The sequence below is a fragment of the Carcharhinus amblyrhynchos genome, chromosome 1 (genome assembly GCF_965287045.1).
Source record: "Carcharhinus amblyrhynchos chromosome 1, sCarAmb.v2.hapA, whole genome shotgun sequence".
NCBI classification, from domain to species: domain Eukaryota; kingdom Metazoa; phylum Chordata; class Chondrichthyes; order Carcharhiniformes; family Carcharhinidae; genus Carcharhinus; species Carcharhinus amblyrhynchos.
In genome coordinates this window covers 16470370-16528438 of record NC_137324.1, presented here as the reverse complement: position 1 = coordinate 16528438, position 58069 = coordinate 16470370, and the positions used below count along the sequence as shown (strand labels likewise).

At 46.1% G+C, this 58069-nt stretch overlaps 1 pseudogene; it reads right to left on the bottom strand.

Annotated features, from left to right (window-relative positions):
* Positions 1 to 5200: 5200 nt before the first annotated feature.
* LOC145348626 (N-acetyllactosaminide beta-1,3-N-acetylglucosaminyltransferase 4 pseudogene) lies at positions 5201 to 36302 on the bottom strand (annotated as a pseudogene).
* Between the last annotated feature and the right edge of the window lie 21767 nt (positions 36303 to 58069).

Sequence of the window (58069 nt, the reverse complement as noted above, 5' to 3'; positions counted from 1 at the left end):
AGCATTCTAATTATCCACTGGTGGACACTTCATTTGGATCAAGAATATGATTCCAGCATTTTGCATTTTAAGTAAGTATTCACAATACGCAAATAAATGCAAATGTAATTCCCAACATCGATCAGCGGGTAAGCCTCAGTTAGGAATGTACTCTGGAACCACACACTGGGCCTATACACTGGAAGCGTACCCTGGGACCATACCCCAGGACCCTACCAGGCAGCATGGTGGCACAGTGGTTAGAACTGTTGGCTCACAGTGCCAGGAAGCTAGGATCGATTCCCGGCTTGGGAACTGTCTGTGGAGTCTGCACGTTCTCCCTGAGTCTACATGGGTTTCCTCCGGGTGCTCCGGTTCCCTCCCACAGTCTGAAAGACGTGCTGGTTAGGTGCATTGGTCATGCTAATTTCTGCCTCAGTGTTATATGAGGGAGTATACCCAAACAGGGGCAGGAGTGTGGCGACTGGGAGATTTTCATAGTAACTTAATTGCAGTGTTAATGTAAGCCTACTTGTGCCACTAATAAATAAACTGGAACGATATCCTGGGAAAATACCTGTGCCTCCATACCCTGGTTACACTAGAACCTGTACTCTAGAACCCGTACACTGGAACCCATACACTGGAACCCGTACGCTAAACCCCGTACACTAAAACCCATACACTGGAACCATACCCTGAGCCTATACACAGGGACCATACACTGAAACCATAACCTAACCATATTCACTGGGACCATACACTGGAACCATACCCTGTGCTTATACACTGGGACCATACCCTGAGCCTATACACTGAGACCATACCATGGGCTTATAGACGGGGACTATACCCTGGGCCTACACACTGAGAGCATACCATGGGCTTATAGACTGGGACTATACCCTGAGCCTATACACTGAGACCATACCATGGCTCATAGACTGGGACTATACCCTGAGCCTATACACTGAAACCACACCCTAGGCTTGTACACTGGAACCATACCCTGAGCCTATACACTGAGACCATACCATGGGCTTATAGACTGGGACTCTACCCTGAGCCTATACACTGAGACCAAATCATGGGCTTGTACACTAGGACTATATCCTGAGCCTATACACTGAGACCATACCCTGGGCTTATACACTGAGACCATTTCAGGAACACTCAGCTCAGAGTCGCCAATGTTTTCCTGTCACAGGTAATGTCCCTTAATTTGGAAAACAAAATTCATGATAGAAAAGAACAATCACAGTTCAGAACAAATCAAACACATCTTACTTTAAAAAAAAAATGAATTGTAAAATACTCCAGTTACACTAAAATAAAATCTTTAATCAAATAATTACAACCCTTTATTATATCGACCAAAATTTACATTGAAACAATGTCCATAACTTGGTATAATACAATTAAAAAATGTAGAAATAAAACTCATTTTTTTCAATTTAAAACTAATCTGCCAAGCAAAACAGTGTTCCACTTGATTATACACCACCTACAAAGATTAAAGGAGAGATATTCTAGGCTGAAGGAAATCCGAGCTTCAATGGACACCACTGCATAAAGAATGTGTGGAGGTGTCAGTCTTGTCTCAGTTGGGAACATTTCGCCTCAGAGTCAGATCATCGGTTTACTCGCCCTCCAGGTCCTTAATCCAGGCTGCCACTTCGGACCTGATTTTAACTCTGTGCGAGTAAATGTGTTTCAAGTGGGTTAAAATCGGGCCCTCCAATGCAATATTGAGGAGGTGCAGAGGAGAGGTGAGTGCAAGATCAGGCGAGACATTGTGAGCACATGTTCCCACAACTGGTTTGGACACTTTGTACAGTTCTTGGACTGATGTTCCAGATAACAGGCAGCTACTGGGCTGTGGAGGGTAAGGCTCATATCCGTGTGCAAAGAGACAGATTCTAATATTCACTGTCTGCAACCCCAGTCAGGAATTGCACCAGGTTCTGAAAACATTTTTTCATATAAACATACAAAACTTTTGTATTCCACAGGATTCTCCATGTCACTGCCACCCTTATCAAATTGTCTTGTTGCTTGTGAATATATATCTCCAGTCTCTTCTCTTCTGTACATTCCCACACCCACTGCCCACGCTCAAAAAAATTGTGCAATTAGATTTTTTTAAACTAAAATGTTGGAAAATCTCAGCAGGTCTGACAGCATCTGTGGAGAGAAAGCAGAGCTAACGTTTCAAGTCTGGATGACTCTTCGTGAGAGTTTGTCAGATTTTTTTTAAAAAGTTCATTCATTCATGAGATGTAAGTGTCACTAGACTAAGCCAACATTTATTGCCCATCCCAAATTGCCCTTTCAGGCCACTGAGGTGTCGCAACACCCGCCCTTAGGAAGGGAGTTCCAGGATGTTGACCCAGCGACAGTGAAGAAATGTCCTCTACTACATGTTTCTCCCAAAGTGCATCACTTCATACCTAACTGCATTTGCCCCGAGCCTATCTATTTTATCAGTCAATCTACTGAAAGCTTGTACTACCCTGTTCAACACTTGCTTTGCTTGGTGTCAGCCATCATCTTTGAAATTGTACTCTCCGTACACAAATCTAGTTCATTATAAATGGTTCTCATACCAATCCCTGAGGGAACCCCACTGATTACACCTCTATTCACCATTACCCTCTGTCATCTACCCACTAACCAACTCCATACCCAAATTAACATCATCCTTTTCACCCCACCTGTTTCCAGTTTTAGAAGAAGTCTACTTTTCCAGGTGCCTTTTGACGCACCCCGGAACCATTTATAAAAAAGCCTCACATCGGACGTGATGTTAAAAGAGGACTCATAAAAGCTGCATTGAAAGATGTTGCAACGTTCGCCATGTTCTGCCAAGTTGTGAGCAGATCGAATTCCACTTTCACCCCAGGTGGGAGGTTTAGCAGCCATACTCCCCATCAACAGGTACGTGTAAAAGATTTCAAGGCGTTATTTTGTAGAGCGGGGAAACTTCTCCCCTTTGTCCTGGCCAATGCTCAGCCCTCAACCAACATTCGTAAACAAACAATGGAATGACCTGATCGCCATCACATTGCTGCTTGTGGTATCTTGCTGTGTGTAAATGGGCTGCCACATTCTGTACAACAGGAGCTTCAGTTTAATGTTATTTCACTGACAGTAAAGTGCTTTGGGATGTCCCGAAGTAGTGACAGGTGCTATACAAATGCAAATTCACCACTGGTGCACTGTGATAACAATGAAGCCAGTCAACGGGTTGCAAAATGCAAAATAAGTCAGTCTTGCTCAGAGGGGACACCCTGTTCAGGTTGGACCATAAGACATGGGAGAAGAAGTAGGCCATTTGGCCCATCGAGTCTGCTCTGCTGTTCAATAAATCCATGACTGATCTGATGTGATGATCCTCAATTCTACTTTCCTGCCTTATACTACAACCTTTGATTCCCTTACTGATTAAAAATCTGTCTATCTCAAATTGGAGTTAGGTGAGTGAGAATTGAATTCCTGGCTTAGGTCAATAGCTGTGTGGAGTTTGCACATTCTCCCCGTGTCCACATGGGCTTCCTCCAGGTGCTCTGGTTTCCTCCCACAATCCAAAAGATATGCAGGTTAGGGGGGCTGGCCATGCTAAATTGCCAGCCCCCTGGCTAGGGTAGATGTGTGGGGTTATCTGGTTAGGGCCTGGGTGGGACTGAGGTCGGTGCAAGCCTGATGGGCCGAATGGCCTCCTTCTACAGTGCAGGGATTCTATGATTCTATTCTAAATAGGAAATTGGAGCAGGAATAGGCTACTCAGCCCCTTGAGCCTACTCCACCATTCAGTTAGACCATGACTGATCTTTTACCTCATGTCATTTTCCTTCACTATTCCCATAATCCCTTGATGTCTTTAGTATCTAGAGTCGTAGAGGTTACAACATAGAAACAGGCCTTTCGGCCCAACTTGTCCATGCTGCCCTTATTTTTTTTCAAAAGCCCCTAAGCTAACACCAATTGCCTGCATTTGTCCTATATCCTATAGATATGATCAATCTCTGTCATGAACATACTCACTGATCAGGCCTCCACTACCCTCTGGGACAGCTAATTTACTCACGCCAAGACCTCCCAAATAGCAACGGCTAAATTATTTGTTTCTAAAAAGTGTAGGGTGAGTGGTAAGCTTTGGCCAGGGTGAATGTCCCTCCTCTTTGACAAAGAGTGTCACAAGATCTTCTGTCCACCTGACTGATCAGCTGGAACCTCAGGTACGTACCAGAAGGCAGGATGTCTCATACTCTGAACCAAACAGGCCAAGCAACCCCCAGGGATGATCATTTGTCACTCAGCAACAATGGCAGTCAAGGTGCTTCCATTGATGGAACAGGGAGAATGAAGAGGGAATCAGAGCACAATTCCCAATCCACAGTGAATCCAAGGATTCAATATTGCTATCGGATATATATTTATTTTTATTCATTTATGGGATGTGGGTGACACTGGCTAGGTCAGCACTTATTGCCTATGTCTAAATCGCCCTTGTGAAGGTGGATGAGCTGCCTTCTTGAATCGCTGCAGCCCATGTGTTGTAGGAACACCCACAGTGCTGTTAGGAAGACAGCCTGGGATGTTCACTCAGCAACTGTGAAGAAACGGTGATATCATTCCTAGTCAGGATGGTGAGTGGCTTGGAGGGGAACTTCCAGACGCTAGTGATCCCATGTAACCTATTCTTCGAGATGGTAGCGGCCATGGGTTTGGAAGGTGCGGCCTGTAGAGTCTTGGTGAGTTCCTGCAGTGCATCTTGTAGATGGTACACATGGCTGCGATTGCGTGTCCCTGTGGAGACAGTGCATTTTTGTAGAAGGGCCAATCAAACAGGATGCTTTGACCTGGATAGCATCAAACTTCTTGAGTGTTGTTGGAGGCGGACCCATCCAGGCAAGGTGAGAGTAGTCCATCCTTCTCCTGACTATGTCTTACAGATGGTGGACAGGCTTTGGGGAGTCAGGAGGTGAGTCACTTGCTGCTTTTGACCTGATCTTGTCACCACTGTGTTTATATGGCTAGTCCAGTTCAGTTTCTGGTCAATGGTAACCCCCAGATGTCAACAGTGGGGGAAATCATTGATGATAATGTCACTGAATATCAAGCGGCAATGGCTAGATTGCCTCTTGCCGGAGATGGTCATTGCTTGACACTTGTGTGGCGTGAACGTCACTTGCCAGAACAGAAAAATAGAGCTGTTTCTTCACAGTTTGAATGAGATTCTTGTGAAATGACTACACGTCTTAGTGTTATACTTTAGCAAACTCCAAATCAGCCATAATTCATTGGGGGTCACTCGGTGGACAAGCATTAACCCTTTGTAAATACACGGGTCATATGGAATGTTTCCATATGTGCGGAAGCCCATGTGAGCAACCACGTCAATATTGGCTCTTTGGGCACACATCCCTACAAAGGCATCATCAATGGGAAAGAGTTCCTGAGATGCGGAGGCCTTGTGCAGTTTCAGAATTGATGTTGCAGACAGTAGATAGCCACCCCCACCGGCGTACGGAGGGTAAGGTTTCTTCCCATACAGAAACAAAGGGATGTAGTATTTGCTGTTCACGACCCTGGATGGGTACCAGTTTCTGAAGACATCTCCGACGTAGAGGTCACGGGCAGGGTCGATGTCTTTTAAATATTCCAGGACGTTCTCCACATTGACAAACACGTCGTCGTCGCCCTTGAGGACAAACTTGACCCCGTGGCATTCCGCGGAGAACCATTTCCAAAAGAGGGTCTCTTTCAACGACACGTTGAAGAAGGACTCGCGAAAGCCCCATTGGATGATGTCGCGGTGCTCCTCACTCTCCTGGTCCACCATGGCCTGCACAGCCTGCGAGCGGATCTGGATCTCCGTTTGCCCCAGCAGGAAGACACGACGCACCAGAGCCCCGCCAACAGTGCGCTCTTGCCCCCACGTGCTGCGGATCGAGGCGCGCCGGTCGGCATTCTCCGCCAGAGACTTAATCACCAACAGCAAGAAGGTATCTTTCTCGCCGCATCTGCGGGCTTGTCGCAGGAGTGGGAAGTTCTTGCAGTGGCGGTACATCATGAAGTCCTTATAGATTGGCCTCAACTTCGCAGTCAAGCTGTTAAAACTCAGGTTGGGAAGGCAGGGGGCTGGAGCCGGTTCCTCTATGGGCCGAGCACTGACCATATCAGCAGACAGGTTGGTGACGTTGGTCTGAGCTGGTGGGGCTTTGGAAGGCCAGATAAACTTGAGGCATGTTAAGATCTCCACTTTCCTCTTTGTGATGGTGACAGGGTTATAGAAGCTGAAACCAACTATGAGCAGAACTGAAAACACCATAATGCCTTTCATCGCCCGGCTCAAAGCAGCCATGTTCATACCTGCAGGTCGAGAGGGGAGAAAAGTACATCTTGAGAATGTATACACAGGGAAAGGTTATATACTTAAATTGAACAAAAAAACATGAAAAGTGACAAACATTCAGTTCTGAGTTCTGGCTGCACAACATTCTTCCAAGAGCTGCAGAGGCTGGGTGCTACTTGCAAATTTCATATGAATGTAAGAACTAAGAGACGGTGTACTGCTATTTTGTTTATGTTCTTATATAGGCAAGGGGATTAAGGGTTATGGGGAGAGGGCGGGAATGTTGAACTGAGACACGACAGATCAGCCATGATCTTATTGAATGGCGGGGCAGGCTCGAAGGGCTAGATGGCCTACTCCTGCTCCTATTTCTTATGTTCTTATGTGAAGGCCCCTCAAGCCTGCCCCGCCATTCAATAAGATCGTGGCTGATCTGATTATAACGACAACTCCACATTCCTGCCAACCCCGATAACCTTTCACCCCCTCGTTAATCAAGAATCTACCTAGCTCTGCCTTAAAAAGACTCTACTTTCATTACATTTTGAGGGCGACAGGGGTCGATTGGCCTACTCCATCAACTAATTTGTATGTTTGTATTATCATCGAGCATTGTTGTAGTGAAGAGGTGAGGCAGCCATTTTGTTCATTGTGCCCGTGCTGGCTCTTTGGGCTGCACGGCGGCACATTGGTTAACACTGTTGCCAGGGACCTGAGTTCAATTCTGGCCTCAGGTCACTGTCAGTGTGGAGTTTGCACATTTTCCTCGTGTCTGCGTGGGTTTCCACTGGGTGCCCTCACACTCCAAAGATGTACAGGTTAGGTTGATTGGCCATGCTAAATTGACCTTAGAGTCAGGGGGATTAGCAGGGTAAATATGAGAGGTTACGGGAATAGGTCCTGGATGGGATTGTGGACAGTGTAGCCTCGATGGGCCAAATGGCCTCATTCTGCACTGTAGGGATTCGACGATTCTATGGATCTACTTTCACCATTTTTTCAAGCTGTATATAATCATAACAACAGGCTCCTAAAAAACATGTTTCCACATGTTGTCTCTGGTTGTTTTGACAGTCACATAAATCTGGTCCCTATGGTTGCTGACACTTCTGTCACTTCTCCTTTTGCACCCTGTCAAAACACTTCCAGACTCTCAATACCATTAGCAAATCTCCACTCAACATCCTCCGCCAAGGAAAATAACCCCATGTCTCTCTCCTCTCACTGGAGGTCAGGTCTGCAAGACATATCAGGCTACAAGATGAAGGCATGTAAAATCGCTGGCTCCAACACACTCCTCCCTGATAAGCTCAATGCTTCTACGCATATTTTGAGCAAGAGGTCAGCGAGAGCATGCCCTCCACCCTAGGAGCCTTACATGAACTTGTATCTGGGGTCACCAGTGCAGATGTCAGAGCAGCCTTCTCAAAGATCAACCCAGGGAAAGTGACTGGACTGGATGGGGTACCTGGATGAACACTCAGATCCTGCGTGGATTAGCTGGCAGGGGTGTTGGCAGACATCTTCAACCTCTCTTTACAACAATCTGAGGTCCCTATCTGTTTCAAGAAGATGACCGTCATCCCAATACTAAAGAAAAGCCAAGCAGCGTGCCTTAATGACTATTATCCAGTGGCTCTGACATCCATCATTATAAGAACATAAGAACATAAGAAATAGGAGCAGGAGTAGGCCATCTAGCCCTTTGAGCCTGCCCCGCCATTCAATAAGATCATGGCTGATCTGAAGTGGATCAGTTCCACTTTCCCGCTTTCTCCCCATAACCCTTAATTCCCTTGTCTTTCAAAAACCTATCTACCCGTGACTTAAATATATTTAGCAAGGTAGTCTCCACCACTTCAACGGGCAGAGAACTATGAAGTGTTTCAAAAGGCTAGACATGGCACAAATCAATTCCAGTCTCCTGAACTGCCTGGATCCACTACAGTTTGCCTACTGCTGCAACATGTCCACAGCTGACGCCATCTCTCTGGCCCTGAACCCAAGCCTGGAACACCTAAATTACAAAGACACCTATGTCAGGCTCCTATCCATTGACTACAGCTCAGCCTTCAACACCATTATTCCTACAAAACTCATCTCCAAACTCCATGGCCTGGGCCTCAGCACCTCCCCTGAACTAATTAACTCACAAACCACATTCAGTCAGGGTAGGAAACAACATCTTCTCCATGACCATCCTCAACACCGGTGTTCCACAAGGCTGTGTCCTCAGCCCCTTATTATGCTCTTTATACACCTATGACCACTTGGCCAAATGCCCCCCCAACTTGATTTTCAATTTGCTGATGAGACCACCATAGCGGGCCGGATCTCAAACAGTGATGAGACAGAGTCCAGGAATGAAATAAAGAATCTGATGAACTGGTGCAGTGACAATAATCCCTCCCTCAATGTCAACGAAACAAAGGAGATTGTCATTGACTTCAGGAAGCGTAAAGGAGAACATGACCGTGAACATCAATGGGGATGAAGCAGAAAGGAACGAGAGCTTCAAGTTTTTACATATTCAGATCACCAACAACCTGTCCGTTCCCCCCATGCCAATACCATAGCTAAGAAAGCTCACCAATGCACTTTCTCAAAAGACTAAGCAAATTTGGCATGTCAGCTCCAACTCTCACCAACCTTTACAGATGCACCATAGAAAGCATTCTTTCTCGTTGTATCACAGCTTGGTATGGCTCCTGCTCTGCCCGAGACTGCAAGGAAGTACAAACAGCATGAATGTTGAGGAGAGGCTGAATAAACTAGGCTTGTACTTGTTAGAGTTTAGAAGAATGAGGGGAGATCTCATTGAGACGTACAAGATGATGAATGGGATGGATAGGATAGAGGTGGAGAGACTCTTCCCGCTCATAAAGGACAGTAGGACTAGAGGGCACAGCCTCAAGGTAAAGGGGGGGGCGGTTTAGAACGGAGTTGAGGAGGGACTTCTTCACTCAAAGGGTGGTGAATCTTTGGAATTCTCTGCCCGTTGAAGTGGTTGAGGCTGCCTCGCTAAATATTTTTAAGACGCGGGTAGATAGGTTTTTGATAGGCAAGGGGATTAGGGGTTATGGGGAGAAGGCGGAAAAGTGGGACTGAGCCACGACAGATCAGCCATGATCTTACTGAATGGCGGGGCAGGCTCGAGGGGCTAGATGGCCTACTCCTGCTCCTATTTCTTATGTTCTTATGTCCTTATGAATATAGCCCAATCCATCATGCAAACCAGCCTCCCATCCATTGACTCTGTCAACATTTCCTGCTACCTTAGCAAAGCAGCCAGCATAATTAAGAACCCCATGTATCCCAGGCATTCTCCCTTCCACCTTCTTCCTTCGGGGAAAAAAAATACAAAAGTCTGAGGTCACGTACCAACCGACTCAAGAACAGCTTCTTCCCTGCTGCTGTCAGACTTTTGAATGGACCTACCTTGCATTAAGTTGATCTTTCTCCACACCCTAGCTATGACTGTAACACTACATTCTGCACTCTCTCTTTTCCATCTCAATGAAATACCCCCGCCAGCTGATCCATTGTATAGCGTGCATGAAACAGTACTTTTCACTGTATACTGATATATGTGACAATAACAAATCAAATCATGTATCCGCTCTTTCAACCTAGATACATTCCGAATAAAATATCATGGCAGAATCGGTAAACAAACGTCCCAGTTAAGCTTATAAAAGCATTAAAATGCTGGAAATACCCAGGGGGTCAGTCAGCATCTGTGGAGAGAGATACAGTTGATGTTTCATGTCAAGATGACTTGTTCTTTTTTCTAATTTATTCTTTCATGGGATGCAAGCATTGTTGGTAAGGGCAGTATTTGTTGCCCATTCCTAATTGCCCTTTAACCGTCTGTCCTATCACACCATTTCAGAGGGCAATGAAGTTGCAACCACATTGCTGTAGAATTCCAATCCTCTACTGCAGCATTTAAATGGTTAGTCCAGTTCTAAGCATAGAAACATAGAAACTAGAAGTAAGACGAGGTCATTCGGCTCTTTGAGGCTGCCCCGCCAGTCACCTTATTCATGGTTGATCATCAACTTCAATATCCTGATTTTCGCTCCCCACTTCCCCCATATCCCTTTAGCCCAAGGGCAATATTGTATCGGGCCACTCAGTGGCACAGTGGTTAGCACTGCTGTCTCACAGCACGAGGGACCCGGGTTTGATTCCCGGTTTGGGTCACTGTCTGTGTGGAGTTTGCACATTCTCCCTGTGTTTTGTGTGGGTTTCCTCCGGGTGCTCCAGTTTCCTCCCACATTCTGAAAAACATACTGGTTAGGTGCAGCGACTCAAACGGGCGCTGCCATAGTGAGACAACTAAGGGAATTTCACAGTAACTTTATTGCAGTATTAATGTAAGCCTTACTTGCGACGAATAAATAAACTTTAAAAACTTTAATTTCTTCTTGAAATCATAGAAAGCCTATAGTACAGAAAGAGACCATCGAGTCTGCACTGACCACAATCCCACCCAGGCCCTGGGTGGGATTCAAACAATATTTTGGCTGTGTCTTATCAATGATAACCTTCAGAATGTTGATACTGGGGGGAATTCAGTGATGATAATGCCATTAAATGTCAAAGGGAGATGGTTAGGTTGACTCTTGCTATAGATGGTCATATCTGGCACTTGCGTGGCATGAATGCTACTTGCCACTTGTCAAGCCAAACAATGGTAATGTTTTCGAACACAAGAATAGGGAGCAGAAGACGACATTTGAACCCACCAAACCTGCCCTAACATTGCATATAATCATGACTGATCTTGGGATTCAACCACACTCCAACGTCCCCCCACCTCAGTCCCCTCCACACCCAACTCCCCATATCCTATGATTCCCTGGGAAACAAGAAATCTTATTTCAACATTAAATATATTTAAAGATGGCCCATTGGGGTTAGAAAATTCCGAAGATTCCCAACACTTTGAATGAAGAAATTCCTCATCTCAATTCCAAATGTCCAGCCCCTTATTCTGAAACTATAACCCTTGTTCAAGATTCACCAGCCAGGGGATACAATCTCTGAGTGTCTAACCAGTCAACCACTTTAATAATCTTGAATATTTCAATGAGCTCACATCTCATTCTTCTAAACTCTAGAGAATATAAACTCGACTTACTCAGTCTCTCATCATAGGACAACTCTCTTATCCCAGGTACCAGTCTAGTGAACCTTCACTGAACCATCTCCAATATCCTTCCTAAATATGGGGACCAAAACTATACACATTACTTCAGGTGTAGTTTTACCAAAGCACTATACAGTGTGAGTAAGGTATCTTTATTCATGTACTCCAATCCATTTGCAATAAAGGTGAACATGCTGTTTGCTCTCCTATTCCTTGCCATTAGCATTTATGTGTTCCATATTCTGTCTAAGCATTAACATTTACAAGTTCTAGGGGCCATTCGGCCCATCAAGCTGGTACTGACAACAGACCTATTTAGGCCCTATCTCTGTAAACCGATGTATTTATCCTGCTAAACCCCTGGCAACAAGAGATAATTGGGCATGGCCAATGTACTTAATCAGCACCTCTTTGGACTGTGAGAGGAAACCGGAGCACCCAGAGGAAACCCATGCAGACACAGGGAGAATGTGCAGACAGTGACCAAAGGCTGGAATTGAACCCACATTCCTGGCACTGTGAGGTAGCAGTGCTAACCACTGAGTTTATTTATTTTTATTTATTATTGTCACAAGTAGGCTTAAATTGACACTGCAACGAAGTTACTGTGAAAATTCCCTCATCGCCATTGTCCAGCACCTCTTTGGGTACACTGAGGGAGAATTTAACATGGTCAATGCACCTAACCAGCACGTCTTTCGGACTGTGGAAGAAAGCTGGAGCACCTGGAGGAAACTCACGCAGCAGACACAGGGAAAAAGGTGCAGACTCTGCATGGTGACCCAAGCCGGGAATTAAACCTGGCTCCCTGGTGCTGCGAGGCAGCAATGCTAACCACTGTGCATACTATTTTCAAAATATTCTTTTTTTTATTCTGATGAGCAAAGTGAATAACCTCCCACGCCTCCAAATCATACTCCATCTGCCACCCTGTTGCTCAATCATTAACCTATCTCTTGGCAGCCTCTTTCTGTTCTCCTGAGACCTTTCAAACCCACCGAGCTTTAAATCATCAGCAAACATAGATGCATTCAAATTCATCTTTTCTTCCAGGTCAGTAATATAAATTGTGAATTTCTGAGGGCCCAGCACTAATCCTGGAGCAGCCCACTAGTCACAGTCTTCAAAATGCCCCATTTATCTCTGCTCTTTGGGTGGAATGTTCCAGCTTGCCCCAAGGCTGGAAAATCCTGCCTGAGGATCTTTGCTTGGTCCGCCCCCACCTGCTCCGATTCCCATGATCGGCAGGGTGGGAAAAATCCCCCCTTTAACGTCCATGCTAATATAATATCCACAATTCCATGAGCCCTTATTGACTTTTGATGGTTCTCTGCTGTTTTCTAAAACACTTCCAGTACTCAGAATTACTAAAGCTCTTTGTAACAATTCAAGTCTCCTTATAATCTAATATTATTCTTAAAATCCTGAGCAAACCATAAATGGACGTTTCTAATTGAGTTTTAGTTGTGCAATGAAATATGTTTTCGGGAAACTTTTTCTTGTTCATTCATTTATGAGATTTGGCCATCGCTGGCTCAGCCTGTACTTATTCCCCATCCCTAATTGTACTTGAGAAGGTAGTCAGCTGCCTTTTTGAACCGCCACAGTCCCTGTGGTGTCGGAGTAGCCACAGTAGTTCCAGGATATTGACCCAGTGATCCACATTCCCATGTATCTGCTGCCCTTGTCCTGCTAGATGGTCGTGGTCATGTGTATTTGGGTGGTGTTATATTAGGAGCCTTCATGAGTTCCTGCAGTGCATCTTGTAGATGGTGCTTACTGCTACCACTGAATTGGTTGTGGAGGACATGAATATTGAATTGTTTCTTTAAATATTTTCCATCTTATTTACTGCTATATCTTTAAATTTATTTTCCCAGTTGACCATAACCGGTTGTGCTCTCACATCTATATAATTCACTTTAAGTTTCTGATTCTTGTTTGTGATTGGAGTAATGAGGACTTAGGGTAACTTAATGCTGAATTCAATTGTATCATCCTCATTCACCCATTACTACAACATTATGCCTTTGACTCATTGCACAACATTAGATCTAAAATAACTTTATCCCAATTTGGTTCCACAACATATTCTCCAGGAACCTGTCACAAAAGCATTCTAAAAAGATATCTTCCACATGACATTTGCCAATCTGATTGCTCCTATCTATATCAAGATCAAATTTACTCATAAATATTGCTTTGCCTTTGTTACAACTGCCAATAATTTCTTATTATTCACCTCTCTGGGGCAGCACGGTAGCGCAGTGGTTAGCTCTGTGGTTAGCCAGGGACCAGGTTTGATTCCTGGCTCAAGTCACTGTCTGTGTGGAGTCTGCATGTTCTACCGTGTCTGTGTGGGTTTCCTGGTGCTCTGATTTCCTCCGACAATCCGAAAGACGTGCTGGTTAGGTGCATTAGCCATGCTAATTTCTCTCTTGGAGTACTCGAACAGGTGCCAGAGTGTGGCAACTAAGGGATTTTCACAGTAACTTCATTGCAGTGCTAATGTAAGCCTACTTCTGACGCTAATAAATAAACTTTAAACTTTATTTATTAGTGCATCAGATGCTGAAAGTAAGCGTGCAGGTACAGCAGGCAGTAAAGTAGACAAATGATATGTTGACCTTCGTTGCAAGAGGATTTGAGGACAGGGATAGGGATGGCTTGCTGCAATTGTACAGGGCCTTAGAAAGGCCCTGTCTGGAGTATTGTGTGCAGTTTTGATATCATTACCTGAGGAAAGATGTCCTTGCTATAGAGGGAGTCAGCAAAGGTTTAGCCTGATTTGGCTGATTCCTGAGATGGCAGGACTGTCACATGAGGAGAGAATAAATTAGTTAGGATTAATTTGAAGATAAGAACATAAGAACATAAGAAATAGGAGCAGGAGTAGGCCATCTAGCCCTTCGAGCCTGCCCCGCCATTCAACAAGATCATGGCTGACCTGAAGTGGCTCAGTTCCACTTTCCCGCTTTCTCCCCATAACCCTTAATCCCCTTGCCTACCAAAAACTTTTCTACCCACGTCTTAAATATATTTAGCGAGGTAGCCTCCACCACTTCAATGGGCAGAGAATTCCAGAGATTCACCACCCTTTGAGTGAAGAAGTTCCTCCTCAACTCCGTTCTGAACTGCCCCCCCTTTATCTTGAGGCTGTGCCCTTTAGTCCTGCTGTCCTTTCTGAGCGGGAAGAACCTCTCCACCTCTACCCTATCCATCCCTTTCATCATCTTATACGTCTCAATGAGATCTCCCCTCATCCTTCTAAACTCTAACGAGTACAAGCCCAGTTTATTCAGCCTCTCCTCATAGCTCAACCCCCTCAACTCCAGTATCAGCCTAGTGAAGGGGTAAACCTTTTTAGAACCGAAATGAGGAGAAATTTCTTCACCCAGAGAGTGGTGAACGTATGGAATTAACTAACACAGAAAGCAGTTGAGACCAAAACATTGTGTGATCTCAAGGGGCTAAAGGGATCAAAGAATATGGGGGGGCAGGGGGAAGTGGGGGATCAGGCCATTGAATTTGATGCTCAGCCAAATGGCCTACTCCTGCTTCTAGTTTCTATGTTTCTAGGTTTCTAGCTATTGTTACGGGGCCATCATAGAAGCCGCTTTCCCTGTGATATTTTAAACCCTTCTCTGGCCATATTGGTCAGTGCGCACTTATATTTGCATGCTTTGTCTCAACATGCAAATTAGGAACAGGGCTAGGCCATTCAGCCCCTTCAGCATATCCTGCCTAAGAACATGGCTGATCTGATTGTGATGTCAATACCTCAACACAATTCCTTTCCATACCTTTGACTTCCTTGTCAGTCAACAATCTATTAGCGCAACTTTAAAAATATTCCTATCTCTACCACTCTCTGAGGAAGTAAGTTCCGCACAGTCAGGGTCCTCTGATGGAGGGAAGGTCACCAAAGGGGTACCTGAAGATGGTTGCCCCTCATACAGCAAATTCCTGGGGCTGAGATAATAATTAGCCCCAAAAGAGAATACAATGTTCTATTGTGCTAACCTGTGGGAAGATTCCCCATTCCACACCCGACACCTTATATTTCCATTGACTTCAATTTTATTCAGGTTATTTGATGGCTCGGGTAGAATGGGCTGGCATAGTGGCACAGTGGTTAACACTGCTGCCTCACACACAGGACCTGGGCTCAATTCCAGTTTGGGTCACTGTCTGTGCAGAGTCTGCACATTCTTCCCATAGGGTTGTTAAGAAGGCAAACGGTGTGTTAGCTTTTATTGGTAGAGGGATTGAGTTTCGGAGCTATGAGGTCATTTTGCAGCTATACAAAACTCTGGTGCGGCCTCACTTGGAGTATTGCATACAGTTCTAGTTGCCACATTATAGGAAGGATTTGGAAGCATTGGAACTGGTGCAAAGGAGATCTACCAAGATGTTGCCTGGTATGGTGAGAAGGTCTTATGAGGAAAGACTGAGGCTGTTTTTGTTCAAGAGAAGAAGGTTAAGAGGTGACTTAATAGAGGCATATAAGATGATCAGAGGATTAGATAGGGTGGACAGTGAGAGACTTTTTCCTTGGATTGCGATGGCTAACATGAGGGGACATAGCTTTAAATTGAGGGGTGATAGATATAGAGGTACGTTCTTTACTCAGTAGTAAGAGCGTGGAATGCCTTGTCTGCAACAATAGTGGATTCACCAACATTAAGGGCATTTAAACAGTCATCGGATAAACATATGGATGATATTAGAATACTATAGGTTAGATGGGCTTTAGATTGTTGCGCTGGCCTGTGAAACCATCGAGGGCCGAAGGGCCTGTACTGCACTGTAATGTTCTATGTTCTTTCTCGGATGCTCCGGATTACTCCCACAGGTTAAAGGCATGCTGGTTAGTTGCGTTAGCCATTCTAAATTCTCCCTCAGGGTAGGTGCCAGAGTGTGGCGATGCAGGGATTTTCACAGTAACTTGGCTGCAGTGTTAACATAAGCCTATTTGTGACATTAATAAAGTAAACTTAAACTTATTTTTGTTTATTCATTCCTGGGACTTGGGTGGTGCTAGCTGGTCAGCATTTATTGCCTATTCCTCGTTACCCTTGGAGGGCAGTTGAGAGTCAACCATACTCCTGTGGATCTGGAGCCACATGTAGGTCAGATCAGGTAGGGAAGGAAATCTGCTGTTCTTAAAGGGCAGCAGGGAACCAAATGGGTTTATCCCAAAGACAATCTGCACTCTCTGTCTGGTAAACAAGTAAGTTTGAACAAAGGAGCACCTTAACCTTGATTGGGAGGGAGTTAGGTAACCTACGTGCTTCCAGCACTCACAGGCATGGCTGCTGGTGTACACACACACTCTGAAATCGATGTGGCAGTACCTGACTGGACTTCATCGATCAGGGTGATCGAGCCCTGATCGATTGATTGGCAGTGATCGAGGGCTCACCCTAAAGGGCATCAACTAATCAAAGGATAAAGGTGCTGCGCCACACACCACTGGCAGCAGCAACTAGAGACCAACCACAGTGAAGGACGACCTTGGACCATCCGGAGGACAAGAAGGACGGACAGGTCAGGCCTAGAAGAAGAGGATCAGACCGGACCAAAGACCAGACCATAGTGAGGAGACTGCGAAGACCAACACATGAATACAGGCCAATATCTGATTGGGGTCTGGTCAGCCACTCAAAGTTATGTCAAAGTCCAGCCTGAAGTTTGAATCATGATTGTTCTGTAAAAGTAATTACCTTAACTAATATTAATTTTGTTAATGAATAAATGGTATTATATTACTAAGAAATCAACTCACAGTTCTTTGTCCGCTGTACAAGGATTAAAAATCCACATTGTGGAGAATGATAGGTCTGGCCCAAAAGTTAAAATTTTAAATTGGGGCAATTTTGATGTTAATAAAAAGGAACTTTCAAAAGTTGAGTGGAGGAGTCTGTTGGCAGGCAAAGAGATGTCTGGTAAGTGGGAGGCATTCAAAAGTGTGTTAACCAGGGTTCAGTGTAAGCACATTCCTTTTAAATGAAGGGCAAGGCTCATAAAAGTAGGGAACACTGGAGGACTTGGGATATCGAGGCCCTGGTCAACAAAAAGAAGGAGGCATATTACATTAATAAGGAGCTGGGATCAAGTGGATCCCTTGAAGAATATAGAGGGTGCAGGTGTAGAGTTAAGAGAGAAATCAGGAGGGCAAAAAGGGGACACAAGATCGCTTTGCAATTAAGGCAAAGGAGAATCCAAAGAGCTTCTACAAATGCATAAAGGGCAAAAGAGTAATGAGGGAGAGAGAGCAGGGCCTCTTAAAGATCAACATGGTCATCTATGTGCAGATCCACAAGAGGTGGGTGAGATCCTAAATGAGTATTTCTCATCAGTATTTACTGTTGAGAAAGGCATTTATTTTAGAGATAATAAAATATTATGGGGAAATAAATAGTGCTGCCTTAAAAAAGGCTGCAGGGAAAAGCCTGTAAACTATAGGCCGGTGAACCTAATGTCTGTAGTGTTTAATTTGTCAGAAGGTATTCTGAGAGACAGGATCTACAGGCATTTAGAGAAGCAAGGACTGATTAGGGACAGTCAGCATGGCTTTGTGAGTGGAAAATCATGTCTCACAAATTTGACTGAGCTTTTTGAAGGGATAACCAGGAAGGTAGATGAGGGCAGTGCAATTAATGTTGTCTACATGGACTTTAGCAAGGCTTTTGACAAGGTACCGTGCAGTTGATTGTTATACAAGGTTAAATCTCACGGGATCCAGGGTGAGGTAACCAAATGGATACAAAATTGGCTTGATGACAGAAGACAGAGGGTGTTTGTAGAGGGTTGTTTTTCAAACTGGAGGCCTGTGACCAACGGTGTACCTCAGGGATCAGTGCTGGGTCCACTGTTATTTGTTATTTATATTAATGATTTGGATGACAATTAGGAGGCATGGAGAGAAATGTGCAGACTCTGCACTGACAGTGACCCAGGCTGGGAATTGAACTGGGTCCCTGGTGCTGTGAGGCAGCAGTGTTAACCACTGTGCCATCCTGCCACTCAATTTATGAATGACATGAAGGTTTTACAGAGAGTTGAGAAAAAAATTTACAGGAGTATTTCCAGGGATATCAGTTTTGTGGATAGATTGGAGAGGCTGTGACTGGTCCTTTTCAAGGAACCAAGATTGAGAGGAGAGTTGATCAAAGTATTCAAAATCATGAGGGGTTTTTAAAGTATAAGTTTATGTATTAGTCACAATTAAGGCTGATATTAACTTTGCAATTTACTGCAAAATTCCTCTAATCGCCACACTTCAGCGCCTGTTCGAGTCAATGCATCTTTCAAACTGTGGGAGGAAACCGGAGCATCCAGAAAAAACCCACGTCAATACAGGGAGAATGTGCAGACAGTGACCCAAGATGGGAATCAAACCTGGTTCCCTGGCACTGTGAGGCAGCAGTGCTAACCACTGTGCCACCATGCTGTCCTGTCTAATTAAAGTCAATGGAATGTAACTGTTCCTGGAATTTAAATTCAACGAAAAATGATCTGCAATTAAGAATCTACTGATGACCATAAAACTATTGTGGATTGTCATAAAACCCATCTAGTTCACAAATTTCTTTTAGAAAAGGAAATCTGGCTTCTTGCCTGGTCTGACCAATCAACTTCACTAAGGCCTTTGACAAGGTCCCTCGTGGCAGACTGGTGCAGAAGGTGAAATTGAATGGGATCAGAGGCAAGCTGGCAAGGTGGATACAAAACTGGCTCGGTCAAAGAGACAGAGAGTAGCAGTGGAAGGGTGCATTTCTGAATGGAGGGCTGTGACAAGTGGCGTTCCTCAGGGTTCAGTGCTGGGACCTTTACTGTTTGTAATATATATAAATGATTTGGAGGAAAATGTAACCGGTTTAATTAGTAAGTTTGCGGGTGACGCAAAGGTTAGCGGTATTGCAGGTAGCGATGAGGATCATCAGAGGATACAGCAGGATATAGGTCAGTTGGAGGCTTGGGCGGAGAGATGGCAGATGGAGTTTAATCTGGACAAATGTGAGGTAATGCGTTTTGCAAGGTCAAATACAATCATTAAAAATATTGACAGGCAAAGGGATCTGGGTATACAGGTACATAGATCACTGAAAGTGGCAATACAGGTGGAGAAGGTAGTCAAGAAGGCATACAGCCAGGGCATTGAGTTTAAACACTGGCATGCCGTGTTGCTGCTTTATTGAACCTTAGTTAGGCCACACTTAGAATATAGTGTTCAATTCTGTTCACCACACTACCAGAAGGATGTGGAGGCTTTGGAAAGGGTACAGAAAAGATTTACCAAGATATTGCATTGCATGGAGAGCATTAGCTATGAGGAGAGGTTGGAGAGACTTGGTTTGTTCTCACTGGAACTACAGAGGTTGAGGGGCGATCTGATAGAAGTCTACAAGATTATGAGGTGCATGGACAGAATGGATAATCAGAAACTTTTTCCCAGGGCGGAAGAATCAATTACTCAGGACATAGGTTTAAGGTGTGAGGGGCAAGGTTTAAAGGAGGTGTACGAGGCAGGGTTTTTTTTTACACAAGTGGTGTGGGTGCCTGGAACTCGCTACCGGGGAAGGTAGTGGAACCAGATACGGTAGTGACTTTTAAGGGGCATCTGGACAAATACATGAAATAGAGGGATATGGTTCTGGAAGGGGAGGGGGCTTTATTTCAGTCGGGCAGCATGGTCAGTACAGGCTTGGAGGGTCAAATGGACTGTTCATGTACTGTAACTTTTTTTGTTCTTTGTTCTACATGTGACTCCAAAGCCACAGCAATGTGGTTGACTCTCAACTGCCCCCGGCAACTAGGGACGGACAGTAAATGCTGGCCAGCCTGCGACGCCCATGTCCATGATAAAAAAATCCAACTGGTTCACAAATTTTCTTTAAGGAAGGAAATCTATCGCCCTGACCTATCCTAGCCTCCAGATTCCCAATCCACAGCAATATAGTTGATGTTTAACTGTCCATGGAAATGGCCCACTGAGGCACGTGTAGCAACAAATAGCTACATGAAGTAAGAATGAGAATAAAACTGGTCAGATCAGCCAGAATTGAATGAGTCAGCAAATACAGACATGACAAGGTCTTCTTCATGACTGACTTGCTCCAGAATTGGAAGAGCTATCCCACAGACTAGTCAAGTCTGGAATAGTCATGCTCTTAGAAACATACCTGAAGGGATAACAGTTTTTTGACGGCGTAAGCAAAAAGATAAAATAACATTTATTTATCACAAGTAAGGTTTACATTAACACTGCAATGAAGTCACTGTGAAACTCTCCTAGTCACCAGACTCTGATGCCTGTTTGGGTCAATGCACCTATCCAGCACTCATTATTTTATAGACCTCTATTGGTTATAGAGGTATAGAGGTTATAGGAGAAACCAGAGCACCCGGAGGAAACCCACAGTAACATGGGGAGAACGTGCAAACTCCACAAGGAACAGTGACCCAAGCCAGGAATCAAACACAGGTCCCTAGTGCTGTGAGGCAGCTGTGCAAACCTCTGTGCCACCCATAGATGAGGGCAATGTCGTTGATGTTGTCTACATGGACTTTGTCAAGGCTTTTGACAAGGTACCGCATGGTAGGTTGTTGCATAAGGTTAAATCTCACAGGATTTAGGGTGAGGTAGCCAAATGGATACAAAATTGGCTTGATGACAGAAGACAGAGGGTGGTTGTGGAGGGTTGTTTTTCAAACTGGAGGCCTGTGACCAGCAGTGCGCCCAGGGATCAGTGCTGGGCCCACTGTTATTTGTCATTTATATTAATAATTTAAATGAGGACATAGGAGGCATGGTTAGTAAGTTTGCAGATGACACCAAGACTGGTGGTATAGTGGACAGTGAAGAAGGTTATCTCAGATTGCAATGGGATTTTGATCAACTGGGCCAGTGGGTTGATGGATTGCAGATGGAATTTAACTTCGATAAATGCAAGGTATGCACTTTGGTAGACAAAACCAAGACAGGGCTTAGTTAATGTGTTGGGGAGAGTTATAGGATAAAGAGATCTAGGGGGTACTAGGCCTTAGTTCATAGCTCCTTGAAAATGGAGTCACAGGTGGACAGAGTGGCAAAGAAGGCATTCAGCATGCTTGGTTTCATTGGTCAGAACATTGAATACAGGAGTTGGGACGTCTCATTGAAGTCGTACAAGACCTTGATAAGGCCACACTTGGAATACTGTGTGCAATTCTGGTCACCTTATTATAGAAAGAATATTATTAAACTAGAAAAAGAGCAGAAAAGATTTACTCATATGCTACCGGGACTTGATTGAGTTATAAGGAGAGGCTGGATAGACTGGGAATTTTTTCTCTGGAGAAAGATGGTGATCTTATAGAGGTCCATAAAAGAATGAGGGGCACAGATCAGCTAGATAGTCAATATCTTTTCTCAAAGGTAGGGGGAGTCTAAAACTAGAGGGCATAGGTTTAAGGTGAGAGTGGAGAGATACAAAAGGATCCAGAGGGGCAATTTTTTCATGTAGAGGGTGGTGAGTGTCTGGAACAAGCTGCCAGAAGTAATAGTAGAGGTGGGTACAATTTTGTCTTTTTAAAAGCAATTAGACAGTTAAATGGGTAAGATGGGTATAGAGGGACATGTGCCAAATGCAGGCAATTTTGACTAGCTTAGGAGTTTTAAAAAAAGGGTGGCATGGACAAGTTGGGCCGAAGGGCCTGTTTCCATACCGTAAATCTCAATGACTATGAATCTATAACCTATAGAGGTCTATAAGATAATGAGAGTGCAGAAGAGACCATTTGGTCCATCTGCACCAACTCTCTGTTCCAGTATCTTAACCCATCGCTGTCTCCTGTCCTATTCCTGTAACCCCATTCATTTATCATGGCTAACTTATGTAACTTGGGATACTAAGAGGCAAATTAGCATGGCCAATCCAACCAACCCACATTTCTTTGGAGTGTGGGAGGAAACCCGAGCATTCGGAGGAACTCACGCAGATGTGGGGAGGATTTGAAAACTTCACACAGTCACCCGGAGTCGGAATCAAACCCAAGTCCATGGAGCTGTGAGGCAGCAGTGTTAACCACTGTGGCATGATGGCGCCCTTAAGTGACCAGCCAGCATAACATTGCATTCGTGATTGGTGTCGTACAGGTCTGGGACAGGCAGCTGTTGATGTGCGGAGATCATGGGTCAAGTTCTCACCATTGTTTCTGCACATTTTCTCACCACTGAGGCTATATTTTCTTGCCACTCTATTCCTGAACCATGATGTACCTTTGCAATTCTCTTGTCCTCTGGTAACAAGGGAAGATTGCATAGTCATGGCCTGAACATTAGCAGTTTCCACTCTTAGTTCTCAGTTTCTTCAGGTTAGTTATTGTCGGAAGATCTACGTCAGAGCAGTGGGATTGATTTAAAAAGGAAATACAGAGAATGCATGTTCCTATGAAAGTGAGCAACAAATCCAGAGAAACCTGGATGTCAAGGGATATCAAGGGTTGGATAAGGAAAAAAGGGATTAGATAGGTGCTAGATGGCTGGTGACACAATGGGCTGAAGGGCCTCTTTCCATGCTGTAAAACTATCATGCTTGCTGGGGCATTGATGCAGGAGTTGGCAAATCATGTTGCAGCAATATAGAACCTTGATTAGTCCATATATGAGGTATTGCATGAATTTCTGTCACCACACTACAAGAAGAATGTGGAAGCTTTGGAGAGAGTGCAAAGAAGGTTCACCAGGATGTTTATTGTCTAGTAAGTGTGGGCAATGAGGAGAGATTGAATAAAGTAGGATTGTTTCCACTAGAAAGACAGAGGCTGAGGGGTGACCTGATGGAGGTCTCCAAAATTATGCAAGGCATAGACAAGGTGGATAGTCAGAGGCTTTTTCCCCAGGCTGGAAGTGTCAATTACAAGGTGACACAGAGTCAAGGTGAGAAGGGAAAAATTTAAAGGAGATGTGCGGGGGAGGTTTTTCACGCAGAGAGTGGTGGGTTCCTGGAACATGCTGCCAGAGGAGGTGGTGGAAGCAGGCACAATAGCAGCATTTTAGAGGCATCTAGATGGGTACATGAATAGGGAGGGAATAGAGGGATATGCACTGGTAAGGGCAGAAGTTTTTTTTTTGTCTAATTGGGGCATCATGATTAGCATGGGCTTGGAGGGCCGAAGGGCCTGTTCCTGTGCTGTACTTCTCTTTGTGCTTTGTCTCTATGGCTCCTTTTGCAGTTCTGTTCTGACTTTACTACATTCAACCTTGTTCTGATTTTTATCAGCCTGACATTCATACACAAACCTTTTCTGCGTTATCGTTCCCTCTACCAGTTTGGTCAACTGGGGAAGTGTGCCTTGCCTGCCCTACGTGTGTCAACTGTACCTGAACCATCTCCTCATTAAAGGCAACCCATTGTTTGATTCTAATTTTAGCTGATAATCTGTGATTCAAAATGGCCATCATTACTGAAAAGTACATTTTATTCTTAAGTGGTTCAAATTCTCTGGCCTTCCAGGTAGGGTGGCCATTTTGGCTCCAGGCTAGATTTCCATTTCCTAGTTCAGTAATTATTATGACACCATTCATTCCCATGATAACACAGCCCTCAGTACAAAAACTAACCATTCGGATCAATGATAACTGTGTTTATAGAAGGGATTGTTCAATTCCAGTGACTGCTGGATCGTAGATAACAATAGAACAATATGTCCCCTCAGCACTGTTCAAACTGGACAGGGTACTGAACTAGGCCAATCTTTCAACCAAAGGCAAAATACTGTAGATGCTGGAATCTGAAACCAAAACAGAAAATGCTGGAGAAACTCAGCAGATCTGTCAGCATCTGTAGAGCCAATGGTTCTGGTTGGATGACCCTTCATCAGGGCCCTTTCAAAACCTAGAATATGATGGGTGATGGGGCGGGACTTTCTTCAAACACTTTTTTTCCGGCGACCGACTTTTACCAAACAGTCGTCCTTCGCGACCCATTTCATGTGGGATATGTCATGAAATAGGGACCGGAATCTTATCACCGTTCCCGCTGGCGGGATTTTCCCCATCCACCTGCACTGAACGGAGTTTTGGCTGGCAGTCAAGTTCTCCGACCTCGCTGGAGTGGGAACATGGCATGAACGGCCAGTAAGATCGCCCCAAGGATCTTTGCACTTTGTACTAACATTATTGCTAACATTTGGGTGGCACGGTAGCACAGTGGTTAGCACTGCTGCTTCACACCTCCAGGGACCTGGGTTCGATTCCCGGCTTGGGTCACTGTTATGTGTGGAGTTTGCACATTCTCCTCGTGTCTGTGTGAGTTTCCTCCGGGTGCTCCGGTTTCCTCCAACAATCCAAAGACGTGTGGGTTAGGTTGATTGGCTGTGCTAAAATTACCCCTTAGTGTCCTGAGATGTGTAGGTAGAGGGGTTAGTGGGTAAATATATGGGGGTCGGGCCTGGGTGGGATTGTGGTCGGTGCAGACTCGATGGGCCAAATGGTCTCTTTCTGCCCTGTAGGGTTCCTATACAGCATATCAGCATCGGGCGGGGGTCAGTTTCCAATTTATTTGGACCATAAAGTTTATTTATCAGTGTCAGAAGTAGGCTTACATCAACAATACAATGAAGTTACTGTGAAAATGCATTAGTCGCCATACTCCAGTGTCTGTTCAGGTACACTGAGGGAGAATTTAGCATGGCCAACGCATCTAACCAGCACGTCTTTTGGACTGTGAAAGGAAACTGGACCACCCGGAGGAAACCCACCCAGACACGGGGAGGATGTGCAAACTCCACACAGACAGTGACCCAAGCCAGGAATCGAACCCAGATCCCTACCATGCCGTCATATTCTGGCACCAAGGAAATTGGTGTCAGTATTTTGCTCTCATCAACATATACATTCAAAAATAAATGCCTCAAATCAAACAATACCCTCATTTACTGTGCACCAGCCACCCATAGAAAACTGACTGCTGTTTATTTGACAGATTTCTCATTTAAGATGCACCTTTGGAATGCGGAGCTCACCAGATCATGCTGTTTCTGGTGGAAACTAAATAGGATACTTCCATTATCTCTGTCTACTACCATCCCATCAATAAATCTCCCTGGTGGGTGGGATATGTCACATCGATAACTGCATGTTGCTGCATCTATTGAAGTCTATGGCTAATGTGTCTTTTATCCTTTCTCATAGACAGCTGTAATCTTTTTAAAAATTAAACATCTCAGTGGTTTTCTTGTTTCTCACATGTCATCTCATTTTGAAATCGATTTAACCGCAAAATACTTTTATGCTCAGAGGGGGAAAAGTAATGAGTTGGGTTATGAGACATTGGGGTGATATTCCCACCTCCACCGAACCTGGAGTGTGTGGGCCTAAAAGCAATTGATGCACCCAACTACAAACAGTTTGCGATCCTCCCAGCCCTTCTCTAATGGCTTGAACTGGATCACGCCCAGGAAGCATGTGAGGTCGATTAACATATTTAAGTAGCATTTAATTATGCATAGCCCATTCGACTCCCAGTGCATGGAATCATCCAGCCTTCTGGGCACAACTCAAGAATCATTATTGGTCTCCACTAGCAGAGATGGTCACGAATTCGGAAGACATTTAAACCCCCGGGTGGTCGGGAGCATGGCAAGGCACGGCAACCTGGCAGTTGCCACCAAGCACTCTGGTAATGCCAGTTGGGCACTGCCAGTGTGCCGGGACAATGCCAAGAGGATGGGTCCTGAGTGGGGCCCATGACAGGAGGGGCTATGACCGGGGGGGGAGGTTATGCCGTGTTTTTTTTCATTCATTTGTGGAACATGGGCATCGCTATCTGGCCAGCATTTATTGCCCATCCCTAGTTGCCCTTGAGAAAGTGGTGGGGAGCTGCCTTCTTGAATCGCAGCTGTCCATGTTCTGTGGGTTGACCCACAATGCCATTAGGGAAGGAATTCCAGATTTTTGACCCAGACTGCAAAGGAATGGTGATATATTTCCAAGTCAGGAGGGTGAGTGGCTTGGAGGGGAACTTGCAGGTGGTGGTATTCCCATGTATCTGCTGCCCTTGTCCTTCTAGATTGAAGTGGTCGTGGATTTGGAAGATGCTGTCTAAGGATCTTTGGTGGATTGCTGAAGAGCATCTTGTTGATAGTACACACCGCTGCTACTGAGCATCAGTGGTGGAGAGATTGAATGTTAGGGTGGTGAATCTCTGGAATTCTCTGCCCGTTGAAGTGGTGGAGGCTGCCTCGCTAAATATTTTTAAGATGCGGGTTGATGGGTTTTTGATAAGAGAGGGGATTAAGGGTTATGGGGAGAAAGCGGGAAAGTGGAACTCAGCAGCGACAGATCAGCCATGATCTTATTGAATGGCGGGGCAGGCTCGAAGGGCTAGATGGCCTACTCCTGCTCCTATTTCTTATGTTCTTATTATGTTCTTATGGTGCCAACCAAGAGGGCTGCTTTGTCCTGGATGGTGTCAAACTTCGAGCGCTGTTGGAGCTGCACCCAGCCAAGCAGGTGGGAATATTCTATCACACTCCTGACCTGTGCCTCGTGGATGGTGGATCAGTTTTGGGGAGTCAGGTGATGAGTTATTCACCACAGTATTCCTAGTGTCTCACCTGCTCTTGTAGCCACTGTGTTTATGTGGCAAGTTTCTGGTCAATGGTAACCCAAGGATGTTGACAGTGGAGGATTCAATGATGGTAACACCACTGAATGTCAAGGGGCATTGGTTAGAGTGTCTCTTATTGGTGACAGTCCTTGCCTGGCATTTGTGTGTCGCAAATGTTACTTGCCACTTTTCAGCCCAAGCCTGGATATTGTCCAGATCTTGTTGCACTTAAACATGGACTGCTCCAGTATCTGAGGAGTCGCAAATGGTGCTGAACATTGCGCAATCATCGGTGAACATCCCTACTTCTGACATTATGAGGCTGGGATTGAGGGAACATGCCACTGATGGGGAGGAATTGGGGGGGGTGGTTAGGCGGAGAGGATCCCCCAGTGCACTGTGAGATCAGGCTACCCCGAACAAGTTTGCACCCCCCCAAATCCCCCCATACCAACATGAACCTCACCACTCTCCAAAAACGTGACTGAGTGTGAGATGATTGTGGTGAAGAGCAGACCTGAGAGACCGACAGGGATCACTCCATTACTCTCACCAAATTTATTTTTGGGCGGTCTGCCAAATGCCCATTCTTGTCAAACCCTGAAGTTAAAGACTGTCTTCCCGGCAGGAAATTCAAGACTCAGGCAGAGACCAGGCAAGCTACAGCACTGTTGCAATCTAAACGGGATTTATTGTACATTTAAAAATACACCTCTCTCCTAATTCTTAGCTTTTCCTTTCACAGAGTGCACACAACTTGAACTGTCTCGGGCAACACTAAGCTTTTCCTCCACATCACACGTCCTCATGCTGGCAATGTCATCATCTGAGGGGTTCTCATTGTCACCCCCGCCTGTTACAAGATGTGCACAAAAAACGCAACATTCCTGTTTTAAACAGGATCACAGTACATCCCTGAACAGGACCAGTTTATAAGGCAGTGAGCATTTAACCGGTGACCCATATTTAACATCCTGCGACCCTACTGTGGGTCGCGACCCCCATTTTGAAAAAGCTTGAATTAGACCAACGAGCGTGATCTTTTATCATTTTGTGAAATGACTGAGAAGACGGAAAGTGCAACTCAAGTAACAGCATGCGCTGGTGTAAAACACTGGTGTACAACAGTGGCGATCCATTTATCAATGCAGGTGCACCTGCCCTTGCATCAAAAGTATTAGTCAAGGGTGAGAGCCTTCAAACAAGTCCAGGATTAGAGGCAGAATAATGTCCTTCTCTTGCATGGAGTTACTGACCTTACTGCCACACCAGGGTTACTGGACTTTGAGGGAGAATAAGATGTTGATCAATTGCCTTCCCCAAAACTTCCTACCCTGCCTAAACAATCATTTCCAGAGGGAGAAATCCAGGATTACCCAAGTGTTCAAAAATAAGAGGTTACAAGGAGTTATCATTCTAAAAGCAAGGTAGACAAACTCGCCAAAGTTTTTTAATTGTAAAGTTTATTAGTATCACAAGTAAGACTTACATTAACACTGCAATGAAGTTAGGCAGCACAGTAGCACAGTGGTTAGCACTGCTGCTTCACAGCTCCAGGGACCTGGGTTCAATTCTCGGCTCAGGTCACTGTCTGTGTGGAGTTTGCACATTCTTCTCGTGTCTGCGTGGGTTTCCTCCGGTTTCCTCCCACAGTCCAAAGATGTGTGGGTTAGGTTGATTGGCCATGCTAAAATTGCCCCTTAGTGTCCTGGGATGTGTAGGTTAGAGGGATTAGAAGGTAAATGTGTCGGGATATGGGGATAGAGCCTGGATGGGATTGTGGTCGGTGCAGACTCAATGGGCCAAAGGGCCTGTTTCTGCACTGTAGAGTTCTACGTTCTATGTTCTACTGTGAAAATCCCCTCATTGTCACACTCCGACACCTCTTCGGGTACACTACGGGAGAATTTAGCATGGCCAATGCGCCTAACCAGCACATCTTTCAGACTGTGGGAGGAAACTCACGCAGACACAGGGAGAATGTGCAGACTTTTCCCAAGCCGAGAATCGAACCTGGGTCCCTGGCACTGTAAGGTGGCAGTGCTAACCATTGTGCCACTGTGCTGCCCAATGAACCAGAGTGAATGCAACAGATAATGGAAAGAGGGCATATTCAAAAATCCAAAAATATCTTGGTCCCACTCATTCCAGTCTGGACAAGTTATAGTGTACTGACATGAGGAAAGAAGGGAAGGTGGAATGGCCTGTTTAGTTGTTGCTACTATCATTCTTCTTCCAATTGGTGTTCAGCATGGCAGAGCACTGATGTGAGGACGAGGGAGGGGGGGAGGCACAGGATAATCAGTAGGGTGTTCACTTGACCATATTTGACCTGATGCCTTGAGACTTCATTGAGTCCAAACTCAATGTTGAGGATTAGCAGCTCCCTCCTGACAGTATATCACTGAGCTGCTGCCACATGTACCAGGTCTGTTCTGCCATTGGGATAGGACATACCTGGGTATAGGAATTGGGTAGTCTGGGATACTGTGTGAAAGTTATGATTCAGTGAACGTCAGGATGTTACCTGACTAGCCATTGGAGGTATTGGCAGCCTTAAAAGTGGGTAAATCTCCAGGTCCAGAACATTGTGCCCTAAGCTGCTGTGGGAGGCAAGGGAGGAGACTGAAGGAGCTCTGACCCAAATTTTCAATTCTGCCCTGACCATGGGGGAAGGTGCCAGATGATTAGAGCTAATGTGGTTCTGCTATTTAAGAATGGTTGTAGAGATAAACCAGGAACAATAGACAAGTGAGTCTCACGTCACTGGTAGGGAAACTGTTAGAGAAACTTCTGAAGGAGAGGCAAAGTTGATCAGGGATAGTTAGCATGGCTTCATCAGAGAGAGGTCATGCTTAACAAATTTGACTGAATTTTAAGGAGGTGACTAGGTGTGTAGAAGAGGGTAATGCAGTCGATGTAGTTTATGTGGATTTCAGCAAAGCCTTTGACAAGGTCCCACATGGGAGATTTGTAAAGAAGGTAAATTCACACATGGGATACGGGGTAATTTGATAAAGTGGATTCAAAATTGTCTCAGTTGTAGGAGACAGAGGCTGTTGACAGATGGCTGCTTTAGTGTTTGGAAGCCAGTGTCCAGTGGTGTACCAAAGGCGTTGGGCCGCCTATTGTTCATCATTTATACAAATGACATTGATGACTATGTGGGAGGTAGAATTGGTAAGTTTATGGATGACACAAAGATTGGATGGGTGGTTAACAGTAAGGAGGAATCTCTCGGGCTACAAGGAGATTTGAACAGAATGGTCAAATGGGCAGATAAGTGGCAGCTTTCGGAGCACTGCTCCTCCATCAGATGAGTGAGTAGGAGAGGGATAATTATAGGTTGAAGAGGTGTGAATTGAAGCCAGGATAGTTAGTGAGATTTTGCAAGTCCAGGCCAAATGGTGGGGTTACATGTAGTGTGACATGGATCCAAGGTCCCAGTTGAGGTCACCCTCACACGTGCAGAACTTGGCTATCAGTTTCTGCTCGGTGTTTCTGTGTTGTCGTGTGTCGTGAAGGCTGCCTTGGAGAATGCTTATCTGATGAAGGAGCAGCACTCTGAAAGATTGTGATTCCAAATAAACTTTAACCTGGCTTCTTATTGTGCCCTTTAGTGTCAGGGGGAGTAGCTAGGGTAAATGTTTAGCTAGGTTTATGGACGAAAAGGGATTGGTTTAGATTAGTGGGTCAGTGTTTTTTTTTTAAAAAAAGCTGGTCGGCGCAACATCGTGGGCCAAAGGGCCTGTTCTGCGCTGTAATGTTCTATGTTCTATGTTCTATGTGTGGGGTTATTGGGGATAGGGCCTGGGTGGGATTGTGGTCAGTGCAGACTCGATGACCCAAAAGGCCTCTTCTGCACTGTATGATTCTGTTAGTCTGTGGGACAGCTCTCCCAATTTTAGCACAAGTCCCCAGATGTTAGTTAGGAGGAATTTGCGGGGTTGAGTGGGTGTGCACTTGTTGTTTACAGTGCCTAGGTTGATGTCAGATGGTGCATTTGGTTTTATTCTTAATTGACTTTTCCAATTGAGGTTTGATACAAATAGCTTCCTGGACATTTCACAGGACAGTTCAGAGTTAACCTTATTGCTGTGGCTCTGGAGTCACACACAGGCCTGGGTAGAGATGGCAGATTTCCTTTTCTAAAGGATATTAATGGGTTTTTACAACAATCCAATGGTTTCAGGGTTATCATTATTGAGACTAGCTTTTTATTTCATTATTTGCATTTAAGTTCCCCCAGCCACCACAATGCGACTTGAACTCCAGTTAACGAGGCGGTGATGGATAGAACTGGAGCCAATCTTTACACATTTTTATAAGTATTTATTTACAGAGATACATGTGACAAACATACACCTCCTAACCCCACAACCACAGTTTCTGCCTGTTTCCATTTATCCTGTTGAATTCAAATGGAAATTTGTCACAAATGTCTCTATTGAAAACAGCATCTCTCTCACTGCTACTACCTCAAAACAAGGAAGATGTTTTCTACAGAGTAAATCCTGCGGCAAGAACCTGATGGCGGAGTTTTTAATGTGGGGCTGTCAGCTACCACAGAGTTCTGGTTGACCTTGAAACTCTTCCTCTCTTACCACTTGCCATAGACACACTGGCAGCATTTACAGAGTGATAATCAACATATCCAACTGCTTCACAAATGTATTTCCCATTGGCATTAAGTTCCAGGATGGAACACACACCCAGAGATTCTGGTTCAGACATAGAAATGCGATTCATTTTGCCACAAGATCTCCATGAGAAGGGTATGACTATACACAAAAGTAGGTCGGGATTCTTCCAAAAAAATTCTAAGTGCCAAATTCACGTAAATCTGTTGGTTTTCTTAGCGGGATTTTCAAAAGGAATCTCCCACACTCTGTACACTGCAGATTGACCTCGCGTGAAACTCGATTAAAATCAGTGGGGTGGGGTCTATTCCAGCTGGAGAGGCCGGCAGCATGGTGCTGAGGGGGCCACTGTACATACCCCGTTCTGTCAGAGTGGAGATTGGCCCATGCGCAATAGCCCCGTACTACTGGCCTCCTGATCGCTGGCCAGCACAGAAACCGCAACCTCCCCGCCCCCCCCAAACCCCCATTGCTGGCCTCCTGGATCTCTCTAGGCCAGCACCGATCTCCCCCCTCCTCCTCCTCCCCAGCCGCAGGCCATGGTGCCCAGCAGGGAGCCCACTACACAGCCCCTACTAATGTTGCCTGCCCCACTGCACTCCACTGCGCTGGGAGAATCATAGTGGTGCTATGGTGAGGAGAGCTATGATGGGGGTGGGTGGGCTATGAAGGCTATGATCGGGGGTATACAGAGGTGGACCATGTTGGGGTCCTGACAGGGAGTGGGCATGACAGAGGTCGGTGGGGGGAGAGGGGGAGGGACATATTGGGAGGGCCCCAATGCAAGCCAGGCTCACTAACATGTTTACTCTAACCCCTTGTACTGGCATGGAGCTCCCAACTCTCCGAAAGAGTGACTGTGTGGGAGGATAGCAATGCGGAGTGTCCCTGAGAGAACAGCAGGAAGGACTCCATTATTCTCCGACACTTAGGATTTTCTGGGGAGAATTCCACTCCTTGCTTCCACTAACTTGAGGACCTAACCCCGTGGGAGCCCAATTTTATGACGTAGGGCTGATCATTAGGACTGAGATAAAGAGAAATGTCTTCACTCTTTGGAATTCTCTCCCCCCACGGAGGGTCCAGGAGGCTTGGTGGTCGGATATGTTCGAGCCTGGCCTGTCAGGAAATTCCGGAATATGGGGAATGGGAGTGGAAAAGTAGGGTTAAACAGAAGATCTCAAGCGGCTTGTCCTGTCTAAACCCATTCCTGTCACAGAAGATAAAAGAGCCCCGACTCCCTGCAGTGACAATCCACAAGCCAGTAACTGAGACATTGAGCTACTGGCAATTATTCAATTAAACCCCGATCGCTATTGAATATCCTCGGTTTACAAGAGTTGTGGAAGGTGTCTGAGCAGCTAGCTTTCCACAGTCAGATGAGGCAAAATAAAATTAATACATCATCGTTCTCAGCCCAGGAAGCTGCAGCCTTCTCTCACTTTCATTCATTTCTTCCCCCTATCCCTTCCCATTCCCTTTCCAACCAGGTAGCATTAACCGTTAAGCAAACCTGCTCCACGTCAATACAAATTTATTGCTCATCGGGGTATTAACCTGTCCTCTCCGATGGAGACATTTTAAACAGAAAGCACTTTTCAGTTCCTGCCAGCAAGAATCAAAGCTGCAGTTTCTCATTTTTAGCCAAATAAAACGGGAAGCGTACTCACCTGACGGATGACCCCTCCAGCACTGCTGGGAGCTATCACACAGACCAGCTGAATCTAACTGCAACTCATCCTTCACAGCTACACAAGCTTGATTTGCTGTGACGTGGGGGACCTGCCCCGCACACATTCACGCACAGCAAGGCCCTAGTGCCTGCCTGCTTTGCTTTCCCTTTCCGCTCTCCCGTTTAATTGATAGACAGGTAATTAGTTTCGGTCACCGCCTCGTTGAAAATTCACCTTGGCGGCATCTGTGGAATTGTGATGATGACACAAATAAAAGAAGCGCTGCCGTCATGAGGGCACGAGAATGTGGCACGGTGGCATAGTGGTTAACACTGCTGTCTCACAACGCCAGGGACCCAGCTTCGGTTGCCGGCTTGGGTCACTGTCTGTGTGGAGTCTGCATGTTCTCCCCGTGTCTGTGTGTGTTTCCTCCATATGCTTCAGTTTCCTCACACTGTCCGAAAGATGTGCTAGTTAGGTGCATTGGTCATACTAAATCCTCCCAAACAGGTGCCAGAGTGTAGCGACATCGGGATTATCGCAGTAAAATCATCGAATCATAGAATCCCTACAGTTCAGACGAAGGCCATTTGGCCCATCGAGTCTGTACTATCCCACCCAAGCACTATTCCTGCACCCCCATGCATTTACCCTGCTAATCTCCCTGTCACTAGAGTCAATTTAGCATGGCCAATCAACCTAACCCGCCCATCTTTGGAACGTGGGAGGAAACTGAAGTTTTGACTTTGAGTTAAAGGGTCAGCCATGACCATACTGAAAGGTGGAGCAGTGTCAAAGTGTGGAATGGTCTACTCTTGTTCGGGTTTCCTATGTTGTGAGGGATTAATACTAAAGAGATATGTTCATTGCTATCTTGAAACATGAATTTATGTCTGTGACCCCCAGATAAAAGGAGCTACATTGCAGTATGGCAGAAACTTGTACCTCGTTATTCCTGAAGAGAAACTAATGACTCCCTTGCCCTTTCAACCTTTGGCATGCGCAGATTAAATTCAAAGAGAACTATTCAAAGGTCATTTCGTAACCCAGGCAACCAGAGTCTGCTCAGCTGCTAAGGTAAAGGATCCCGTATCCTTCTCTTTAATTTTTAATTGTTGAGACATGGCACATTATTGGGGACACACAAAGGGATACACATCCCTTGTCAAAACCAAAATGGAGAGGTGGGGATCCTCATGTGGCGTGGAACCTAGTTTGTGGAATCAGTAATATTGCCTTGCTAAACTGAACTATCTCAATCTGCCATTTTACCATCCAATGAGTAACATCACAGACAAGGAATTATGGACCGGCGAGGAAACCTAACACCATTGACACTGCATCTACTGGAAAGTCTGTGATATTATCTACAAGATTAAATCATCCTTTTCTAACTCGTTCATGGGATGTGGATGTTGCTACTGGCTTGCCATTTGTTGCCCATCCTTGAGGCGGTTAAGTGTCAACCACATTGCTGTGGATCTGGAGTTACATGTAAGCTAGACTGGGTAAGGATGGCAGATTTCCTGCCCCAAAGGACGTGCATATCTAGGCAGTGCACTCCAGACTCCCATTACCCCCTCGAGTCCCCTCCAAACCTCCTGCCCCTCTCCTTAAACTCATGCCCCATCATTATTGACCCTTCAACTGAGAGGAACAACTGTCTGTTAGTCATCCTGCCCACACCCCTCAGAATCTTACATACCTCAATCAGGACTCCCCTCCACCCTGACCCCCTCCACCCCCAGCCTTCTCTGCTCTAAAGAAAACAGTCCAAGCATGTCCAGTCTCTCCTTGTAGATCAAATGATCCATTCGAGGCAGCATCCAAGTGAACCTCCTGTTTACCGCATTCAATGCAATCACACCCTTCCTATAATATGGTGATCAGAACTGCACACGGTACTCCAACTGTGGCCTCACCAAAGTTCTGTGCAGCTCAAACATTACCTCCCTGTTCTTATAATCTATGATGTGGAGTTGCTGGTGTTGGACTGGGGTAAACACATTAAGAAGTCTCACAACACCAGGCTAAAGTCCAACAGGTTTATTTGGTAGCAAATGCTTTCAGGGCTCTGCCCTTTCGTCAGGTGAATGGGGAATTCTAAGCCCTCAAAACTCCTTCAGAACTCTTACTTATAATTTATGCCATGATTGATAAAGGCAAGTATCCCTCTTGCATTCTTAACTACCCCATTTAATTGTCCTTCAGCCTTCTGGAATCTGTGGGCGAGCAACCCAATATACCTCTGTTCCTCTGAGCTTCCTTATGCCCTCCCTTGCCTTGTTAGTCCATCCAAGGTGTATCACCTCACATTTTTCTGAGTTAAGTTCCATCTGCCAATGATCTACCCATCTGACCAACCCATCTATCTCCTCCAACAGCCCAAGACCTTCTTCTTCACTCTGAACCACTCTGCCAATCTTGCCAATCCGCCAAGTTTATTTATTAGTCACAAGTAGACTTACATTGACACTGCAATGAAGTCACTATGAAAATCCCCTAGTCGCCACACTCTGGTGCCTGTTTGGGGACACGGCGGGAGAAGTTAGCATGGTTAGTACACCTAACCAGTACACATTTTGGAGCATGGGAGGAAACTGAAGCACCCGGAGGAAACTCATGCAGACATGGGGAGAACATGCAGACTCTGCACAAACAGTAACCCAAGACAGGAATTGAACCCATGCCCCTGGAACTGTGAGGCAGCACTGTGTCCACCCTGCGAGAAACAAACTAAAGACATCTTACTGAGAAGAACTACAAATAACAAAAGTTCAACAGCACAACTATACAGGTCTATTCCTCACAACACTCTGACTCCAGCTGCGGTCTCACGACCCCAGGGATGCATGCCCTCATTCCCGATCGATCCAGGTTCATGTGCTCGTGCTCCATTGGTTCCAGCTCAATCACGTGGTCCGCCAAGGTACGCCCATTAAAGGGACTATGCTACCGCACCCTGGATCCATGTGCTTTTACCTTCTTTATCACTCTCCAATTTGAGACCTTGTCAATGGCTTTGCTGAAATCTACATCAACTGCACTACCCTTATCTATGCACCTGATCAAATTTGCTTGGCATGACCTCCCTCTGACAAAGCCATTCTGACTATCCCTGATCAAACCTTACTTCCCTGAGTAGACATAGATTCTTTCCTTCAGAATATTCTCCAACAGTTTCCCGACCACTGATGTGAAACTCACTAGGTAATGAGTCTTTAGAATTCTCTACCCAGAGGCTCCGGAAGTTCAATCCTAAAATACATTCAAGATATTGATAGATATCTGGATACTAATGACATCAAGAGATATGGAGACAGCAGGGGAAAGTGGAGTCGAGGGTGAAAATTAGCCATGATCAATGGAATAAGCTCAATGGACCAAATGACTTGTTCCTATGATATTTTTAAAAGGGTGCACACAATGAGATCCGAATTGTAGAATCATAGAATGTGCAGAAAGAGGCCATTCAGTCCATCAAGCCTGGACTGACAACAATCTCGTCCATGGCCTATCCCCATAACCCCAGGTTTTTACCCTGATCATCCCCCTGACACTAAGGGGAAATTTAGCATGGCCAATCAACCTAATCTGCACATCTTTGGAGTGTGGGAGGAAACCAGAGTACCCAGAGGAAACCCATGCAGACATGGGGAGAATGTGCAGACTCCGCACAGATGGTGACCCAAGCCAGGAATCAAAACCGGGTCCCTGGCGCAGTGAGGCAGCAGCGCTAACCACTGCGCCCAGAAGGGCTTAAGATCTCCTGTGTCTGCCATTGTGCTGCCCCAAGTGTAATCAAGTTAAAGTAGAAAAGTTTCTAAATTTATTTCACCCCCTTTCTAATTGAGGTTGTTCGGCAAACAGCTCAAATCTGCTTTATCGGCCATGGCCAACTGGAGCACGCACAGTCCCAAAGCCTTTCAAATTTGTCATTGGCTCAGGATGGGAAATCGTTGGGGTGCAGGATGCTGCCGGAGTTGGGGGGTGCGTAGTGTGAGGATTGCCAACTTTGTTTGGAGGCTCCATTGAATGACTTCCCGCCTCAAACTGTCCTGCGTTTTACCGAACATAATCACAGAATCCTTACAATGAAGGAGGAGGCCGTTCAGCCCATCAGGCTTGCACTGAGGGAGAATTTAGCACGGCCAATCCACCTAACCAACATGTCTTTCAAGCTGTGGGAGGAGAGCGGCACGGTAGCACAGTGGTTAGCATTGCTGCTTCACAGCTCCAGGGTCCTGGGTTCGATTCCCAGCTCGGGTCACTGTTTGTGTGGAGTTTGCACATTCTCCTCGTGTCTGCGTGGGTTTCCTCTGGGTGCTCCAGTTTCCTCCCACAGTCTAAAGATGTGTAGGTTAGGTTGATTGGCTGTGCTAAGAAATTGCCACTTAGTATCCAGGGATGCATAGGTTAGAGGGATCAGTGGGTATAATATGTAGGGATATGGGGATAGGGCCTGGGTTGGAATGTGTTCGGTGCAGACTTGATGGGCCGAAGGGCCTCTTTCTACACTGTAGGGTTCTATGTTCTATGAAACCCACGCAGACACAGGGAGAAAGTGCAGATTCTGCACAGACAATGACCCGAGCTGGGAATCGAACCCGGGTTTCTGGTGCTCTGAGGCTGCAGTGCTAACCACTGTGCCACCGTGCTGCCCTGTCCAAGACCCCACTGCTAGACATCAGACACAACCAACTTCAGAGTTCATCCTCTACCCACACCAGGTGGAATTTTAACAGTGGCGAACCATTTTGAGGGTTTGAACAGGAAATGAGTGCCACATCAGCTGTCCTGCCTTTTGTCACTTCCAGTACCATTCCAACCAAAACTTAAAGTGCCCGGGAAACACGTATTATCGCCTGTCAGGAATGGTTTTTAGCAGTGAAACCCAGTGTCAACTGACAACGTGGCAAATCCACACAGGTTAGAAAAGAACCTCCGAGTCAAACAGGGAGGCTCTGCACTACAGCCTCAACTTTCCTGCCTCAATTCATTGCTATTAATAAAAGAGTTACTGAGAACATAAAACAGGTGATTTTCAATTTTATATTTCACTATAAATGGTTCACTTTATTCTTGTATGTTTCACCATCATTTGTTGAGACTAGTTAAATTAGAGAATTAAATATACAGGCACGCTTCATCACTGGTTCTTGGCAAGGGAATCAAAGGGATAGAAAGGAAAGTGGAATTGGATACCAAACACAAACACCATGGGCAGGATTTTCCGGCTGCCTACACCCCAAATTGGAAAACCCTGCCCAAGGTCAATGGACCTTTGCATGGTCCGTTCCCTGCCTGCTACGATTCCCGTGGAGAGCGGGACAGGAAAATTCCCCGCCATGACCTCTGAATGGTGGGGCAGGCTTGAAGGACTGAATGGCCTACTTCTGCTCCTATTTTGTATGCTCTTGAACTGCTGCAATCCATGAGGTATAGAAACACGAAGGCACCTTCTCAAAGGCAATTAGGGATGCGCAATAAATGCTGTACTACATCCCCTGAATAGACATTTCAAAAATTATCAACTGTTCAAACGCAGGGTTTTCTAATGTTGTTTTGGTATTGAAGGTGGGGATGCTTAAGTGGATAAAAATCTGCTCATTAGTTGCTGAGAAAGAATTCAAGCTCTTGGGAGTTAAGGGTTGAGTAATGAATCACAGGGGATCATTGGTTGCTACAGGTTACAGATGCATTCCAATTTACATCATTTATCACGTGCCTGAAATAATGCAAGAGTAAACAAGTAGCGCAGAACCTGTGAGGAGTTTACACATTCTCTTCGTGTTTGCGTGGGTTTTCTCAAGGTGCTCCGGTTTCCTGTCACAGTTCAAAGATGTGATTGGCCATTGCCAAATTGATTGGTTGATTGGCCATTGCTAAATTGCCCCTTGGTGTCGGGGGATTAGTAAGGTAAACATGTGAGGTTATGGGAATAGGGCTGACCCGATGGGCTGAATGACCTCCTTCTGCGCTGTAGGGATTCTATGATTCTACAAGTTTGCTTGAAGGCATCTTTTACAGTCTGATTGGAGCATTCACTTGCATGTAATTTGATTTGATTTATTATTGTCACATGTATTGGGATACAGTGAAAAGTATTGTTTCTTGTGCACTCTACAGACAAAGCATACCATTCCTAGAGTAAATAGGGGAGAAGGAAATGGAGAGGGTGCAGAATGTAGTGTTACAGTAGCAGCAAGGGTGTAGACAAAGATCAGCTTAATATATAATGGGCAGAAATTTATAATCTCACTCTGGCGAGGCTTGTAAAGTCCTGTCCGAGGCCAACAGAGAATTCCATTCTGCGAGCCTTATCCATCCCACTGAATCCGGGGCAGGCGAGGTGGTAAAATTCCAGCCAGTTGGTCCATTCATGGCAGCAGGGAAGAAGCTGTTCTTGAATTGGTTGATGCATGTACCAACCAATGGAAGAAGGTGATATGGCAAAGCAGGATTGGTTTAAATTGCACATGGCAATATCAAATTGGATTTAACACGGCCAAGGGTAAAAGTTCCTTTCTAGAGGAGTAGAAATGAAAAGCAGCAGTGGTGTTGGACTAAATGAGTAAACCTCACCAAGAATGGGGGCCAGAGGTGAATGGGGCTTGGAAATCTCACCACAGACAGTGTGTCAGTTTTGAAACACTGGTTCCAGTGTTGACAATAGTCACATGTGCATGGCAATTTGGGGCAGGGATCTCACCCGTCTCCCTATTAAGGCCAGTTGAAGTCATTAAGGAGCATGTTATGAATTTGTTAAAGGGAGAGTTTGAAATATTCATGGAGATGCATGGGGCTGACAAACTGTTGAAAAATAGATACATACGGTGGGGTCTTTCCATGACCACCTACCTGAAGAGTTGCGGTCTCATGTGGTACGGTGGGGTCTAACATTCACGTCCCAATGAATTACTCCAATCCCATAACAGCAGCAATGGTACAGAGAGGATCTCAGCTTCTGGAGTTGAGAGGTCCTTGGTGCTGTGCTGGTGGTGGGAAGAGCAGGCAGTCTGCACTCGGGCACTGAATGGGATCATCACAAGGATAGAAAAGCAGGGACAAACTGCTATTCACAATAGAGCAACCACCTGTCCTGAGGCAAGGCTGCAGCTGGCAGTGCTGTTGTGGTAGGGAGTGGGGGGGAGGGTGGTGTTATCACGTTTTGGGCCTAGTGGCAATGAAGGGTGACAGTCTCTACAGGGTGGCAGAATCCAGAGGAGCAGGAGGCAGGGGAGAGGATAGAGGAAAACCGTGCTGTCTGGAGATGACCAGACAATAAGTACCACATGAAACTGCAACTCTTCAGGTAGGTGGTCATGGAAAGCGTCCAAAGCCCTTTCCCCTCACAGCCCTGCCAGAAGCCATCACAGTCACTGTGGCCTTGAACATCTTAACTCCTGGGTCCCCGCAAAGATCACCCTGCGCCCTCGTGGCATCTTACAACTAGCAGCATGCCACTGTGCCTCAATGGTCACAGATACCCTTATTGCCAGAGCTGGACAGTACATTCATTTCAATAGCAAGGTGTACTGTCTGGTCTGTCTACCACACAAATGAGTAACGAGGCACATGAATTTCACTGACATTGAGATGCAGGTACCTGGGCCCCATGTCATGTAGTATAATTGGTTCATAGAATGGTCGTGGTAACGAGTGATGTAGGTCATGATGTAATGGTGATATTAGCAATCATGTGCTGGCCTCTCATTCAAGAGAGAGAGGATGGAACAGTCTGTATGTATGTGAGACATGCCTTCGCTGTAACTATCTTACATACAGAATGGTATTGTCTCCTTCAGCTCCAAAGTTCTACAGTGGGATTAGAAAGTGGGAATGTTTTCCACTGCGGAACGCGCAATTTCACACTTCCCACCTCAATGGTTACGCACACGTTAGGTCACCTCGAGTCTCATGACGGGTTGGGCAGAAAGACTTATCTTGATCAATATGGACAAGTCTTCCCCCTCACACTGAGCCCACACCAGTCTTCATTCCTGTGCCCGTTCTAGTATTCTCCACTCTTGTAATCCATGCTATCAACCCTGAGTCCCTTCAGTGACCCCCCCAGGTGAAAACTATATCCACTATAACCAGTGCAACTCACTACCCCCCTGCCTGTCCCATCCCAAATAACCCAAAATCTGGGATAATGTTTCAGAGGAAGCTTCTATTTGTGATTAAATTTTCCACCCATTATTTATAATCGATAAGAGTCTTGGCATATTTATCAAAAATATAACATTTATAGTTATGTCTGAAGAGAGGTGAATTAAACAGGCTCTAGTGGGGAGTTCAATACTTAGCTTGATCTCTGAATCCAAAGATCATTTATAATCTTCCATCTTATACCTTTCTTTTAATTGATGACAAATGGTAAATCTAAATATCTTTATAAATGCCAATCGTAGCCTGTGCACAGGTTCAATTTATACCTCTAAGTTATAGAATCCATAAACAGCAAGTAAATATTAATGGCATGCCTGTGCCCTCTCTTTAAACACATCTTTCCATTTTCTCACATTCCTTTGTTGGGATTTTACATTTGGAGGTGTAACAGTGATCCACTCACCAGCCGAAATGGTGCCGTATCATCCACTTCAAGCCTGATTCATTATTCAACCATGAGATACACCAGCCAAATGACATGTATCTCATGGTATCTCAGCTTCCGAGTCGCCCACCCCACCGTGACCTCCCTATCTCCACCCTGCAGCAACCTCTGCTCCCTATCTCCACCCTGTACTGATCTCTCTTCCCTATCTCCGCCCTGCAGTGACCTCTGCTCCCTATCTCCACCCTGTACTGATCTCTCTTCCCTATCTCCACCCTGCAGTGACCTCTGCTCCCTATCTCCACCCTGCAGTGACCTCTCTTCCCTATCTCCACCCTGCAGTGACCTCTGCTCCCTATCTCCACCCTGCAGCGACCTCTGCTCCCTATCACCACCCTGTAGTGACCTCTGCTCCCTATCTCCACCCTGCAGTGATCTCTGCTCCCTATCTCCACCCTGCAGTGACCTCTGCTCCCTATCTCCACCCTGCAGTGACCTCTGCTCCCTATCTCCACCCTGCAGTGATCTCTGCTCCCTATCTCCACCCTGCAGTGACCTCTGCTCCCTATCACCACCCTGCAGTGACCTCTGCTCCCTATCTCCACCCTGCAGCGACCTCTGCTCCCTATCTCCACCCTGCAGTGACCTCTGCTCCCTATCTCCACCCTGCAGTGACCTCTGCTCCCTATCTCCACCCTGCAGTGACCTCTGCTCCCTATCACCACCCTGCAGTGACCTCTGCTCCCTATCTCCACCCTGCAGTGACCTCTGCTCCCTATCTCCACCCTGCAGTGACCTCTGCTCCCTATCTCCACCCTGCAGTGACCTCTGCTCCCTATCTCCACCCTGCAGTGACCTCTGCTCCCTATCACCACCCTGCAGTGACCTCTGCTCCCTATCTCCACCCTGCAGTGACCTCTCTTCCCTATCTCCACCCTGCAGTGACCTCTGCTCCCTATCTCCACCCTGCAGTGATCTCTGCTCCCTATCTCCACCCTGCAGTGACCTCTGCTCCCTATCTCCACCCTGCAGTGATCTCTGCTCCCTATCACCACCCTGCAGTGATTTCTGCTCCCTATCGCCACCCTGCAGCGACCTCTGCTCCCTATCTCCACTCTGCCACGATCTCTGCTCCCTATCTCCACCCTGCAGTGACCTCTGCTCCCTATCTCCACTCTGCCATGACCTCTGCTCCTATCGTCACCCTGCAGTGACCTCTGCTCCCTACCTCCACTCTGCCACGATCTCTGCTCCCTATCTCCACTCTGCCATGACCTCTGCTCCTATCGTCACCCTGCAGTGACCTCTGCTCCCTATCTCCACTCTGCCATGACCTCTGCTCCTATCTCCACCCTGCAGTGATCTCTGCTCCCTATTGCCACCCTGCAGTGACCTCTGCTCCCTATCTCCACTCTGGCATGACCTCTGCTCCTATCGTCACCCTGCAGTGACCTCTGCTCCCTATCTCCACTCTGCCATGACCTCTGCTCCTATCTCCACCCTGCAGTGATCTCTGCTCCCTATTGCCACCCTGCAGTGACCTCTGCTCCCTATCTCCACTCTGCCACGATCTCTGCTCCCTTTCTCCACCCTGCTGTGACCTCTGCTCCCTATCGCCACCCTGCAGTGACCTCTGATTCCTACTTCTTCCCCTCTGTGACCTCTGCTCCCTACCTCTACCCGGCTGTGAGTGCTGATCCCTACCTCCACCTCCTGTGACCTCTGCTCCCTACTTCCACCTGTGACCGCTGCTTTCTTCCTCCATCCGAGCGTGACTTCTGCTCCACCTCCACCCCACTGATTCCTGGGATGGCCAGTCTGTCATACGAGGAGAGATTAAATCGGCTGGGATTATATTGATCGGAGTTTAGAAAAATGAGGGAGGAAATGAGTTATAGAAAGTTATAAATTCTAACAGGGTTAGACAGGGTAGGTTCAGAAAGAATGTTCCCCATGGTGGGGGAGTCCAGAACTCGGGGTCAAAGTTTGAGGATAAGTAGGACTGAGGTGAGTAGAAATTTCTTCACCCAGAGAGTGGTGAATGTGTGGAATTCACTACCATAGAATGTAGTTGAATTCAAAACATTTAATTTCAAGAAGAAATTAGATATAGCTCTTGGGGTGAAAGGGATTGAGGGATATGGGGAAAAGGGGGATCAAGATACTGAATTTGATGATCAGCCATGATCAAAATTTTATAAATTTATAAATATATAGAAAGGAAGAGGCTGGCTAGGGTAAACGTTGGTCCCTTAGGGGATGAGAAGGGGGACTTAGTGGTAGGGGATGGGGATATGGCTGAGGTCTTGGATAACTTTTTTGTTTCTGTCTTCACGGAAGAGGATGTGAATAATTTGCCGGGTGTTAGAGATGGAAAGGTGGTAGGACTGGAGGGTCTTAATGACATTACTGTTACTAGAGAGGCGGTGCTCGACAGACTGGAGGGGGCTGATTGTGGACAAGTCCCCAGGACCGGATGGAATGCATCCGAGGGTTCTAAAAGAAATGGCGGAGGTGATAGTGGATGCCTTGGTGGTTATTTTCCAGACGTCGCTGGATTCCGGGGAAGTGCCAGAAGATTGGAAAGCGGCTCATGTTACGCCGTTGTTTAAGAAGGGTGCCAGGCAAAAGGTAGGGAATTATAGGCCGGTTAGTTTAACGTCTGTTGTAGGTAAAATGTTAGAATCCGTCATCAAGGAGGAAATAGCGAGGCATCTTGAGAGGAATTGCTTGATAGAGCAGACGTAGCACGGTTTCGTTAAAGGGAAGTCGCGTCTGACAAATTTACTGGAGTTCTATGAGGATGTGTCTAGGGCGGTGGATAGAGGAGAGCCGGAGAATGTGGTCTTTCTTGATTTTCAGAAAGCGTTTAACAAGGTACCTCACAAGAGGTTGTTGCAGAAGGTATAGGGCATTGGTGAGGCCGCAGCTGGAGTACTGTGTGCAGTTTTGGGCGCCGCACCTGTGCAAAGATATTTTGGCCTTGGAGGGAGTGCAGAGGAGGTTTACTAGGCTGATACCGGAGTTGAGGGGGTTGAGCTATGAGGAGAGGCTGAATGAACTAGGCTTGTACTCGTTGGAGTTTAGAAGAATGAGGGGAGATCTCATTGAGACGTATAAGATGATGAATGGGATGGATAGGATAGAGGTGGAGAGACTCTTCCCACTCAAAAAAGACAGTAGGACTAGGGGGCACAGCCTCAAGATAAAGGGGGGGCGGTTTAGAACGGAGTTGAGGAGGAACTTCTTCACTCAAAGGGTGGTGAATCTCTGGAATTCTCTACCCGTTGAAGTGGTGGAGGCTGCCTCGCTAAATATTTTTAAGAAGCGGGTTGATGGGTTTTTGATAAGAGAGGGGATTAAGGGTTATGGGGAGAGGGCCGGAAAGTGGAACTGAGCCACGACAGATCAGCCATGATCTTATTGAATGGCGGGGCAGGCTCGAAGGGCCAGATGGCCTACTCCTGCTCCTATTTCTTATGTTCTTATGTTCTTATGTCAGGGGACATGGAGTTGGGGGTAGGGTGTTAGCGTGGATAGAGGATTGGTTGTCAAATAGGAGGCAGAGAGGGGGGGTCAATGGGTGCTATTCGGATTGGCGGATGGTGACTAGTGGAGTGCCCCAGGGGTCGGTGCTGGGGCCTCAGCTATTTACCATTTATATAGATGATCTGGAGGAGGGAACCGAGTGCAGGGTGTCGAAATTTGCCAATGACACCAAGATTGGTGGAACGGCAAATTGTGCGGAGGGTGTGGAGAGTCTACAGAAGGATCTAGATAGGCTGGGCGAATGGGCCAGGAAATGGCAAATGGAATTTAATGTTGGCAAGTGCGAGGTGGTCCACTTTGGTAGGAATAATGGTCGGAAGGATTATTACTTACGTGGAGAAAAACTGCAGCAGGCGACGGTGCAGAGGGACCTCGGGGTCCTTGTGCATGAGTCGCAAAAACCCAGCTTGCAGGTGCAGCAGGTGGTCAGGAAGGCGAATGGGATGCTGGCCTTCATAGCGAGGGGGATTGAATATAAAAGTAGGGAGGTCTTGCTGCGGCTGTATAGGGCATTGGTGAGGCCGCAGGTGGAGTACTGTGTGCAGTTTTGGGCGCCGCACTTACGCAAGGATATTTTGGCCTTGGAGGGAGTGCAGAGGAGGCTTACTAGGCTGATGCCGGAGTTGAGGGGGTTGAGCTATGAGGAGAGGCTGAATAAACTAGGTTTGTACTCGTTAGAGTTTAGAAGAATGAGGGGAGATCTCATTGAGACGTATAAGATGATGAATGGGATGGATAGGATAGAGGTGGAGAGAATCTTCCCGCTCAGAAAGGATAGTAGGACTAGGGGGCACAGCCTCAAGATAAAGGGGGGGCGGTTTAGAACAGAGTTGAGGAGGAACTTCTTCACTCAAAGGGTGGTGAATCTCTGGAATTCTCTGCCCGATGAAGTGGTGGAGGCTACCTCGCTAAATATTTTTAAGACGCAGGTTGATGGGTTTTTGATAAGAGAGGGGATTAAGCGTTATGGGGAGAGGGCGGGAATGTGGAACTGAGACACGACAGATCAGCCATGATCTTATTGAATGGCGGGGCAGGCTCGAAGGGCCAGATGGCCTACTCCTGCTCCTATTTCTTATGTTCTTATGTTCTTATGTTCTAAAATGATTGGTGGAGCAGGTTCGTAGGACTGAATGGCCTACTCCTGCTTTTAGTTTCTATGTTTCTATGTATCAAGGTCTTATTAAGCTCCTCATATGACAGACCTGCCATCCTAGGAATCAACCTGCTATTGCTGCCAAAGCTGGGGCAGCTGGCACACATTTTCAGAGTGAAATGGCCTTATCTAAATCCAATGTCTCAGACACATTTGAGCGGCCAGACAAGCGGGGTGGATTTGGGTCTTAATATTCCTTCTCAGAATCACAGAATTGTTATGGTGCAGAAGGAGGCCATTCAGCCCGTCATATCTGCACCAGCTCTCCAAACAAGCAGCATGGTTCAGTGCCATTCTGCTACCTTTTCCCCATACCCCTTTCACATTGTTCCTGGCACCGTGGCACAGTGGTTAGCAATGTTGCCTCAATGCCAGGGGGCCGGGTTCGATTCCCGACTTGAGTCATCTCAAGGGGGATAATGTGCGGACCCTGCACATTATCCCCCTTGTCTGTGTGGGATTTCTCCAGTTTCTTCCCACAGTCTAAAAGACGTGCTGGTTAGAACCATTGGCCATGTTAAATTTTCGCTCAACGTACCAGAGTGTGGCGACTAGGGGATTTTCACGGTAACTTCATTGCAGTGTTAATGTAAGCCTACTTATGCCACTGATAAATAAACATTAAAACTGTTTTTTCTCTAATCATCCAATACCCTTTTGAATGCCTTGAATGAACCTGCCTCCACCACATCTTCAGAGAATGCCCATAGCGCAGAAAAAGTCTGCACCAACTCTCTGAAAAAGCATCTTACCAAGGCCCATTCCCTGCCCAATCCCTGTAACCCCATGCCTTTCCCCCACTCCTCCCCCTAACCTACACATCTTAGATGTGAAGGGTCAATTTAGCATGGTCAATCCATTTAACCTACTCATTTTTGGACTATGGGAGGAAACCAGAGCACCCGGAGCAAACCCACACAGGTACAGGGGAGAACAAGCAAACTCCACACTGACAGTCACCCAAAATTGGAATTGAACACGGAACCCTGGTGCTGCAAGGCAGCAGTGCTAACCACTATGCCACCATGCCACCTATTGTTTGACATGACTTAAATTGGCTACTGTAGAGGATACTTAGCAGGGCACTTTTGGGGTAGCTGATGGTCTAGTGGTACTATTGCTAAACTATTAATCCTGAAACTCAACTAATGTTCTGAGGACCTGTGTTTGAAACCCAGCACGGAATTTGAATTCAATAAAAAATATCTGAAATTAAGAATCTACTGATGACCATGAAACCCATCTGATTCACTGACGTCCTTTAGGGAAGGAAATCTGTCATCTTTACCTGGTCTGATCTAAATGTGACTCCAGAGCCACAGAAATGTGGTTGACTCTCAAATGCCCTCTGAAATGTCCTAGCCAGGGGTAACTAGGGATGGGCAATACATGCTGGCCAGCCAGCGACGCCCATGTTCCACAAATGAATAAAAAAACTTAAGAGTCACCCATTGTGCACTGATGCTTTTGAACTCATCTTAAGTGGATTGATTAGTCCACGCCACCAGATTACCAAACATAACCACTGTTCATGTGTATCTTGAGCATAGCAACCACACTTGTATAGTTAACCCCCAATGGTGGATTATTTACTCAGATTACCATCTACTTCCTTGAGTCAGGTTAGCTGCTAGATGATACTGAGCATTGTGCATTTAGCTCCATTATATGTGCTCGTAAGCATCAAGCTTCAGCAATAAGCTCAGTGGAAGAATAGACTATATGCTCTGGCTCCTTGGTGATTCAAACAAAGTGTGGCAACCTTTGATTTGATTTGATTTGATTTGGTTTATTATTGTCACATGTATTAATATACTGTGAAAAGCATTGCTCCTTGCACGCTATAGAGACAAAGCATGCTGTACATAGAGAAGGAAACGAGAGAGTGCAGAATGTAGTGTTGCAGTTATAGCTAGGGTATAGAGAAAGATCAGCTTAATGCAAGGTAGGTCCGTTCAAAAGTCTGATGTCAGCAGGGAAGAAGCTGTTCTTGAGTTCATTTGGTACGTGACCTCAGACTTTTGTACCTTTTTCCCATTGGAACAAGGTGGAAGAGAGAATGTCCGCGGCGCGTGAGGTCCTTAAAGCTGGCTGCTTTGCCGAGGCAGTGGGAGATGTAGACAGAGTCAATGGATGGAAGACTGATTTGTGTGATGGATTGGAACCAGAAGGGACCTTGAGTTGCTACCTTCAGTCGGAAATAAGAACATAAGAAATAGGAGCAGGAGTAGGCCATCTAGCCCTTCGAGCCTGCCCCGCCATTCAATAAGATCATGGCTGATCTGTTGTGGCTCAGTTCCACTTTCCCGCCCTCTCCCCATAACCCTTAATCCCCTCTCTTATCAAGAACCCATCAACCCGCTTCTTAAAAATATTTAGCGAGGCAGCCTCCACCACTTCAACGGGCAGAGAATTCCAGAGATTCACCACCCTTTGAGTGAAGAAGTTCCTCCTCAACTCCGTTCTAAACCGCCTCCCCTTTATCTTGAGGCTGTGCCCCCTAGTCCTACTGTCTTTTTTGAGCGGGAAGAGTCTCTCCACCTCTATCCTATCCATCCCATTCATCATCTTATACGTCTCAATGAGATCTCCCCTCATTCTTCTAAACTCTAATGAGTACAAGCCTAGTTTATTCAGCCTCTCCTCATAGCTCAATCCCCTCAACTCCGGTATCAGCCTAGTAAACCTCCTCTGCACTCCCTCCAGGGCCAAAATATCCTTGCGCAGGTGCGGCGCCCAAAACTGCACACAGTACTCCAGCTGCGGCCTCACCAATGCCCTATACAGCTGCAGCAAGACCTCCCTACTTTTATATTCAATCCCCCTCGCTATGAAGGCCAGCATCCCATTCGCCTTCCTGACCACCTGCTGCACCTGCAAGCTGGGTTTTTGCGACTCATGCACAAGGACCCCGAGGTCCCTCTGCACTGTCGCCTGCTGCAGTTTTTCGCCACGTAAGTAATAGTCCTTCCTACCATTCTTCCTACCAAAGTGGACCACCTCACACTTGCCAACATTAAATTCCATTTGCCATTTCCTGGCCCATTCGCCCAGCCTATCTAGATCCTTCTGCAGACTCTCCACACCCTCCGCACAATTTGCCTTTCCCCCAATCTTGGTGTCATCAGCAAATTTCGACACCCTGCACTCGGTTCCCTCCTCCAGATCATCTATATAAATGGTAAATAGCTGAGGCCCCAGCACCGACCCCTGGGGCACCCCACTAGTCACCAACCGCCAATCCGAATAGCACCCATTGACCCCCACTCTCTGCCTCCTATTTGACAACCAATCCTCTATCCACGCTAACACCCTACCCCCAACTCCATGTCCCCTGACCTTCTGCAATAACCTCTTGTGAGGTACCTTGTCAAACGCCTTCTGAAAATCCAGAAAGACCACATCCACCGGCTCTCCTCTATCCACTGCCCTAGACACATCCTCATAGAACTCCAGTAAATTTGTCAGACACGACTTCCCTTTAATGAAACCGTGTTGCGTCTGCCCTATCAAGCAATTCCCTTCAAGATGCCTCGCAATTTCCTCCTTAATGACGGATTCTAACATTTTACCTACCACAGACGTTAAACTAACCGGCCTATAATTCCCCGCCTTTTGCCTGGCACCCTTCTTAAACAACGGCGTAACATTAGCCGTTTTCCAATCTTCCGGCACTTCCCCGGAATCCAGCGACGTCTGGAAAATAACCACCAAGGCATCCACTATCACCTCCGCCATTTCTTTCAGAACCCTCGGATGCATTCCATCCGGTCCTGGGGACTTGTCCACAATCAGCCCCTCCAGTCTGTCGAGCCCCCCTCTACAGCTGAGTGAGTTTATCCAGTTGTAGAGAAGCTCCCAGCAGTGACTCAGCGCTGGCAAATGTCGAGGTACATAAGACATTAAACATGTTCGATAGCAGTTAGTTCAGAGCAGTTGTTTTACCTGGTCGGGGTGGGGGGAATCGAAAATCGGGAAACATTACTTTAAAATCAAAGCTAGGCCATTCAAGAGTGAACAACTGGTTTAATAACTAAATGGGTGGATCTGAGGATTTGAATGGTCTACTCCTAAATAATTGATCCTGTGCTGATACTGCGCCTTAAGAAATGTATTTGTGTCATGTTTCTTGTGTTTTATACTTCAGCTCTGATTATGGCGCAGTTTGTCTATGACTGACAGCCCACATGCTGAGCATGCAGAAAAATAATTGCTTCTAATTATCAGAGTGTTTATTCTAATCTGATTTAGTGCAGTTTTTTATTGTTGGGTTGACCCCCAGGGTTTCAGAATTAGATTGACTGACAAGAAGAGAAAATCATGTGATAATGGGAGGAGCTAGGCTTACAGAGAGACAAGCAGACAGTTGTTGTTTGTATTTGATCAGAGCAGTAGCTCTCTCATTCTCTCTCTCTATCCGGAAATTGAAGCCTGGGACCTGCTAGAAAATAGGTATCTTTTGCCAGAGGTCTAGAAAAGGCAGTTCTGCTGTGTGAAGACAGGCCTTTCTCTGGAGGCTGCCATCTGAGAGTCAGAAGACAAGTAGACTAGAGGTGTTAAAAGGCTGGAAAACTAGCAATTCACATAAGCCTGTTTGTCTTGCTAACTGATTCTGAAGAGGAGTTTGTGTCTATGGGAATATTGCCAACCTGGTTCGGTAAGGCTGCTTTGGCCCTTCCAGATGCTTCCCTTGGCCAGCAAGACATCATGCCAACATGAATCACTACTTCTCTGCAGTATTAGGGACCAGGGACCATGTCTACGCTGGGGAGAATCAGAGGCCACTGAAGTTCTAGGTGGCTGGGGGCAGAGTCAGGCAGTGCCCATCTGACACCCTGGCAGTGCCCACTGTGACACAATGGGTCAAGGGGCCTGTTGCTGTGCTGTAAAACTCAATGACTCCATTAAGGTTGGGCCAAGCTTTCAGTCAGAAGTAGAAACTGTCACCCCCGGGTCCCTCAGGGCTGATTGGAAGTTATACTGCTGCATGGCGGCTAAGAGGGGATCTTATTGAAACATATAAGATGATTAGAGGTTTAGATAGGGTGGACAGTGATAGCCTTTTTCCTTGGATGGAGAAAGCTAGCACGAGGGGGCATGGCTTTAAATTAAGGGGGGGTAGTTATAGGACGGATGTCAGGGGTAGGTTCTTTACCCAGAGGGTGGTGAGGGATTGGAATGCCCTGCCTGCTGCGGTTGTAAATGCGCCTAGTTTGGGGGCGTTTAAGAGATCCGTGGATAGGTTTATGGATGAAAAGGGATTGGTTTAGGTTAGAGGGTCATTGTTTTTTAACTGGTCGGCGCAACATCGTGGGCCGAAGGGCCTGTTCTGCGCTGTAATGTTCTATGTTCTATGGTAGAGAGTGGGGGATTGAGGTGGTCCCTTACTCACACAACTCACTGGTCAAAGGGCTTTGTATTCAGTACCTCCAGAGATACAAGGCTTCTCACAAGGTTATAAATTTAAGGCCCACAAACCACAAGTAACATACCTTCCCGCTTCTCTTCGGATGTTATTCCATTGGCTGCAAAAAAGTATCAAAGTCTATCGATGTATCGGCCTCAACTTTCAATCTCTGGATCAAACAGATCCATTTTCCTAAATGGTGGCATACCTTCTTGATTAAAGTTTATTTATCTATTAGTTGCAGGTAGGCTTACGTTAACACTGCAATGAAATTACCATGAAAATCCCCTAGTCGCCACACTCCTGTTCCTGTTCAGGTACACTGGGGGAGAATTTAGCATGGCCAATGCCTTTAACCAACACGTTTTTGATCTGTGGGAGGAAACCGGAGCACCCAGAGGAAACCCATGCAGACACAGGGAGAACGTACAAACTCCACATAGAACGTGACCCGAGCCAGAAATAGAACGTGATTAAGGTTGGCACGTTGACATTTTGCCCCTCCACCCTGTAGGCTTTTCTCCCAGGGACTCACCCTCACCCCCCTCCAGATATTGACGTATTTGTGACTGCAGGCCGATTTTGTGGAAATAAAGTTACAACAACAAGGCAACTCTGTTAGCAAGGATGGAAAAGGCTTATTGTCAGACAAAGAGCTCATTGAGGTCAGCGGTTGTGTATTCAGGAAAGAGACTAATCTAACATTGTGTGAGTTTCATAAACACAGCATTCCCGGCCTTGGCCACAGGATGAAACAAAGTCAAGTGGCCATGACAAACACCAAGAAACAAGATAAGTTGACATATTACTCTAATGAAGGAGACGTTTTCTATTCAATAAGAAAGGACAAAAGACTATGCTATGATTGGTGAACTATGTATGCAAATGAAGGATTAGAAAATTGCCCATTCCTCATTGGCTATAATTAACTATAACTGCTAACTATCTATGAATGAAGAGAGCACCCAGCAGTGCATTACACTGAATGTGTGTTCACCTTGCTAGCAAGTAATAAAATTGGAAGGATTGAGTACTCACTGTGCATTATCAGGTTAAGCCTCAAAAATTTATTCTTGTCTCCAGTGTTGTTGGACAAGGTTTCATATTGAGGAAGCCTTGAATTACAACAATGATTTATTAAAGGGAAGATAAACTGTACAATCAAGTTCAACAGATCTATTTCTTCTAACTGCTGGTCTCACACTAACGGTTCCCCTCTACCAGGGCCCACTTCCTAACACCCGACAGGTGCCACTTCATGTACATTCTCCTGATAGGTCCAAAGAGGTTCCTGTGACCTGAAACACCGGCTCCTTAAAGGGGGCAAACTAGCACAGATTTATAATGAACTTTTTAATGAACTTTCTTGCTTTTTGAGGAGGTGTCAAAAAGTTTCGATGAGGATAATGTTGTTGATGTGGTGTAGTTGGACATGCAGTTTGTGGCACTTTCCAATAAAGATTATTGTTTGATGGTCTGGGGCGGGGAGGAGACAAAGGTTAGCAGGTTGCGCGCGCGCGTGTGTGTGTGTGTGTGTGTGTGTGTGTGTGTGTGTGTGTGTGTGTGTGTGTGTGTGTGTGTGTGTGTGTGTGTATGCACTCCTGAAAATTGTCCAAGCTGCACACAAAATCACCCCTTCTTTCTTTTCTCATGGCCTTTCTGTGCAGACCAGGATGGACATCTGGAACATTAGGCTTGAGAGTTTAAAAAAAAACAATGTGAATTTATTTCATGATGACCAGACATTCACAAAGTGCTTTATAGAGCTTGAGGTTTTTCAATGCAGAGAAGGTAGCAATCAATGGCGACCTGGCCTGGAGGAGTCTATCTATAGCTGTGTAGAATGTGTGAGGTAGAAACCCCTCCTCCGTTATCTGATAGGCTGCATTTCAATTTATGGTTATCCGTACTCCTGATCTTTGCCTGCCTGGTACAGAGTGAAGTGGGCAGTTCGGAGGACCTCTTCCCAGGGCTATCCTTGGCATGGCCAAGGTAGCCATCAACAGGCCCAGACAGCCGGCATGCCCAGGTGCCCCAGGAGAGGAAACACGTGGCCTTCCATCAACACTGGGTAATGGGTTGCTGGATTGTATCATCACCCTCTCAGGATAGCATTTCTCTCTGAAATGATTACCAGAACTTTAATAAAGCTTACATTTTTTGTATCTATACAATCATCTGAGCCAGAACACTAGAAGGAGGGTGGAGGCAATCTTACCAAAATTCTAAGTGCTGATTGAGCATGAAAGCGTGAGGGAATTGTGCAAACATTTTGGGTGAGCTCCCAGTTGCAGCAGTTTAGTACTGACAGGAAAAAAAGCCCAGATGTGATTCGCGCCAATAGGGGGAGGGGGAAGACCCTACTCTCACTGGGAAGCCACCTGCTGAGCTCTCGGATTGTAATTGCACAGGATCTCCACCACTCCCACAGCCCCATAGACACTCCCTCCCCAACCCCCATCACCTTAGTCGATCCCCACTCCTGATTGCTGCCCTGGCCAATTGTCTACCCCCATTGCTACCGCAACAATTTCCCACCCACCCCCAATCACCACCTGGGGAGATTCCCCCCCTCACCGAACGCCACCCTGACTGATCCCAACATCCTCTACTGCTGCCCCGAGCGATGCCAATTGCCCCCCCTAATACTGAGTAACCCCCTTTCCTCTTCCCAATTACAGAGCTCCCTCTGCCTCTCCATCACAATCCTAACCCCTCCCATGGGCCCACCCCTTCAGTCCTCCCCCCCTTCACCTTCAAGCCCCACCCACCTTCAGGTCTTGCCCCATTGACACTGCCCAGTGGGCAGTGCCAGAGTGCCAGGCTGGCACAGCCCAAGGACTACTGCCCCCATCCACCCCAGGGGCTTCAATGGCCTCCAGTCCCACTGGCAAAGCCTCCATGATAGGTCACCTTTGGCAGAGACAGAAAGTGATTCATGTTGATGAGGATCTCCACCATCAAGGGAGTAAGTGCAAGTGAGCCCTCACGATAGTGTCCTGATAGTGCACAGTCTTTTTTAACACTTATATGGTGGAAAAGAGCTGCGAGTCAACTTCTTGTTAGTACAGTAGTATTTATTCACACACACAATTGATATTAATCACCCGCCTAATTAATGCTAAGTTATTTACAGAATACTAAAGTTCAAGTCCAATACTAGACCTTTATTTAACTTTTGCATGACTGGTGAGTACCCATGTAGATACTGGCCTTTATCCGCATGTTGGTCAATCCAATCAAAGTCTCAACAAGTGAGACATTCCAGGTCGGCCGCTTCCTGTAACCAAAGGAGAAAATGTTGGAAAATCTCAGCAGGTCTGGCAGCATCTGTAAGGAGAGAAAAGAGCTAACGCTTCGAGTCCAGATGACCCTTTGTCAAAGCTCACGATTCCAGCATCCATAGTAATTTGTTTTTATTTTGGCCACTTCCTGTCTTGGGCTTGATCTACATGATCTAAGCTGATTGGAGCAAGCATTGCACTTCCTCCAAGGCTTGTCTCATTTGCATCTTAGTCAAAAGACCAAGATGGTGTTGGTCACAGTTGTTGTCATTTGTGTGTGTGTAAGAGAGAGAGAGATTCTTCTGATGTGCAGCACCTTTTATTCCTTGTTGGTTTCCCGCCATTTTGGGCGGTTTCTTGACTATTGTCAATCAGTCGATCAGGCCTTGATCACCCTGATTGATGGAATCCAATCAGGTGCTGCCGCACCGATCTTGGTGTCTACCCAACGGCCATGCCTGTAGGTGCTGGAGGCAGTAAGGATAGACAACAACACCTCCTCCAAGATCATCCTCAACACCAGTGCCCCACAAGGCTGTGTTCTCCGCTCCCTACTATACTCCTGATACACTGATGACTGTGCGGCCAAATTCCCTTCCAATTCAATTTTCAAGTTTGCTGACGACACCACTGTAGTGGGTCAGATCTCAAACAATGATGAGACAGAGTACAGGTTTGAGATAGAGAATCTGGTGAACTGGTACGGCAACAATAATCTCTCCCTCAATGTCAACAAAATGAAGGAGATTGTCATTGACTTCAAGAAAGCGTAAAGGAGAACATGCCCCTGTCTACATCAATGGGGACGAAGTAGAAAGGGTCAAGTTTTTAGGTGTCCAGATTGCCAACAACCTGTCGTGATTTCCCCCATGCTAACATTGTACTTAAGAAAGCCCACTAATGCCTCTATCTTTTCAGTAGACTAAGGAAATTTGTTCTGTCAACTATACCTGTCACCAACTAGGGCTAATGGAAGGACTCTTGGTAATGTCGACGAGCAGAGAGATCTCGGTGTACATGTGCATAGATCCCTGAAAGTTGGCACCCAGGTTGATAAGGTTGTTAAGAAGGCGTACGGTGTGTTTGCTTTTATTGGTAGAGGGATTGAATTTCAGAGCTGAAAGATCATGTTGCAACTGTACAAAACTCTGGTGCAGCCACACTTGGAGTATTGCGTACAGTTCTGGTCGCCGCATTATAAGAAAGATGTGGAAGCATTGGAAAGGGTGCAGAGGAGGTTTACCAGGATGTTGCCTGGTATGGTGGGAAGGTCTTATGAGGAAAGGCTGAGGGACTTGAGGTTGTTTTCGTTAGAGAGAAGAAGGTTAAGAGGTGACCTAATTGAGGCATACAAGATGATCAGAGGATTAGATAGGGTGGACAGTGAGAGCCTTTTTCCTCAGATGGTGACGGCTAACATGAGGGGACATAGCTTTAAATTGAGGGGTGATAGTTACAGGATAGATGTCAGAGGTAGGTTCTTTACTTAGAGGGTAATAAGGGCATGGAATGCCCTGCCTGCAGCAGTTGTGGACTCGTCAACTTTTAAGGGCATTCAAATGGTCAGTGGATAGGCATATGGATAACATTGGAATAGTTTAGGTTAGAGGGTCATTAGATTCGTTCCACTGGTCAGCGCAACATAGAGGGCCAAAGGGCTTGTACTGCGCTGTAATGTGCTATGTTCTATGTGCTAACTTTTACAGATGCACCATAGAAAGCATTCTTTCTGGTTGTATCACAGCTTGGTATGATTCCTGCCCAAGACTGCAAGAAACTACAAAGGGCCATGAATGAAACCCAGTCCAACACCCAAACTAGTCTCCCATCAATTAACTCTGTCTACACTTCCCACTGCCTTGGAAAAGCAGCTAGCATAATTAAGGACACCACACACCCCGAACATTCTCTCTTCCACCTTCTTCAGTCAGGAAAAAGATACAAAACTCCGAGATCATGCACCAACTGACTCAAGAACAGCTTCTTTTCTGCTGCCATCAGAACTTTGAATGGACCTACCTTATATCACACTGGACATAATCTCTTCCACCTTTTTCCATCAGGAAGAAATTACAGAAGTCTGAACACATGAATCAATCGACTAAAGAACAGTTTCTTACCTGCTGCCATCAGATTGTTGAATGAACCTATTATATATTAAGCTGATCTTTCTCTACACCCTAGCTATGACTGCACCCTCTCCTTTCCTTCTCCCCATGTACTCTATGAATGGTATGCTTTGCCTGTATATGACGCAAGAAACAATACTTCTCACTGTATCCCAATACATGTGACAATAATAAATCAAATCAAGATGTGACAATTGGCACTTGGGTGTCTGTGGATTATGACCTGGTCCTCTTTCCCCACGGCAATCAAACCACTTGGGCTGTCCCAGCCGAGTACCACCCTCTCCATTTTACCTAAAATTAAGTAAACGCTGATTGTGGACAAGTCCCCATGGCAGAGGTGATAGTGGATGCCTTGGTGGTTATTTTCCAGACGTCGCTGGATTCCGGGGAAGTGCCGGAAGATTGGAAAGCGGCTAATGTTATGCCGTTGTTTAAGAAGGGTGCCAGGCAAAAGGCGGGGAATTATAGGCCGGTTAGTTTAACGTCTGTGGTAGGTAAAATGTTAGAATCCGTCATCAAGGAGGAAATTGCGAGGCATCTTGAGGGGAACTGCTTGATAGAGCAGACGTAGCACGGT